This window comes from Mobula birostris, chromosome 13 (assembly GCF_030028105.1).
Source record: "Mobula birostris isolate sMobBir1 chromosome 13, sMobBir1.hap1, whole genome shotgun sequence".
Lineage (NCBI taxonomy): Eukaryota > Metazoa > Chordata > Chondrichthyes > Myliobatiformes > Myliobatidae > Mobula > Mobula birostris.
Window position 1 is genome coordinate 2,618,365 of NC_092382.1, and position 72,089 is coordinate 2,690,453.

At 45.3% G+C, this 72,089-nt stretch overlaps 2 protein-coding genes across 2 annotated transcripts; one reads left to right on the forward strand and one right to left on the reverse strand.

Moving 5' to 3' along the window:
* Nucleotides 1-14,006: 14,006 nt before the first annotated feature.
* Nucleotides 14,007-25,825, forward strand: LOC140208227 (uncharacterized). The gene is made up of 3 exons (XM_072276745.1): nucleotides 14,007-14,724; nucleotides 19,940-22,519; nucleotides 25,138-25,825. Exon 2 carries the CDS (start codon nucleotides 20,349-20,351, stop codon nucleotides 21,471-21,473), a length of 1,125 nt encoding a protein of 374 aa, XP_072132846.1. The 5' UTR covers nucleotides 14,007-14,724; nucleotides 19,940-20,348; the 3' UTR covers nucleotides 21,474-22,519; nucleotides 25,138-25,825.
* A 3,718-nt stretch (nucleotides 25,826-29,543) lies between these two features.
* Nucleotides 29,544-51,361, reverse strand: LOC140207428 (uncharacterized). Its single transcript, XM_072275951.1, has 3 exons — nucleotides 51,280-51,361; nucleotides 45,207-46,301; nucleotides 29,544-29,809 (listed from the first exon to the last, which is right to left on the reverse strand). Exons 1-3 carry the CDS (start codon nucleotides 51,359-51,361, stop codon nucleotides 29,544-29,546), a joined length of 1,443 nt encoding a protein of 480 aa, XP_072132052.1.
* Nucleotides 51,362-72,089: the final 20,728 nt, after the last annotated feature.

Below are 72,089 nucleotides of genomic sequence, written 5' to 3' on the forward strand. Positions count from 1 at the left end.
TTCTCATTTCAGCCATGGTTGTTTCCTCCTGCCTTTCCAATGCTTCCTCTTCTTTGGGATGTGTTGATCACTCAGCTCCCGAATTGCTCCCAGAAGCTCCAGCCATTACTGCTTCATTGTCACTCCTACCTATTCCCTTCCAAACAAGTTTGACCAGCTTCTCTGTCATAGAAACATGGAGAAGTTCAGTACAGAAACAGGCTATTTGACCCATCTAGTCAACACTGAAAAAACATTTAATCTGTCTAATGAAACTACCTGCACCGGGACCATCGCCCTCCATACCCCCACCATCCAGGCTCCCATCCAAACTTCTTTTAAATGGTGAAACTGAGCTGATATTCACCACTTGTGCATTCCATACTCTCATGACCATTTCAGTAAAGAGCTTTTCCAAATGTTTCCGATAAATTTTATCCTTCCCCACTGACCCATGACCTCTGGTTGTTAACCCACCCAACCTCAGTGGAAAAAGCTGCTCTCATTTTCTCTATTTATACCCTCAAAATTTTGTATGCTTCTGCCAAATCCTCAAAGCAATGTATAATTTCTTGTTTATGTTTGGAGCCTTTTTTGGTGTATAAGATGATGAGAGCATTGATCATGTGGATAGCCAGAGGTTTATTCCCAGGGCTGAAATGGCTAACACGAGGGGGCATAGTTTTAAGGTGTTTGTTAATAGATACCGAGGGAATGTCAGGGGTAAGTTTTTTACACACAGAGTGGTGGGTGCGTGGAATGCACTGCCGGCTATTTGTGTGAGAGTGTTTCAGTTACTGTGGGGCCAAGAATCCATGCAGCTCAGTGGGAACAGGGAATAATACCAATGGAGAGAGTCAAACTGAGCCAGGTCACAGACTGGAGATGGCAGAAATACCCCATTCTTAGAGAGACAGGAAGAGCATCAGAGAATTTGATGGTCATTCCAGATACCAGCACTGTGCCCTGTTAGAAGATGATTTCTCTCTCCAACTTGTGTTGAACTTCACTGTAACAGTGTGATGCCAGATCACACGTTGACAACTCAAGTGACCTCATCTGAAAGGCTGTCCAACACAGTTTGATAGATTTTGTAAATCTTTTTTTTTTTACAGGTTAAAAATGACAAGGAATTTGTCTACTGGAATCTCGAACACAATACGCCAGTTTTGCTGTCTCTGTCCAGATATTTAAGAAGTGGAGCAAGGGATTCACTCGATCATCCTTCCTGCTCAGACTGTGGGGAGGGATTCTCTCGATCATCAGACTGACTGGCATTCCCGTCATTTTACACAGGGAGGAACCCATTCATCTGCTCATACAGTGGGAATGGATTCAGTCGGTCTTCTGAACTGAAGGTACATCAGCAAGTTCACACTGGACAAGGCCATTCACCTGTTGCGTGTGTGAGAAGGGATTCAGTTGGTCTTTCCACCTGTGGACACTCCATTCAGCTCACACTGGGCGGAGGCTGGTCATCTGCTGAATTTATGGGGAAGAATTCACTCGATCATCTGACCTAATGGCTCACCAGTCAGTTCACACTGGGGAGTGGCCATTCATCTGCTCAGACTGTGGGAAGGGATTCACTTCGTCATCCCAACTGAAGGTACATCAGCGAATTCACACTGGAGAGAGGCCGTTCACCTGCTCAGACTGTGGGAAGGGATTCACTTGCTCATCCCCACTGAAGGTACATCAGCGAGTTCACACTGGGGAGAAGCCATTTGCCTGCTCGGACTGCGGGAAGGGGTTCATTTGCTCATCTAAACTGAAGTTACATCAACGAGTTCACACTGGAGAGAGCCCGTTCACCTGCTCAGGCTGTGGGAAGGGATTCACTTGCTCATCCGAACTGAAGGTACATCAGCGAGTTCACACCGGGGAACGGCCCTTCATCTGCTCGGATTGTGGGAAGGGATTCACTTTGTCATCTCAGCTACTGGGACACCAGTCAGTTCACACTGGGGAGTGGCCATTCAACTGCTCAGTCTGTGGGAAGGGATTCACTTGCTCATCTAAACTGAAGGTACATCAGCGAGTTCACACCGGGGAGAGGCCATTCACCTGCTCAGACTGTGGGAAGGGATTCATTCGGTCATCTCACCTGCAATCACACCGGTCAGTTCACACTGGGGTGTGGCTATTCACCTGCTCAGTGTGTGGTAAGGGATTCACTCAGTCATCTCTGCTGCAGAGACACCAGCGAGTTCACCCTGGTTAGAGGCTGATCAGCTGCTCAGACTTTGGGAAGAGATTCTCTCAGCCAAATCAACCAAATTTGCATCATTGAGTTCACACTGGGGAGAGGCTGTTCACCTGCTGTGAATGTGGTAAAGGATTCATTCAGTTATCTATCCTTATGACACACTACCAGGTTCACACTGGGGAGAGGCTGTTCACCTGCTGTGAATGTGGTAAAGGATTCACTCAGTTATCTATCCTTATGACACACTACCAGGTTCACACTGGGGAGAGGCTGTTCACCTGCTGTGAATGTGGAAGCGATTCACTCAGTCATCTTGCCGAATGTAACTATCGCTTCAGCTAGCAGCTTAATATAGGGGGTGATAGCCCCCAGCCCAGTCAAGCTTAAGAGATCTCATTTGGGTGGATGCTGTGCGATGTCTCCCCTGTTACAAATCAGTACCCTGAAATAACAAACAGTACACAATATGTGATTAAACGATTGAGCTTTATAATTCTGACTTTGACTATAGGGTTCGTAAAGAAAACAAAAAAAAGAGCCCACTCTCTCTATTCACGTCTTCTCATCTCTCCCCAGCAAAAGACCACGAAAATCTCCCTTCCAGACTCACAAGAGAGAACATTTCTGTCATTGAATAGCCCCGCACTCCAAAACCCTGTTATCTCCAGTCATAACCTAAACATTTCTGCTACAGAGAAACCGTGATGTTACTATTGTGTCCACTCTTTTTCTGAAAGTTTATTTAAGTAATCTTGTAAATTGTCTGGCAGCCTGTTTCTTTTCTGTTTTCGATTTGTTTTGTCTGTGCTCCACCTGGTACTGTATTTCCTTGGTATTGTTTTATCTTCAATATATTTTGTCTTTGTAAAATTGAAAATTGTAAATAAAGTAATTTAAAAAAAAAGATCCCGGTGTGAGGTGCTCCACTGGTCAAGGCACATGTGCGTGGTGGGAATGGTTATATCTATTGAGGGAGTTGTTCCTGCTTGTTTATCCTGTAATATTATATCCGGATGGTTATTATGGATTGTCCTATCTGAAATAATGTATTGATTATCATATACTTTGTGAGATTCTGACTCTAAAACTGGATCAGGCTCGAATATATTTTGCCTTAATGAAGTGATGAAGGTCATTCATCAGTTTGTATTTTAAAGCAAGATTCTGGTGAATGATATTTGCCACTTGATTGTAATCAAATTGAGTTCAACTTCTGCAGGATCCTGGAATGTGTTGGATTGTGTCTGGTTTCTCTCGATATTCCCCGCATTTATTGCCTTGTTTGTTTGTATTGTACAACGTTTGCATGTAGTTTTGATTTTTTTCTTATTTTTCTTAACCACTTTGTCCTGTATTTCTGAAAGGAACCCCTCTGTTTCTGGGAAGAGGTCTCCAACTCCTTGTCAACATCTGGTCTGCTCAGATCGTTGGGATGTCTCCCATGGAGGGTCGTACTCATTCCACTGGTTAATATTTTCTTCCACAGTGATGATTTATTTTTCTGAGTTAGCCTCTCATTTAAGTTTCTGGTCTGCATTTCTTATCACAATTGCATATATACACACAGACTGTTGAGTCCGGTTCAGTTTTTGTGAAAATATATACTCCGAAGTTTTATCTGACTGTTGTGTGATTTTTTTTTCCAAGTGTGTTATTTCTCTTCCTCCATCTGTCCAAGGTAGTGTTAATCTAAGTGGGTTTGAGTGTAAATAGTCTTTTCTAAAGTTGTCATTTCAGTTCTTATTTATCTTTGTAAATTTTACTGATTGAAGTGGGACCAAGATATTTTCATTAAAAAAGTCAATGTCGGTATTGATGAAAGTGTTTATTGCCTTTGTTGTATTTGTGAACTATTGATCTCTGTTTGGCAGGTTTTTTTTTAAACCTTGAACTAAATTTTGTCAAAGGTTTTCCCCATTTTGCACTACTTTCTATTGTCTTTGCTTGTTGATATTCCAAATACGTGGGTATCAAGAGTTCCGATGAAGCATCTTGGCCCGAAATGTTGATTCCCATCCATAGATGCTGCCTGACATGCTGAGCTCCTCCAGCACTTTGTGTGTATTTCTCTAGATTTCTAGCATCTGCAGGTCCTCTTGTTTCCCAGATACTTATATGTTTCTTGAAAGAACAAGCCGGTAGTGGAGTTGTGTGGCTCTGTTGGTAAAATACTAAATAAGATCATTCGAAACAGGTGGCATAGGGTTGGAAGGTGTAGAATCTCTGTGGGCGGATTAAGGAACAGCAAATGTAAAAAAAAATCCCTGATGGGAATTGTATAGAGACCTCCAAACAGTAGTATGTTTTCCACAAATTACAATGGGAGATAGAAAATGCATGCCAAAAGGGCAATGTTACATGGGGGATTATCATGCAGGTGATTAGGAAAATGAGGATGGTATTGGTCTCATGAGGAGGAATTCCTAGAATACCAACAAGATGCTTTTTTAGAGCAGCTCATGGTTGAGCCCTCGTGGGGATCAGCTATTCTGGATTGGGTGTTGTAATGAATTAATTAGGTCACTTAAGTTCAAAGAACCCTTCAGGGCAAGTGATCTTGATATGATCAAATTCATCCTGACATTAGAGAAGGAGAGGCTTGTTACGTACCCCGTGACGGGTTAAATGAACCAGCAGCAATAGAGCAGACCTGGAGTCTGTTTTTAATGTTAAAAACCACTATTTATTAGTAACTACTTAATATAGTAACTTAAACCAGGTAAATCAAAAGTTAGCAATGTTAAGTGTATATATGTAAATATAATTCCCAAACTCATTAAAGCTCGGGTGGCAAGAGTTAAAGTCTTACGATGGTAATGTAAGGAAGTTCAGTTCAATCCTCAGGTTAATTGATGAGAGATGTTTGTGTAACGTCTGTGCCCCAATTTACCCCCGTTCGTCTAGGGTGAACTGCTGTCACCCTGCCACTAGTGCAATACTTCGGTGTAAACACAGTGAAATGCCCCCTCCGCCCCCAGTGCACGCTCCCAACACAGTATCAGACAATACACCAGAGGCGAGTAAATAATTACAACATTTTGTTATTTCTTAGTGATGGGTTAGTAGAAACAGATAACCTAAAGGCACCAAAGCAGTAAGTTTATCAGTTTGTGCACATAATGTTTTAATACGTTAGAGCTCACACCTCCGGTTCCATCCACAACGACCCTCCGAGCCTTTGGCCACTGTCCGAACCGCCAACTTCCAGTATCCGCCACCCTGGAACCGCTGTCCGCTCCTCACACGTCCGTCCTCCTCGCTCGCATCCCGAAAAAGACAACAAACTCCCGCTGAGCTCACACATACAAGATAACATAACAATTCTCCAGTGATTAGTTCCACCCGTATCGGCAGGAGGAGGAGAAGATGGCGGCGTGACGCAGCGCGCAGCGGCCACTCCAGTGGATGATATCTGTTACTTGTCAAGTAGGGTGCCGTGCACAATCCTGATTTGATGGAGACAGACGTGAGAGCACAGAGAAACTTCTGAAATGCCTTCTTCGCTGCCGCTGCTACTGTGTGATCCAGAATCTCCGGAGGAGAAGGCCCCAAGTCCTTGGCTTTGCCTGCTGCTTGGCAGCCGGGGCGGGTCGAAGTGCTCGGCAGAGGATGGTCGGAAGCTCGAAGTTTTCGGACGGACTCAGAGTCTGCTGTGGTCAGGTACGTCCATGCATCGGCAGTTGTCGGCGCCTGGAGGTTTACGGCAGGGAGAATTTCTCCTTTTTGCCGCCTGCTATCGGGACTATCGGGAGTTGATGGGAACTCTGAAATTTTTTTTTTTACCATGCCCATGGTCTGCTCTTTATCAAATTATGGTATTGCTTTGCACTGCTGTAACTATATGTTATAACTATGTGGTCTTGTCAGTGTTAGTGTTTGGTTTGTCCTTTTTTCTGTGATATCACTCTGGAGGAACATTGTATCATTTCTTAATGCATGTATTTCTAAATGACAATAAATGAGGACTGAGTGTCCTCATAATCTAAATAATCTAACCCAAACATTTCAGCTACAGAAACCCATGACAGTATTAACATTACAGAGAAGCCATTTTGTTAGTCTCAACAGCTAACACCACAGTTAATGGTACTGAGAGCCCTACATTCTCCCCCCACCGAATTTAGTCATGTCCTCATGATGCTCAGATAATTTGCCAACCCTTCCTGCAAAACACAGAGCCCAACCCAAGTGCGGAAAGCAGTGACAAAACTCCCCGAAACAGTGGAGATCACACCCTGTTCCCTGGGCGCTATCAAGGCCAACCTATGTGGGGGGATCCTTACTTCTCTGTGACCTCCTCTAACTCCTCCACCTCGGACATTACAGGAGACTCATGGAAACGATGAGGTGAACCCTCCTGCGAGTGGTCACCCAAACCCCTCTGCACCTCGGAACCCTCTATCTCTCACTCGGGCCCCACATCATCCTCTTCAACGCCCTGTGGTACCCCTGACGGCCCATCAGTAGCCCCTCTTACCCCGTCTAACCCAGTGGGGGAAGGGCCAGGAGCCTCCCCCTCAATCACGGGGGCCTCAGCGAACAGCCACATGCACCAGTTGTCCGAGTCATCATCCTCCTCTGAGCGGGCCTGTTTCTCCCGGTGTGGGCTCTTCCTCCATCCCACGTGGACGCAGAGTCCCAGTACTGGGTGTAGCCGGCACCTGGGGCTCCCGTTCCACCTGTACATCTCACCCCAGGGGCGACAGATGATTCCGATGGAGAATCTTGACCGGCCCCTTCCCATCCTCGGGCTGCACTTGGAAAACGGTAAGTTGGGCAACTGACTCTCCACCAGATAGGGTGTGCCCGACCAGCGATCAGCCAACCTGTGCTTCCCAGGAAATCCCAAATTCCTTACGAGGACTCGGTCTGCCGGCAGGAGTTGGGAGAACTTCACTTTCTGGTCACACCTCTTCTTATTTCTCCGATTCTTCTTGGCAGCTGCCTCCCCAGCCAGCTCATAAGCCCTTTGCAGCTCCTTCTTCATATCAGACACATACTTCAAGTAAGGCTTCGGCGAAACTTCACCTGCAGCAGTCCTGAAACAGAGGTCAATGGTACTGAGAGCCCTACCTTTGTATCCCAAAGGTGAATGTCGAGAGAAGGCAATTACATTGTTTTCCTCGATGATAAACAGGATAAAAATAGCTGCAGGTTTTATCTCTGTCGTTCCCAGATCCACACACGAAGTATCTCCTACAGTGATCTTCACGGAATATCCTTTTGACACGAGTGGTTACCACAATACCACGCCCGAATTCAGCTACAGGTCATCCCAAAGTGGTGACCACAGGACACTCAACCAGAATCCACGTATGGATTATCACCAAAAGATAGCTTATCGCAGGGGTAGCGTGTTCAGGGGGAACTACCACCCAGGCAAGGGTAACACACACAGGTAGATTCCACAGGGTTGCCCCAGTCACACAACGTGAAAGCCACTTGTCCAGTTCCACGACATACGGAGTAACTCCAGCAGTGATTTGCCACAGGGGTACCGTCTTCCACTGAACTACCACACCCAGGAAAGGGTAAAACAGAAGTGGTATTCACAAACGTTATTCCCCTAACCAGAAACACCCACTCCAGTGGATCAAACTATGTGACAATCACACATTCGTATTCGCTGGAATCAATAACCAAACCCACCCTTGTGGGCTGTTGGGAGAGTCCAAACAGTGATGCCTTGTCACTCTGTTCTTTGTTTCAAACCTTCCTCTCCCCTTCTCTGCAACGGCTTCCACCCGCTGCCACTGTGTGCCTGCTTGTGAGAGTCACTTATCAATACCCTGGATCGATACTCAACCCAAATTTCAAACAAATCATTTGTTCCATTCCCCAAGACCTTTTGTTCCGTATGTTCCCATGACAACATCCGCAGATGGTCTCCCCTGGTCAAAATAACACTCCACTTTGTTTTGAGAAGTCTCCAAGCCCTGTCTCTCAAAACCACAAACTTAGACCATAAGACCATAAGACAAAGGAGCAGAAGTGGGCCATTCGGCCCATCGAGTCTGCTCCGCCATTTTATCATGAGCTGATCCATTTTCTCCTATTTAGTCCCACTCCCCTGCCTTCTCACCATAACCTTTGATGCCCTGGCTACTCAGATACCTATCAATTTCTGCCTTAAATACACCCAATGACTTGGCCTCCACTGCTGCCCGTGGCAACAAATTCCATAGATTCACCACCCTCTGACTAAAACAATTTCTTCGCATTTCTGTTCTGAAAGGGCGCCCTTCAATCCTTAAGCCATGCCCTCTCGTACTAGACTCCCCCATCATGGGAAACAACTTGTTTATTTTCAAATTCCAATAACATGATTTAGCAGACTATCATGCACTTTCTCATCAAACTACTGTTCCCTCAGCAAGGTCAAAGGTCCTGAAACCAATCCAGACTTCACAAAAGGACTGAATTCCTTTCCAACCAAATCAGACATTTCAGGTTTTAACTGAGCTTCAACACAATGCTCAGCATCCTGCGGATTTACAGATGCTTCAACAATCTGAACCCAGGCAACTGGGACTGCCTGCTGTTCCAGGCTTTCATCACTAGTCCCAGCTTCCACTTCTAGTTTACCCTGGTCATCCCAGCTACTCTCTTGGAAGCTCTCACCCGAGGTAAACTTAACCTTGTGGGTCAAAACAAGCTCATCTGCTAATCTAGCAGACTCCTGCAAAATGGCAACATCCTTTTCATCCAGGTACGTCTTCATCTCATCAGGGTCGCACCTTTTAAATTCTTCGATCAAAACCAACTCTTTCAAGTTGTGAACATCCCCATTTACCCCATCGGAGGTACACCAACGACTGAAGTACACAAACTTCTCATTGGCAAATTCCACATACGTTTGGTTCCCAGATTTCCTCAAATCTCTAAACTTTTGTCTGTAAGCCTCCAGAACCAACTCATAAGGCTTGAGCACAGCCTTTTTCACTGAGTCATAATCAGCTGCTTCTTCAAGTGTTAGGGCAGACTACCCTTGCTGGGCTTTCTGCTGAATTACACTTTGTAACACAACAGCCCAGCTGTCTTTCGGCCACCTTCGATTCTGAGCCACTTTTTCAAACTGCAAGAAGGACTTATCAACTTCTGCTTCATCAAATGGAGGTGCCAACTTAACTTCTCGACTGGCACTAAACTTGTCACCAGGATCTGGCACTGAATCTCCTTGTGGCCATCCCTCCACCTCGAACCACCTCTGTCTTTCTGCCTCTTCCCTCTGTTTGTCCGCTTCCTCAGCCTCGGACTGTTTTAGTCGTAACTCATGCTGTCTTTGCTTATCCTCAGCCTCCCTTTTTAATTTTTCTAACGGGAGCTGCAGCTCAGCCCCAGTAGGTTTACTTTCAGCAAACATTTCCAACACATCTCCGTCAAACACTTCCTTAGATACATAACACTCCACTATTAATGTCTGTACCTGAGCCTTCCTCATTTTAGTGCTCACCTGAAGTTTTAACTTGTGAGCAATTTCCAACAGCACAACCCTCTTTGCGCCATCCAATGCTTCAGGGGTTGGCTTTGTCAGAAACCCATCAACCTCCATTGCTGCTGATCTTCCACTCAAACAAATCAAAGGAGATTTCCCCAATCAGATCGATCATTAATCAATCAATTCAGCCCCCAACCAATTTCTTCATATCCCGGACGCAGGCCCCAATTATGTTACATAAAAGCAACAGTTTAAATGAACCAGCTGCAATAGAGCACACCTTGAGTCTGGTTTTGATATTATAAACCACTGTTTATTAGTAACTACTTAATATAGTAATTTAAACCAGGTAAATCAAAAGTCAGCAGTGTTACACATCTATATGTGTGTAAATATAATTCCCAAACTCGTTAAAGCTTGGGTGGCAAGAGTTAAAGTCTTACGATGGAAATGTAAGGAAGTTCAGTTCAATCCACGGAATTGGTGTGTGTGAGGAAGGTATTTGTAATCCAAGGTGAAAACCACACTAGGAGAAGAACGAGTAAACAGGTACCGTTGATCTTCCATCGTCAGGCTCAGAATCCACTCTCGAGTTAGCCAAACGCAGCTTATCACTAAGGGGACCGTCTTCGAGGGTGAGCTACCACCCAGGCAAGGGTAGACACACCGGTAGCCTCCACAGGGTCAGCCCATCCACACACCGTGATACCCACTGATCAATTACCCTGATCGATCCTCAACCCACGCTTGTGGGCACTCGAAAGTTCCACCCAGTGACTCCTCTGTCACTGGCCTCCTTTCACTGACCGGTCGCTGTAACCGGTGTCCCACTGTGTGTCTCTGGGAGAGTCATCTGACCTTGCTTAAATAAACACGCTACGAAGCAACTGTGAACATCGAACTGTCCATCACATAACTCCGCCTCTCTCTCACCATGGCAACCAAGAAGCAACTGTGAACATCGAACTGTCCATCACATAACTCCGCCTCTCTCTCACCATGGCAACCAAAAGCAACTGTGAACATCAAACTGTCCATCACATAACTCCGCCTCTCTCACCATGGCAACCGAGAAGCAACCATGAACATCCAACTGTCCATCACATAACTCCGCCTCTCCCTCACCATGGCAACCAAGAAGCAACTGTGAACATCGAACTGTCCATCACATAACTCCGCCTCTCTCTCACCATGGCAACCAAGAAGCAACTGTGAACATCGAACTGTCCATCACATAACCCCGCCTCTCTCTCACCATGGTAACCAAGAAGCAACTGTGAACATCGAACTGTCCATCACATAACTCTGCCTCTCTCTCACCATGGCAACCAAGAAGCAACTGTGAACATCGAACTGTCCATCACATAACTCCGCCTCTCTCTCACCATGGCAACCAAGAAGCAACTGTGAACATCGAACTGTCCATCACATAACTCCGCCTCTCTCTCACCATGGCAACCAGGAAGCAGGCAGCAGTACTGTAGACAGTTTCTCTCTCTCTCTCATTTAAAGGCACAGTCCATGTCCACCACAAATCCTTCACCACATTCACAGTAGGTGAACGGCCTCTCTCCAGTGTGAACTCAGTGATGCCCAATTGGTTGATTTGGCTGAGAGAATTTCTTCCCACAGTCTGAGCAGGTGATCAGCCCCTTCCCAGTGTGGACTCGCTGATGTTCCTTCAGTTGAGATGACGTAATGAATCCCTTCCCACAGACAGAGCAGGTGAACGGCTATTTCCCTGTGTGTCAGCAGGTGAAATGACCAATTGAATCCCTTCCCACAGACTGAGCAAGTAAATGGTCACTCCCTAGTGTGAACTGACTGGTGTCTCAGTAGATGAGATGAGCAAGTGAATCCCTTCCCACAGTCTGAGCAGGTGAACGGCCTCTCCCCGGTGTGAACTCGCTGATGTATCTTCAGTTGAGATGACTCTATGAATCCCTTCCCACACACTGAGCAGATGAATGGCCTCTCCCCAGTGTGAACTGACTGGTGTCTCAGTACAGCAGATGACTTTGTGAATCCCTTCCCACACACTGAGCAGGTGAACGGCCTCACCCCAGTGTGAACTCGCTGATGTGTCAGTAGGTGAGCGAATAGTTTGAATCCCTTCCCACAGTCTGAGCAGGTGAACGGCCTCTCCCCAGTGTGAACTCGCTGATGTGTCAGTAGGTGAGCGAACAGTTTGAATCCCTTCCCACAGTCTGAGCAGGTGAACGGCCTCTCCCCAGTGTGAACTCGCTGATGTGTCAGTAGGTGAGCGAACAGTTTGAATCCCTTCCCACAGTCTGAGCAGGTGAACGGCCTCTCCCCAGTGTGAACTCGCTGGTGTACCTTCAGATTAAATGAGCAAGTGAATCCCTTCCCACAGACTGAGCAGGTGAATGGTCTCTCCCTGGTGTGAACTCTCTGATGTACCTTCAGTTGAGATGACTGAATGAATCCCTTCCCACAGTCTGAGCAGACTGTGGAAGGATCGGTTGTGGACAGGGCATCAGGTAGTGAGTTAGAAATGTGTTTAATTCAATACAACAAGTATTAAGAATAAAAGTAACTTAGAACATGGATGGTACATGTTATCACCATTACACAGACGTGACTGTTACAAGGGCAGGATTGGTGTTTGATGCTCCAGGTTTTAGTTGTTTCATAATACATATGGGGGTGGGGGGTGAAAGGGGGAGAATTGTCTGTACTAATTAGGGATGGTATCACAGCTACATAAACAGAGGACATCGATGTGGGTGAAATTCAGAAATAGGAAGGGGGCTATCATTCTGTGAGTATTCTATAGGCCTCCCCCAAAGCCACGGGGATAATGAGAGCAGATAACTTGGCAGCGTTGGGAAAGGTGCAGAAGCAAGAAGGTTGTTATCATTGTTGATCTCAACTTTCCTGATGTTGATTCCACCTCCTTGCTCCAAAATGTGTCAATGAGGCAGAATGTGTTGTGTGTCCAGGAAGGATTCTTGACACAGTATGTGTATGGGCTAACTCGAGGAGTTGCCGTACTGTATCTAGTATGAGGCAATGATGCTGGTCAGGTGACTGATGTCACAATGGGTGACCCTTTTGAGACAGTGACCACAACACCCCAACTTTTATCATGGTCATGGACAAGGATAATAGCAGACCCTACGAGACAGTATTTAATTAGTGGATGGATAGTTGCAATGGTATTCGGAGCAACTTGAGAGTGTAAATTGGGAAAACATTTTTAAAGGGAAATGCACAATGGAACTGTGAAGGCTGTTTCAGGAACACCTCAATGCAGTTCGAGGTAGATTTGTTCCACAAAAAGTGAAAGAATGTTTATATAAACAAACCGTGGTTCACAAGAGATGGGAACATTTAAGCAACAGGGAAAAGGACTCATTATTTAGGTTTAGGAAGCAACATTCAAGCAAGGCTCCAGAGAATTATAAGGTAGCCTGGATGGAGCTTAAGAAGTGACTTAGAGGTCAAAGGGAACTTGAAGTCCTTGGGAAGTAGGATAAAGGAAAGCTCAAGGCATTCTACATGTGGGTGAAGAAGAGGATGGTGAATAGATTGAGGGTAGGACTCGGACTACTCAGGAGCAAAGGTGGAAATGTGCCTGGAGGATGCGGTGATTGGCAAGATGTTTAATGAATGCTTTGCTTCAGAGTTACCAATGAGATGGACAGTGATTGTGACGATAACATAGCAGCATGGAAACGTTCAGAAAGAGATGTTGTTGAATCTACCAATACACACCACGTTACTACAGGAAGTGAGGGGGGAGGTTACGGGGCATTGACAATGATCATTGTATCCTCTCTGGCCACAGGGGTAGTAACACATGATTGGAGGCTGTCAAATGTTGTTCTGTAATTCAATAAACCCAGTAGGTTTAATCCTGGGGATTATAGACCAGTGAGTGTTACATCAGGGGGTGGGCCAACCCTTGGAACGGATACTTGGGGACAGAAACTTTGAGCATTTGGAGAAACATAAGCTTACTACGGGGTGCCACTTTGGTTTTTTGGTGGTAAGTGGAGAAAATGGAAGGGGAGGTGCCGGAGATAATTTTCCACAATATGGACCGATCACACACAGAATATCTACCAACACTTGGATCGACAGAGACTGATCAGGAGTCACCATGGCATTGTGCATGGAAAGTTGTGTTGAACAATACATTTTAAGGTTTTGAAGATGATTGTCAGTGAGGGTGGGGGAGTGGATGTTGTACATTGAACTACAGTAAAGCCTTTGGCAAGATGCCTCATGACAGCTTGGTCTGGGAGATAAGGTCCCATGCGGTACAGAGAGAGAAAGTTAGATGGATTTAAAAATTGCCTTGAAGGTCGCAAGCAAAGAGTGGTGGTTGAAGGCTTCTCCTCAGAATGGGGGCGGGTAACTAGTGGTGTACCACAAAGCTACAAGTTGGGACATTTGATATTCGTTATTTGATAGCAATGATTTGAATGCAAGTGCACAAGCTTGACCAGTAAGTTCACAGATGACACAAAATTAGTAGATGGTACTCACGGTGAAGATTATCGTAGTTTATAGGGGATCTAAATGGGCAGAGGAGTGGTAAATAGATAGTAAAACCAACAGGAGCAGCAACGGTTTCATGCAGAGGCTGGTGATGATGTGGAGGGTACGGACAGAGGAAGTGGACGAGGCAGCACAATTGTATAATTCTAGAAGCATTTGGGATGTGTAGATAGAGTGAAGAGGCCAGGAGGGAAATGGATCAAACACAGGAAATTGGGGCCATCTCCGTGGGCAATGTGGTCAGCATTGTCTCGTTGGGCTGAAGGGTCTGTGTCTGTGATCTGTTGCTCTGTGACTCTATCAGTAGGATTTGCCAGATATCACTGGACAGACATGCAGACGTGGTAACAGTTAACAGGGAATGTTTGGTCCCTAAGTGAACTGCTGCTCTGATACAGGGGATGGCAATACTGTCACATTTGCAAAGTATTCCTACTCCGTCTGACTCACTGTCTGCTTGTTTTGTGTAATTCAGGGCATCACTAGCAGGCGGGGCTGTCCTACACCGTGACCAAATGTAAACAAGAGGACAACAATCAACAATCGTTAGTCAGAATCAGAATGGCTACAGGTACGTTCACTGGGATCTTTATAATTAAACCTCTGCCCTGTGGTGCACAATAGTTCAGATGAAGAAACTTACACAGGCGCTAACAGGGCAGAGAAAAGTTTCATCAAGCAGTGTCATTGATGCCACTGGTAAAGCGGCTTTGTGTAATCGATCAGTCCAACAGTCCCAGCGCAGGGACCTGACACCAGTAATGGTCGAATGACTCCGTTCACCAGGCAAAGCTCCACCTGAGTGAAAGGAGCCGGAGACCCTGAATCAGCAGGTTGAGAGTGAAACACAAACAGGAATGTGACAACGGTGTTGTTTTAAGTAAAAGTCCAGGCTCAGGGTTTCGTTGCACTTCAGAGCCTGTTTAGAGGTGAAAGACATCTCCAACTTCCATTTATAAAATTCAGAAACAGGTGATAAGAGCATTTCCGGGATTTCAGAAATTGTGTGATGATATAACATTTCAGGTTTTGGCAGGGCAGCTATCAATTGCCCCCTCGATGCGGAAAGTAGATGAGGGGAATTTTTCCTAACTCTGTTTTCTGTAACTGAGCCAAGAACATTGCCAGCCTTGGAAATGGCTGAGGATCAGGAGACACTTCATTTCAGATAAACTTGTGGTCTGGTTTGGTGTATCACTGTCTGGTATGGAGGGGCTACTGCACAGGACCGAAAGAAGCTGCAGAAGATTGTAAATCTAGTCAGCTCTATCTTGGGCACTAGCCTACAAAGTATCCAGGACATCTTTAGGAAACGGGGTCTCGGAAAGGCAGCGTCCATTATGAAGGACCTCCAGCACCCAGGGCATGCCCTTTTCTCACTGTTACCATCAGAAAGCAGGTACAGAAGCCTGAAGGCACACAGTCAGTGATTCAGGAACAGCTTCTTCCCCTCTGCCAGCCGATTCCTAAATGGACATTGAATCTTTGGACACTATCTTACTTTTTTTTTTAAATATACAGTCTTTCTGTTTTTGCACTTTAAAAAAAAATCTATTCAATATTTGTAATTGGTTTACTTGTTTATTTATTATTATTGTTATTATTTTTAATTTTATTCATTATTGTCTCTCTCTGCTAGATTATGTATTGCATTGAACTGCTGCTGCTAAGTTAACAAATTTCACATCACATGCCGGTGATATTAAACCTGATTCTGATTCTGTTTTAATACCCCGATCCATGTCTGGTCTGTGGCCAAATGGTGAAAGTGATTTCTCAATATTTCTCTCTTGAGATGCTCTGCTAGCTGAATTTAATTTCCCAGTGCCTCTGATGGGAGACCCGGTATAACAAGTGACCAACTACCTGTCTCCTGTTGTCACAATAGGGGCGTTGGGATCAGACCAAAATGCGAGACACAGACACTGAAGTACAAGGATCTGGACTTGACTAGAGTAGGGATGTGACAGGATTCAGACCAGGAGCAGGGACAGGAATGCAGACTTGGGCTAGGGAAAGCGGCACCAAGACTAGGAACCATGGACTAGGAGATAAGGCTTGTACTCCGAGCCTGAGGCTGGATAAGGACACAGAACCTGGGTCTTGCCTCGGGCTCGGACCCCAGAACCAGGCAAGGACATGACATGGCTTCAGGACAGGACATGGCTGGGGTCTAGAGGACTGAGCTTGGAGACAGGCTGGGGTCTTTGCTCTTGAGGCTTGAGGCTGGGGTCTTGGGTCTTGAGCTTGGCTTGCAGGCTGGGGTCTTGGGTCTTGAGCTTGGCTTGCAGGCTGGGAGTTTGGCTGCGGGATCGTTGAGGCTTGGGTTCTCGGAGCTGGGCTGTGGGATCGTCGAGGCTTGGGTTCTCGGAGCTGGGCTGCGGGATCGTCGAGGCTTGGGTTCTCGGAGCTGGGCTGCAGGATCGTCGAGGCTTGGGTTCTCGGAGCTGGGCTGTGGGATCGTCGAGGCTTGGGTTCTCGGAGCTCAGAGACAGACCGGGAACCGAACATCAACACAGAGCCGGGACTTATCCTTCGACAAGCCGGGACTCATCATTAACACGACACTAACATGAGACAGGACAGAACGTAGACATCGAGTCGGGACTTGTCCTAAGACAAGCCGGGACTGAACTTCATCTCCACACGAAGGTGGTACAGGTCCCTCCGTCAGGTAACGGCAGAACGGCCGGACTTACCCCACCGAGGCGAGGACAAGACAAGACCCTCCGTCAGGTAACGGCAGAACGGCCGGACTTACCCCACCGAGGCGAGGACAAGACAAGACCCTCCGTCAGGTAACGGCAGAACGGCCGGACTTACCCCACCGAGGCGAGGACAAGACAAGACCCTCCGTCAGGTAACGGCAGAACGGCCGGACTTACCCCACCGAGGCGAGGACAAGACAAGACCCTCCGTCAGGTAACGGCAGAACGGCCGGACGTACCCCACCAAGGCGAGGACAGGACAAGATAAGACCCTCCGCAGGGCAATGGCAAAACGGCCTGTCTTACCCCACTGAGGTGAGGACAAGACAAGACAGATCCCCCCACAGGGCAATGGCAAAACGGCCTGACTTACCCCACGGAGGCGAGGACAAGGAGAGACAAGACCCTCCACGGGGCAACGTTAGAACGGCCCAACTTACCCCATCGAGGCCAAGACAAGACCCTCCGCAGGTAACGGCAGAACGGGCGGACTTACCCCACGGAGGCGAGGACAGGACAAGACAAGACAGGACCCTCTGCAGGGCAACGGAAAAATGGCCTGTCTTACCCCACGGAGGCGAGGACAAGGAGAGACAAACACCAAAGAATGACAGACAGTTCCATCTCTGCTCCGGGGAAGCTCCGAGTCTCATTTCGGCCAGCAACCTCAGCTGGCCACGGAAACACCCGGATCCCGATCTAGCTCAGAGTGGCTGACGGCCACTTAGCTGGCTCAGGAAACAGCCAAGTCCATACCACAAAGGGTACTGTAAAATGAGTGGTAACAAGGCTCCATGAAGCGGTGGTCCTCCAACCAGGCCTAGAGATCACAAATGGTTTCACTAGCCTTCCATCAGCAGGTTGCTCCAAGGGGGCCTGACAAGACAAACCAGCCGCCCACACTCGACCCCAGCGCTACTTACGTTGCAAGCCCCAGATTCGAATCAGGTGCCTGTGATTAATTCAACCAAACGAGGGACAGCTGGAAGACCCGGAGTCCTGAGTCCACGGACCAGACCATGAACCGGAATGTGGACTTCACAGACCGGACCATGACATAACCATTATTGGGCCTTGGTTGCACCCAACAATCTGAGGGATTTAGAGGAACAAATTTGTAGAGAGATTGCAGACCATGCCAAGAAACAAAGGTTGATTCAGTAACTCATTTTAACTTTCTATATATTGACTGGGACTCCCATACTGTAAAAGTAGATGGGGTAGAGTTTGTCAAATGTGCCCTTAATCATTGCGTAGAATTCCTGATCCAGAAGTGTGCAATAAGCTGTGAGGAAATAATCCATGGCTGGTGACAGAAATTAGTGATCATAATTCCATGAGATTCAAAGTAAATATGGAAAAAGAGAGGTCTGGATCATAGGTTGAGATTCTAAATTAGAGAAAGGACAATTTTGATGGTGTCAGAAAGGATCTGACAAGTGTGGTTTGGGACAGGCTGTTCTCTGGCAAAGGATTAATTGCCAGAGTTGATTGGCTATATTTAAGAGGGAGTTAGATATGGCCCTTGTGGCTACGGGGGTCAGGGGGTATGGAGGGAAGGCTGGGGCGGGGTTCTGAGTTGGATGATCAGCCATGATCATACTGAATGGCGGTGCAGGCTCGAAGGGCCGAATGGCCTACTCCTGCACCTATTTTCTATGTAAGAGGAAGGTCTTCAGAAGTGAAATTTTGACAGTGTGGAGTTTGTATGTGCCTACCAAAATAATAGTTGAAAGGTAACTGGTGCAGGGAACCTTGGTTTTCAAGAGATATTGAGTCTCCGGATATTTTGTTCCTCTAAATGCCTCAGACTGTTGGGTGCTACCAAGACTCATTAATGACTACAATATCATAATTCCACCCCCTGAGCTCATCTGACTTTTCTTTTATTCGTCATTTGTAGATATCTAAAAGCTTCCCAATAGTTTTTGTTATTTTTTTTTGCCCTCTCTTTGGCTTTTATGTTGGCTTTGGCTTCTCATTTCAGCCATGGTTGTGTCCTCCTGCCTTTCCAATGCTTCCAATTCTTTGGGATGTATTGATCACTGAGCTCCTGAATTGCTCCCAGAAACTCCAGCCATTGCTGCTCCTTGTCACTCCTACCTTTTCCCTTCCAAAAATTTTGGCCAGCTTGTCTGTCATAAAAAAAAAATGGAGAGGTTCAGTATGGAAACAGGCTATTTGGCCCATGTAGTCAATGCTGAAAAAAACACATAAGCTGTCTGATGCAACTACCTGCACCGAGACCATCGCCCTCCATACCCCTACCATCCAGGCTCCCAAACAAACTACTTTTAAATGGTGAAACTGAGCTCATATTCACCACTTGTGCTGACATCTCATTCCACACGTCATGACCATTTCAGTAAAGAGCTTTTCCAAATGTTTCTGTTTAATTTTCACCTTCCCCCCCTTACCCATGACCTCTGGTTGTCATCCCAACCAACCTCAGTGGAAAAAGCTGCTTGCATTTACCCTATCTATGCCCTCATAACTTTGTATACTTCGAACAAATCCTCAAAGTAATGTATGATTTCCTTGTTGATGTTTAGAGCATTTTTTAGCTGTACAAGATGATGAGGGGCATTGATCATGTGGATAGCCAGATTTTTTGTTCCCAGGGCTGAAATGGCTAACACGAGGGGGCATAGTTTTAAGGTGTTTGTTAATAGATACCGAGGGGATGTCAGGGGTAAGTTTTTTACCCAGAGAGTGGTGGGTGCGTGGAATGCACTGCCAGCTATTTGTGTGAGAGTGTTTCAATTACTGTGGGGCCAGGAACCCATGCAGCTCAGTGAGAACAGGGAATAATACCAATGGAGAGAGTCAAACTGAGCCAGGTCACAGACTGGAGATGGCAGAAATACCCCATTCTTATAGAGACAGGAAGAGCATCAGAGAATTTGTTGGTCATTCCAGATACAAGCACTGTGCCCAGTTAGAAGATGATTTCTCTCTCCAACTTGGGTTGAACTGCACTGGAACAGTGTGATGTCACATCACACCTTGGCAACTCAAGTGATCTCATTTGAAATGTTGTCCTACACCTATTGATGGATTTTGTAAATCTTTTTACAGGTTACAAATGACAAGGAATTTGTCTGTGGGAATCTCGAACACAACACGCCAATTTTGCTGTCTCTGACCAGATATTTAAGAAGTGGAGCAAGGATTCACTCGATCATCCTTCCTGCTCAGACTCATTCGAAGAGATTCATTCGATCATCTGACCGACTGGCATTCCCGTCATTTTACACAGCGGGGAACCCATTCATCTGCTTCAGACAGTGGGAATGGATTCACTCCGTCATCTCGTATGAAGGTACATCAGCAAGTTCGCACTGGGACAAGGCCATTCACCTGTTCTGTGTGTGAGAAGGGATTCAGGCTGTCTTCCCACCTGTGGACACACCAGTCAGTTCAAACTGGGCAGAGGCTGGTCATCTGCTGAATTTGTGGGGAAGGATTCACTTGGTCATCTGAACTAATGGCTCACCAGCGACTTCACACCGGGGAGCGGCCATTCATTTGCTCAGACTGTGGGAAGGAATTCACTTGCTCATCTAAGCTAAAGGTACATCAGCGAGTTCACACTGGGGAGTGGCCGTTCACCTGCTCAGACTGTGGGAAAGGATTCACTGAGTCATTTCCCCTCAGAAGGCACCAGTCAGTTCACACCGGGGAGCGGCCATTTACCTGCTCAGACTGTGGGAAGGGATTCACTGAGTCATTTCACCTCAGAAGGCACCAGTCAGTTCACACTGGGGAGAGGCCATTCACCAGCTCGGACTGTGGGAAGGGATTCACTCGGTCATTTCACCTCAGAAGACACCAATCAGTTCAAACTGGGAAGAGGCCATTCACCTGCTCAGACTGTGGGAAGGGATTCACCGTATCAGCTCACCTACTGATTCACCAGTCAGTTCACACTGCAGTGAGGGATTTCACCTGCTCAGTCTGTGATAAGACATTCACTCAGTCATCCAACCTGCAGAGACACCAGCAAGTTCACACTGGGGAGAAGCCGTTCACCTGCTCAGACTGTGGAAAGGGATTCACTCGGTCATCCCACCTACAGAGTCACCAGCGAGTTCACACTGGGGAGTGGCCGTTCACCTGCTCAGACTGTGGGAAGGGATTCACTCAGGCATCTCACCTACGGAGACACCAGTCGGTTCACACTGGGGAGAGGCCGTTCACCTGCTCAGTCTGTGGGAAGACATTCACTCAGTCATCCAACCTACAGACACACCAGCGAATTCACACTGGGGAGAAGCCTTTCACCTGCTCAGACTGTGGGAAGGGATTCACACAGTTAGCTAGCCTACAAGGACACCAGTCAGTTCACACTGGGAAGAGGCCGTTCACCTGCTCAGACTGTGGGAAGGGATTCACCACATCGTCTCACCTTCTGAGTCACCAGTCAGTTCACACTGGGGAGAAGCCATTCACCTGCCCAGACTGTGGGAAGAGGTTCTCTCAGTCATCTCACCTACATACACACCAGCGAGTTCACACTGGGGAGAAGCTGTTCACCTGCTCACACTGTGGAAAGGGATTCACTCGATCATCCACCCTACAGAGTCACCAGCGAGTTCACACTGTGGAGTGACTGTTCAGCTGCTCAGACTGTGGGAAGGGATCCACTCAGGCATCTCACCTACCGAGACACCAGTCAGTTCACTCTGGGGAATGGCCATTCACCTGGTCAGACTGTGGGAAGGGATTCAGTCAGTCATCTGATCTGTTGGCACACCAGTGAGTTCACACTGGTTAGAGGCTGATCACCTGCTCAGACTTTGGGAAGAGATTCTGTCAGCCATCTCCGCCAAATATGCATCATTGTGTTCACACTGGGGAGAGGGCCGTTCACCTGTTGTGAATGGGGAAGGGATTCACTCAGTAATCTAACCTTGTGACACACTACCAGGTTCACACTGGGGAGAAAGTTTCAATAAGCTGCATGCTGGATATTTGTCCATCACCGTTGCTGAATGCAATTTTGAGAGTGACTGTCGGTGCTGAACTCTGCAATTATTGTTGCTGCTCACCACACCCAGTTCTGCACCCTGGTCACTGGGCATGGGAGGAGTTTCTTCTGCATATTCACCTTTAATGGGACTGGAGTTTAATATTCTGGATCTGAGACAAATAAATCAGTTCTATTTTAAACTCTGTCTTCAGTACTTAGTGAATTTATAACACACCTAGTGTACAGTAGAGAGTCAACTGAGGTTGGCTGGACACTGCCAGTGATTGTGATCCACAACAGTCCTTTAAAATCCTCCACTGTTGTTCTCCTTTCGCTCTCCCTGTGGGATAGGTTCCAGTCACCACTCTTGGGTGAAGACGTTTCCTTTGAATTTTCTGCAGACTGAAGAAGTTGAGCTGACTGCAGTTCTGTCTGAGATGTTCTTTGCCTCTCAATTCTCTGGGCTGAGGAAGAATGCCATTGGGAATTAACCACCTTATTCAGGTCTTATTTCCACATTATGGTTCATTTTTTCCTGCTTCTAAAGGGTTGTTAGAGAACACCACTGTCCTCCAAAGACTGAAAGCAGAACGGGAAACCATCAGTTGGATGTTCAACGGAGCAGGATCAGAAACCAGAGGCGGGTCTGCACAGGGCAGAGTTTGGGGCTCTGGACGATGGTCGGGGTGAGAACGTATGATGAGGAGAAGGGAATCAGCAGTGGGGCGTGGTAACGAATGACAGAGTAGCAACATTTGGAAACTGATTGACAGAGAAAATAATTTGTTTGTCTGACTGACGACACAAACAATACCTGTGGTGAGATGCTCCACTGGTTGAGGACGTGTGTGTTGGGAACGGTTACATCTATTGAGGGAGTTGTTCCTGCTTGTTTATCCCATAATATTAAATCCAGATGGTTATTTTAGATTACCCTCTGTGTAATAATGTATTGGTTATCATATAAATTGTGAGATTCTGTCCCGATCTGGATCAGGCTTTATGGTGCTCTGATGAAGTTATGGTAGTCATTCCTAAGTTTGTATTTTAAAGCAAGATTTTGGTGAATGATATTTGCCACTTGATTGTAGCTGCATAGGTAATCAGATTGAGTTAAACTGCTGCAGGATCCTGGAATGAGTTTGATTGTGTCTGGTTTCTCTTGGCATTTTCTGCATTGATTGCTCGTTTGTTTGTATTGTACGTATTTTTTTTATTTTTTTTTGTTAACCACCTTGTCCTGTACTTCTGCAAGGAATCCCTCTGTATCTGGGAAGAGGTCTCCAACTCTCAGTTTAGATACAGGTTTCCCCCGCCATCCGAAGGTAGAGTGTTCCTATGAAACAGTTCGTAAGCCGAAATGTCATAAATCGAAGAAGGAATTAACATTTATTTATATGGGAAAATTTTGTGAGCATTCGCAGACCCAAAAATAACCTACCAAATTATGCCAAACAACATTTAAAACCTAAAATAACAGTAACACATAGTAAAAGCAAGAATGATATGATAAATACACAGCCTATATAAAGTAGAAATACTTTTCCACAATCATTACTGAACTGTTCTCCGTAGCGAAAATCTCACGTAAGCGCCGTCGGCAGAAAATCTCACGCAAGGGCTGTTGGCAAAAACACGGTGCAAGCGCTCTCCAGTAACCTTTAAGCTATGAAGCTGCAAAATCATACCAAATAACACGTAAAAATACACAGCCGATATAAAGTAGAAATAATGTATGTACAGTGTAGTATCACTTACTGGAATTGGGAAGACAGCGCAGAGCACACGGATGATGGTGTGTTAGACTGAATTGATGCTGGTTGTCTGGTGTAGTGGCCCCCACCCTCCAGGCCGTCAACCCGATACATTGCCGCGAAGAACGCAGGGGTACAGCGGTAATCGGGAGGCATCCAGCACATCTTAAAAAAAAAGCCAAAACAAACATGCTAATTAATTAGGTGCCACCCGTTATTGTCGGCCCAGAAGAGTGCTGATTTCCGATTGCGTCGTCTCTGATCTGGGCTGACAATTATGTGTCAGCACCTAATTAATTAGCATTTTTATTTCGGCTTTTTTCTTGTGTTGTGTGCCTCCTGGCTGGCTTTGCATTCTCTGCGAATCGGTATCTGTCCATGGCCTAGGGGTTGGGGTGGTGGGACACTGGGGTGTCATCTCGTCACCTGTTTCCATTAGAGCAGGCAGCTCTTTACCTTCTATCTCTGCTCGCCTCGATGTCGAAGGTCGAGGTTCGTCGTCTGCTGTGGCTGATATGGGAGGCTTGCTTGACTGCTGAGCCTCGCGCAGTTTCCTATCACACAGTTCTTTGTAAGGACTCAAACCATCCTGCAAATATCCCCTAACCCAACGTACCCTTTCAAAATTAAAGTCGTAATTTATCATTACTCATTCGGTTGCGATTGTTATCCTTTTTTCTCCCAATTGCATCAGCTCTTCATCTGTCAGTACTTGGTGATAGGATTCCAAAACCTCTACAACATCATGCTCGTCAGCTTCCACAAACCAAACTCACATTGTCCTTACTTCGTTCAGCACGATCAAAACGCTTAGTTATGTCTATTTTTACCGTAAGTGTAACACCCTAACGAGCTCTTTCAGGCTTTTCCGATACCATAGAACTCATCTTGCAAACGGCTGCTCACAGGCACATGTTAAAGCAAAGCAGTTCCCAATCCGGGGAGAGCGGCTGCTCGGGGCGTGCTGATTTTTTATCGTGCGCTGATCTTTTATCGCGCGCTGAATCTTTTTTTCGTAACAGTGAAAACACCTTTTGAAAGCGAAAACAGGGTACTAATGTAGGTCTTCCGTAACAGTGAGGTTTCGTAAAGCGAACGTTCGAAAAGTGGGGACACCTGTACTCGGTACTTCCTTGCCAACATCTAGTCTGCTCAGATCGTTGGGATGTCTCCCATGGAGGGTCAAACTCATTCCACTGGTTAATGTTTTCTTCCATGTTCATGATTTATTTTTCTGAGTTAGCCTCTCATTTAAGTTTTCTAGTCTGTATTTCTTATCACAATTGCATATACAGACATGGAGCGTTGAATCCTGTTCATTTCTGATGAAAATACATACTTAGTAGTGTAAGGGGTTTCTTCTTCATGTTAACTGCTACGGCTAATAAAATGGCTTCTCTGTAATATTAACTGTTGACGTAAGGGGTTCTCTGTAGCAGCATATTTGGGTTATAATCATAGATGACTTTGGAGTGCCATTGCTAAGCAACAGAATAGATGTTATTCTTTCTTGTGTGTGAAAGCTATTGATTTTGGTGGGCTTTGTTCAGAAGGCACGACGGGGACAGAGAGAGGAGACGCGACCCGCGAGATGCTGTAAGCTGGGCGACTGAACAGACCCCGAGCGGGAGTCTGAGGCCCAGGGTCTTCGGCAAGGAGAGGAGACGAGGACAGACTCGTGAGGAGTGTTTTGGTCGACCACCGAGGGTGGTCCCATTCGAGGGTCGGCAGAGTTCGGAGGAAAGAATACCTGATTCGTGACCTCCAACGATTTATTTGTGCACACAACTGATGGAGTTACTGACTTGGCGCCTTGATTGTATTTGTTTCTACTAACCCATCACCAAGAAGTACTCATGAAGTGTAATCATTTAATGGCATATGGTGTACTGTCTGTTATTTGGCGGTGTGGGGTACATCACACAGCATCCACACAAACTCGATTACCCAGTTTGGCAGAGCCGGAGACTGCTCCCCCGAGATGAAACCAAGCTGAGCGAGCCTGAGGCTTACCAGAAGGCTACAGAAGTTTTATCTGACTGTTGTGTTTTTTTTTCCATGTGTGTTATTTCTCTTCCTCCTCCTGTCCATGGTAGTGCTAATCTTAAGTGGGTCTGAGTGTAAATAGGCTTTTTCTAAAGTTGTCATTTCAGTTCTTATTTATCTTTCTAAATTTTACTGATTGAAATGGGACTAAGATATTTTCATTAAAAAAGTCAATGTCGGAAATGATGAAAATATTTTTTGCCTTTGTTGTATTTGTTAACTATTGAGCTCTGTGTGGCAGGTTTTTAAAGCCTTGAACTAAATTTTGTCAAAGTTTTCCCTATTTTGCACTACTTTCTATTGTCTTTGCTTGTTGATATTCCAGATACGTGGGTATCAAGAGTCCCGATGATGGGTCTTGGCCCGAAATGTTGAATCCCATCCATAGATGCTGCCTGACATGCTGACCTCCTGCAGCAATTTTTATGTAGTTTTCTAGATTTCTAGCATCTGTAGGTCCTCTTGTTTCCCAGATACTTATATGTTCCTTGAAAGAACAAGCCAAGAACAAGCTGGTAGTGGGATAGTGTGGCTCTGTTGCTAAAATATTAAATAAAATCATTAGAAAGAGGTGGCATAGGGTTGGAATGTGTAGAATCTGTGGGTAGAATTAAGGAAGAGCAAATGTAAAAAAAAATCCCTGATGGGAAATGTGTAGACACCTCTAAACAATAGTAAGTCTGTGGTCCACAAATGACAATGGGAGAGAGAAAGTGCGTGCCAAGAGGGCAATCTTACAATAGTCATGGGGGATTGTCATGCAGGTGATTAAGAACATTAGGATGATGTTGGTTTCAAGAGGAGGAATTCCTAGAATGCCTACAAGATGCTTTTCTAAAGCAGCTCATGGTTGAGCCCACTTGGTGATCAGCTATTCTGGATTGGGTGTTGTAATGAACTGGAATTAATTAGGTCACTGAAGTTCAAAGAACCCTTAGGGGCAAGTGATCTTAATATGCTCAAATTCACTTTGACATTTGAGAAGGAGAAGCTAAAGTCAGATGTGGAATAAAAAGAATTAGAAAGGCATGAGAGAAAAATTGGTCAAAATTGATTTGCAAAGAACATGGGCAAGGATGAAGACAGAGCAGCAATGTCTGGAGTTTCTGGAAGCAATTCAGAAGGTACAAGATATACACAGTGGCAGGCAAAAGTCTGGGCATCCCTGGTCAAAATTTCTGTTACTGTGAATAGCTAAGCGAGTAAAAGATGACCTGATTTCCAAAAGGCATAAAGTTAAAGGTGACACATTTCTTTAATAATTTAAGCAAGATTACAGTTTTATTTCCATCTTTTACAGTTTAAAAATAACAAAAAAAGGAAAAGGGCCTGAAGCAAAAGTTTGGGCACCCTGCATGGTCAGTACTTAGTAATACCCCCTTTGGCAAGTATCACAGCTTGTAAATGCTTTTTGTAGCCAGCTAAGAGTCTTTCAATTCTTGTTTGGGTAAATTTCTGGGTTCAGTCATTAGCAGCAAAGTACTGACTGTGGAAATTACAAATCAGAATATTATTGGAGTCACAGAGCCCAGCAGCACTGAAACAGGCCCTTCGGCCCTTCTAGTGAATGCCGACCTGTTTCTGTTTTTACTGCCCAGTTCCAATTACCTGCACCATAGCCTCCATACACCTCCCATCCATTGTCCTCACCCAAATTTCTCTTTAGTGTCTAAATCGAACCCACATCCACCACTTCCACTGGCAGCTCATTCCACACTCCCATGAACCACTGAGTGAAGAATTCCCCTTCAGACTCCCCTGAAAGAATTCACTTTAACCCTGAACATATGCCTAATGTGGGGGTGCGAGGGAAGATGGGGCAGAGAGGGAAGATAGTAAGGGGAGGGGGTGGTCGAATGCAGAGAGGGAAACAAGATGGAGTGTTTATACTTAATATCTTTCAGAAAAAGTAATTGTTTGAACTTACTTGCTGCAAACCTACTATCCACACCCTGCACATTCTCAACCAAATTATTGATCTAGATGACAAGTAGAAATGTTCAAAGTAAATATTATTATCAGAGTACATATATGTCACTACATAGAACCTTGAGATTATTTTTCCTACAGGAACACTTAGCAAATCTATAGAATAGTAACAGGATCAATGAAAGATCAAGTAGAGCATAGAATTCAACAAACTGTGCAAATGCAAATATAATTAAATATCAATGAATAATGAGCCCAATGGAATGTAACCCTGGGGAACCTCACTAGGCTGGGCCTTGAGTCCAATAAACAGCCTCCCACCATCACTGTCTGCTTCCTACCATCAAGACAACTGTGCATCCAGTCAGCCAGCTCTCCCTGGATCCCATGTGATCTGACTTTCCACAGCAACTTACCATGCTGAACCGCATCAAAGGCTTCACCGATGCCCATATCAGCCGCGATTCTGGGACAGATGTGTCACGGATCAGAGGGCATAGATTTAAACAGAGGACGAAGAGGTGAAGAAGAGATTGTTCACTCAGGTGGTAATTGAAATCTGGAACACACTGCCCGAGGTGATAGAAGCAGGTCCCTTCACAATATTTATGATGTAGATGAGCATTGAAACTGCTGAGATACAGTCGGCAATGAACCAAGTGCTGATATTTGGGACCAGTGTAGACAGTGAGTGGATGGTCAGAACAGGTATGGCCGGCCAAAGGTCTGTTTCTGTGCTGTGTGATCCATCACTCTGGACATGACAAATTAACGACGGTGGCACCACAAGGCATTGATTTCAAAACTACACACCCCTCTCCAGCCTGAAATAAACCAGGCTGCACCCTTTTGTCACCACTTGTGAATATCCATACTGTCAAGGTAACGTACAGATTGGTCACTTCTCCGAAACAACTGGCAATTGATAAAGTTCCTGTGTCTTCTTACATTAACGTTGCTTCCTGACAGCAAAACTTACCCTCTCACTGTGTCAGAATCAGTGATTAAATCCGTCCCCAAACGCTGTGCTTTCATCCCTGCACATTGTAACTTGAACCATCTCACTGAGGGTCTGATGGAGACACAACCCCTGCCCTCTGCACATGTGATCACATCTCCCCTGCTTCTGACATTTCAAATACCCTCAGAATGGTTTTCTGATTCAGTCTGAAGGTTATGGTAATTCAGCTCGTCGTCAGACCTGAAAACCATGACTTCCCACAGCTGGTTCCACCTGTTGGTGTGTCCTCTTTCCTCCACCTCCAGGGAAGCTGCATCTCCACACAAACTCCTCACTAGAGACGACAGCCTATGTCCATGACACAGGAAATCACATCTCTGTCACTCTTCTGATACTGTGTCTGACCTGCTCACCTCCGGGTGTCCTCCTCAACAAGCTTCTTCCTCAGTCACCATCTGTGAAATTAGAAAAACATACAAATAAAACGAACTATCAGACGGTTTCTGTCTCCCTCCACCCCGGACCATGGTCCCTGGTTAAACCTGTCTCCCCTCAGCCCCTTCCTTTTTCCCTTTCCCTTTGCAGATTCCGGATATGCCACCAGATCAGAATCCACTGTGATATCTCACAAGATCGCTGACACCACCCCGCTTCCAATTTGCCCTCGCAGCCCATGACGGGAACAGCTGCCCCAGACTCTGGAACTCTGTAACAAACACAATGTTAACAGCAAGATTAGACAGTAATTAATATGAAGGGAGAATCGTTGCTTCCTGAAAGGACACGCGAGCTGAGCTGTCTGATCCAATGGACCAGAGCCTCTCTTGTTTACAGCTTAATTTGCTCCGTGTCCATCCTCCCGGGTAAAGGAACGTCCAATCATCTCACTTTCTCCCACCTCCCCTCCACCCGCCTACCACTCACCCGACACCCTCAATCCATCCTTAACCTCAACCAACACAAACAGATCCCCTTCACCCCAAACCCCCTCCCAGCTTGGGGATCCACAACTAACAGAGCTCACAGCCCGGTCTCGGCCGCAAAGCTGAAACCGGGGCTGTGGGACCGAAGATCCCGGGGCCTCCAGCCGTCCGGCAGAACTCGGTTCCGGGGCGCTTCCCCCCGCAACCGGCCTCCGATTTCCACAAACTCGGAATCAGACGCCCGGACAGCCGGCAACAGTCGGTGCCGGCAGCGCGCCTGCGCGTCTCCCAGGGCCCAGCAGCGCCACCATCGGCCGGAGGCCGGAGGGACAACGCAGGGAGCTCGGCCGTCCGGCTCTTTCACTGGGACAGCCCGAACTCCACATCAGCTCCATCCAGCCGACTCCGAGCGAAAGTTAATGGCCAACAAATATAATTCGCCTTAGCGATCAGCTGTCCGAATGATTCCCTGACATTTAGAGGAAGGGATATGTATGGCCCACATTGTCAGAGTGTTTAGCTTCGTGCCTTGCCGTTCGGCGTGGGCGATCATGTCTCTCCATCCATCACGGTCCTTGACCCTCCAAATTGTAGTTGCTGCCTCCCCTGTTTCTAACCATGATGTTAATCCACCTATAATTTTCATTCTCTGTCTGCCTCTGCTTCTTCTTCCTTCCAGCTTTCCAGTTGTACCTAAATGTTCTAATGTCTCTCTTCGCGTGATGTGTCCAAAGAACTTTGATGGCTGTTTTCTGATTGTTTCAAGTAATGTACGTTTTGTTTTCGTTATCTGTCGAACTTCTCGTTGGTTATCCTGTCCTTATATGATAGGCATCGCATTCTTCTGAGGAACCACATCTCTGCTGCATTGATTCTTTTTTCCATTGCATTTGTGATGGTCCATGACTCGCAGCCATACAGCAATATAGGGAGAATGTAGCAGCTGACAGTTCAAAGGCGGATGTCAATTCCTATTTTCTTGTTCGTTAGGATGTTTCTCATTTCTGTCAATGCTGTTCTTGCCATTGTTATTCTTGCTTTTATGTCTGTTTCGCATTTGCCATCAGATGTTACCCATGATGCAAGGTATTTAAAGTTGTGAACTTGTTTCAGGATTTCATTTCCCAAGACCATCCTACAGTTTGGGATATCAGGTTTCATTGAATAGTTTAGTTTACCAGGAGACAAAGACCGCAGGGAATAGATATCTTCTGTTGACTAAGACACTGTGTAGACCCCATTGGCAATTCTAGTTCGCATTCATTAAAAAAATCCGGTGTATATGAAAATACTAAAAAACAAGATACTACTCTATCTGAAGCAATTCCAAACCAGATCAGTCTGGAAAGTCCTCCCCTGAAACATTTCACAAACAAGAGAAAATCTGCAGATGCTGGAAATCCGAGCAACACACACACAATGCTGGAGGAACTCAGCAGGCCGGCAGCATCTTTGGACAATTGTACAGTGGGCGTTTCGGGCGGAGACCCTTCGGCGGGATGCTGCCGGACTGCTGAGTTCCTCCAGCATTTTGTGTGTGTTGCCCAGAAACATTTGTGATTCTGCGACCCAACTCGAGACAAACACCACGCCGCCCGCTCCATTAACAACACGGCACAGCGGAACACAGAGCAGGGACTTTACATCACAACACTGGACTCAGTGATGAAACCCTAATTTAGTTTTATTGTTCCAAATCATTAAGGTGTTTTTAAATAGAAGCACCCACCCTCATGTGACGTCACCCACGGGCTCTCCGCGTTTGCATCTGCTGTCACGTGCACTGCGCCTGAGGTCACACACGCGCTGCTGCGCTCGAGCTTGGTCGGTTTAACGGCTGAACTACTGAGCACGAGCCCCCACCCCACCCCCACAGACAACGGAGGAGTTAGCGGCTGCGCTACTCCCATTGGTGGGGAGTGATGTCAATCACTGGTTACATCCAATAGAGGAGGCGGTCGAGCCGAGAGGGCGTTACCCCCGCTGAAAACCGCCTTCAAACTTTCCTCATCAGAGCGGAACAAATCCCAAAGTAAATGTCCGCTTTCTGATTTATTTCCATTTCCCTCCGAGGGAAGTTGGGGCGTTTGTGAAGCGTCTCCTGCGGCCGGAGTCTGATGTGTCGCTGAGAGGTAGGAGGAGACCGCTCGGCCCGTCGGTTTGATGCCGGTTCCCCGGGGAGGGAGAGGATGAAGACGGGGAGAGAGGGGGCGGACAGGATGTTTGTCCCGGTGGGGACAGGAGGGGCTCATCTGTGGAAATGTCTGAGCCCACGGTGGTGGCGATTCACCACATTGGGGGGCAAACACCGGCAGACTGTTGCCCTGCAAGCGGGGCCAATGGTCCGGGCAAAGTGACAATTATTTGTGTTTTGTTGAGACTGTACCGGGAATATGGTGTAAAATCCCGCTCCCCACACTAACACGGGTCACACAGACCAAAGAACAAACTGCCGGAGGAACTCAGTGGGTCGGGCAGCATCTGTGGAGGGAAATGGACCGTCAACATTTCGGGCCGAGACCCTCCCTCTGGACTGAGAGTGGACGGGAAATAGTCCGAGAAAAGAGGTGAGGGGTGGGGATGGGGCAAGAGCTGGGGAGTGAGAGGTGGATCCAGGTGAGGGGGAGGTGGGAAGGTGGAAATAGTGACGGGGTGGGAGGTGAGTGGTTGGGGCAACACGGGGCTGCAGAAGATGGAAATTAATTCCATAGAGGATTAACAAAGAGGTTAGAGAGTATTTGTTATGGAGAGTGCAATGAAGATTCACCAGACTGATCCCTGGAGTGGTGGGGTCATCATATGAAGAAAGATCAAATGTGATAACCCTTTCATTTAGAGAATCGAGGACTGAGAGGTGAACACATTGAAATGCACAACATCATTACTGGCTGAACCAGGGATCCCAGTCTCTGAAAAAGGGGGTGGACTGTCCGGGACTGAGATGAGGGGAAATGTCTCCACTCCGAGGGTGGTGAATGTCTGTAAATCCCCACCACAGAGGGTGGTGAAGACTCAGTGATCGTCTTCACATAAAATAGAGGCCGGCAGATGTCTGGAGACCGAAGGGATCGAGGAAATGAGGATCGGGCAGAAACATGTGGCTGAGATGGGAGAGCAGCCACCATCTTGTTGATGGTTAGAGGGGCTGAATGGCCACCTCCTGCCGTTTCTCACTTGATGTTTCAGTGTTCCTGTCCAGTGAAGCTGGAGGAATGTGAATAGAAATGAGTGTTTATAAACATGGACAGATTTAAATGAAACCTGCACATTTCCGTTTTGGGTCTGAATTGTGTGTTGGACCAGGATGGGAATTGAGCCCGTGACTCTGTGACCTTGGGGTGGAGGGAAAGGGACAGGGAAGATATGGAGGGAAGAAGTAAAAATGTATCTGGTGTAAATATGGAATGATGTGGGAAATGTGGCAGATGGGTCGGGCAGCGTGTGAGGGGCGAGGAGCAGAGTCACCGGACCAGATGGGAGACCCTCCACCCGTCACCTGATCCTGTTTCCTGTTCATGTTTTTCCACAAATCTGCAGCATCTGCCGGTCACTGCTCTACGTGTCCGTGCAGCTTCATCTTTCGCCCGTTCAGAAAAGGCAGTGAGATCCGGATCTATCACGTCCTCTCGTTGTGGGTGGACAATGATTTATTCTGCAATATTTTCAGCATGTTTCCATATAACCACATAACAATTACAGCACAGAAACAGGCCATCTTGGCCCTTCTAGTCCGTGCCAAATGCTTTCTCTCACCTCGTCCTAGGCCTCAAACCATAACCACTGGACTGAGGCCTGGGATTAGGCCTCATTCCAGTGTTTTTACCAGCTGAAGTGCAGCCAATGTTTCCGAATGTCTGACCCATTTATGTGAGAGTTAGCCTTTTCTATTTATCTGAGTATCTCATAAACGTGTAGTTTAGTTCAGCTTCACTCCAGAATTTACAAAGCAACAACCCAGTCAGTCAAATAGTTCCACACAATTAAAATAGTTTACAGTATTACATTTTTAAAATGTTTATGTTGTACTACTTATATAATTTAACTATTTAATATGTATATTCTTATTTTAAATCACAATGGTTAAAATCTATTGTTATGAATTAGGTTCTATTGCTGCCGCAGAGACAACAAATTACATGACATCTGCCGGTGCGATTAAACCTGATTCTGATAATTGGTCTGGGAGACCCGCCACCGGTCACCTGATCCCGGTTACCGCAGATCGTAATGTGAGATTGAAGCCTTTTCTATTTATTTGTGTTCCTCAGTTGTGTTAAGTTTCCCTCTGTGGTTCCAAAGCAGAAGCTCAGTCTGTCTAATATTTCCACAAAATTAAAATGGGGAATTTGTTTATTCTCATCACGTACTGAGCTACAGTGAAAATCTTGCCCGACCTACCTCCACACAGATCAATACATTACTACGGTACATTGAGCTGATATACGACAAAACAATAACTGTAACAAAGCATTGTGGCTGCAGAGAAAGTGCAGTGCAGATAGACATATGGGGCAGGGTCACGTCGAGTTACATTGTGAGGTTGAGTCCATTTTATTGGACCGGAGACCATTAATTTGGCTGACAACCGCGGACAAGAAGCTGTCCATGAGCCTGGTGGTACGCACTTTAAGGCTTTTGTATCTCTTCCGCGATGGGGGATTGGGTTTGCAGCATCTTTGAGTACACAGCCTGCTTTTCCAATGCAGGGGACGTGTAGGAAGAGTCCATAGAGGGGAGGCTTGTTTCTGTGATGTTCCCAGATGAGACCAAAGTTCTCTGCAGTTCCTTGCAGTCATGGGCAGAGCTTTAGCCATATGAAAGCGTGAAGTATTGACAAGAAGCTCAGAGACCTCGGCCTTCACCCTGCCTTGTGTAGCTGGATCCTGGACTTCCTGTCAGATCACCGGCAGGTGGTAAGGGTGGGCTCCCTCACCTCTGTCTCTCTTACCCTCAGCACACATGCCCCACAGGGTTGTCTCCTTGGCCCCCTCCTTTACTCTCTGTGCACCCATGACTTGTGTCGCCACCCACAGCACCAATCTGTTCATTAAATTTCCTGACGACACTACATTGATTGGCCTAATCCTAAATAATAACTTTCAATCGATCAAATGCTTCCTGACAAGGCTCGGTCGAAACAAACTTTTCACCCTTCTTCAGGAGATTAGTCAGAGGAAGAGCGATATCAGCAAAGTTCTTACAGAACTTACGATAATATCCAACCATTCCCAGAAACCTTTCAAGAGCCTTCTTACCAGTCTGTCACAAAAACTGTGGGTCAACTGTCTAAGAAAAATAACAAGATGGTTTGAGTGGCAAAAATAGATTGTGGTGTTTTTATTTACAAAAATAGTGGAAAAACAAAAACTTGGATGTCCACATGAAAACAAGAAATTTAAAAAAAAAACTATATATATATACAGCTTGCAATTGTCACCTGTCCGGTTAACAGCCACCCTCAGACTAAACAAAAAAAGAACCCAAAGCCTTGGTAACCCAAGGCTTATAACAGCTAAGCCAATCCCCCTAGACTAACCAAAAGCTAATTAACTCAATTATCTTCCATTTCACACAATCTGAAACTCTACCACCAGTTCTCACAATAAACACATATACTTCATCATAGGATTCACCATTTCCCGGTTAAATAACTTAAATAAACCCCATGAGTAATTAGGTAACATAACCCTTGTCCCAGGTAAAGATGGTATCCTCCACCATCGGCACACCTGTGCAGGTTGCTGCTGCCTCTATATAAGACAGCTCCATGCAGCAGCTCTGTTTCAGACCCAGTGACTGTGGAGGAGAGAGACGTCAGATTACCATGACACTTCGGCAAAACACTTACTGGAAAGATGAATATGAATAAATTGACCTGAGATAATAAAACTGTGACATAGTGTGTTTCTTTTTTCCATGCCTGTTACTGCTGGGGATGAGTGTAAAATTGTGACTGTTGATTTATTGTGATGTGTGCACTCACCACAATAACAGAGGGGAATAATGTGTGTGGATGACGCTTTGAGTGTTTTACCGAGTGTGCCATGAAACATCTGTAATCAGTGACCGGCCTTCGTCACACAGTCGCAATAGGAACTTCAGAAATGGCCTGGATTTTGCCTGCACAGGAGCCAACTTGCCTTGACCTACAACACAGCCAAGACAGATCACAGTGGCATGGCCAAATTCACTCTTAGCTAAGTCAACTGTAAGATTGGCCCTGGAAAGCCTGTCAAACAGCTTTTCAGCAGAGATATGCTCTTCCCAAGTGTCACTCCCTGTGACTAAGTCATCAATATAGGCATCTGTGTGTCCTAACCCTTGAATTACAGAATCAATCATTCTCTGGAATGTTCCTGGAGCATATTTCATTCCAAATGGTGAAACATTGTATTCATACAACCCAGGTGTCAAAAATGCAGAAATTTCTCTACCTCAGTCCATCAATGGAACACACCAATACCCTTTCAACAGATCAATCTTTGTAAGAAATTACCTTTTCCAACCTTATCGATGCAATCATCCACCCTAGGGATAGGATAGGCATCTGTTTTTGTTACTGCATTTACCTTCCTATAATCAGTGCAAAATCTAACACTACCATCAGGTTTGAGCACAATAACGCAGGGTAAGCTCCAATCTGATGTTGAAGGCCTAATAATACCATTTTCAGCATATATTCAATTTCTTGCTCAGCCACTTTACACTTTTCTACGTTCATGTGATATGGGTGTTGCTTAATCAGTTTGGCTTGACCTATATCTACATCATGTACTGCGACCATGGTTTGCTTGGGAGCACCAGGAAATAAATCTTTAAACTTCAGAATTAATTCCTTCAGCTGTTGTTGTTGCTTTGGCTGCAGATGAGCCAACTTGTTGTCAGTGTTTTCGAGAACAACCGAGTTCATTAGCCTAACTGGGACCATGTTTGGCTTGTGAAAACTCTCACGCGAGTCAATTGTTTCATTCTCAGGGTTGTCAGATTTATATGTTTGACAACACTCACCGATGGTGCCTGCTTGCCAGAATAAGGCTTTATCATATTGATGTGTACCACCTGTGTTAGTTTACGTCAGTCATGTGTTTTAATAACATAATTCACATCATTAATTTGAGAGACTATTTCATACAGTCCATTGAATTTTGCTTGAAGTGGACTCGTCAACATTGGAGATAAGGCAAGCACATTATCCCCCACCTAGTATTTTCTTTTGTTTTGGTCCGCTTATCAAACCAACACTTCATTTTGTTTTGAGAAATCTTTAAGTTTTGTCTCGCTAGACGACAGGCTTGGTATAGTTTATTTTTGAACTTCAAAACATAGTCTAACAAGTTAACATGTACATCCCCATCAATTCACTGTTCCTTTAACAAGGTCAAAGGTCCCTTCACTCTATGACCAAATACAAGTTCAAATGGACTAAAGCCCAGTGATTCTTGTACCGACTCTCTTAAGCCTGATTTATACTTGTGCGTCAAGTGTACGCCATAGGCACCACGTACCCTACGCCATACCCACGCTGCACCCTACGCTGCAGGGTAACGTGCAACTCCTCAAAAAAGTAACTCACGCGTCGCGGCGATGCAGACCGCAACAACTGTGATTGGTTTGCTTGGTAGCATTGCATTTCTAGTTGCTTTTCTCTGCCATGTCTGTACACTGATGCAAAATAAATGGTTGGAGACAATGAACCAGATCATCAAATCTACCTGCCAACATGGGAAAATATTTGAAATGCATCTCGTCGTCCATGTCTCTCACAAAGAAGCTCAACAGTGTCAGAGAAACCCCACCGCCAACTTGCGTTTTGGTGGTGAAGTGCAGAGCAATGCAGACACAACTATGCATGCTCGCTACGCAAAAATTAAATCAGGCCTATGGTGTAGGATATGGCGTATCTCGAACGCACAAGTATAAATCAGCCTTTACGGTGAACAAAAGCAAATGTATTCCTTCATCCCAATTTTTTCTATTTTCAACACAGTATGCCTTAATCATTTTTTGACAGTAGAATGAAATCTTTCTAAAGCCCCTTGTGATTCCAGATGCTACGCAGACGATGCAATTTGTTTTGCTCCCAGTTCATTAAATACCTGCTGGAATAATCCAGATGTAAAATTACTTCCTTGATCAGACTGGATTTCTTTAGGCAAACCAAATAAAGTAAAAAAAAACTTAAGAGCCTTCGTCACAGTCTTAGCTTTAATATTTCTGAGAGGTATTGCCTCTGGGAATCTGGATGCGGTACACACAATAGTTAGCAAATACTGATGGGCAGCTTTAGTCTTTGGCAATGGGCCAACACAATCAACTATAACTTTGGAAAAGGGTTTACCAAATGCAGGTATAGGCCAGAGTGGGGCCACTGAGGTGACCTGATTAGGTTTACCCACAACTTGACAAGTGTGACAGGTTCTGCAAAAGGTCAAAACATCTTTCCTCAAATTCGGCCAGTAAACTTCTTTCATAATCCTGTTTACAGTTTTATTCTCTCCAAAATGGCCACCGGAGGGCATACTGTGAGCCAAAGTTTAAATTTCAGTCCTATGAACTTTAGGAACTACAACTTGGTGAATAATTGCCCATTTCTCACTCGCAGGTATAGCAGGTGGCCTCCACTTCCTCATTAACACTCCATCCTTGAGATAATACCCTACTGCCATTTTCTTAATCTCATCATCTGAGAGAGATGTTTCTTATAAAGCTTCAATCTCAAGGTCTTGGTTCTGTTCTGTTATAAACTCCTTCCTAGACAGAGATAAATTTTTCTCATCAGACTTACTACCTGAATCCTGTTGAAACAATGAAGGCTGAAAGGTCCCTGACAAGTCATCATAACCTGAATCCTGGTGAACCTGATTTTGGCTATCATGGGTATCAGAATCATGCTGCACAGAACCGTCTGCATTGGCAGACATTTTAGCCATACTTCGAGTTACTGTGATAAATGTTAAAATCCATCTGTGGGTCGTCAGTGGTTGGCTTAGTTGTCAACTGCACTGCAGGAACAACTTTACCATCTGCCAGGTCATTCCCTAACAGCAAAGTAACAGCTTCCACTGGTAAACTGGAGCATAATCCAATCTTTACAGGTCCCGAAACCAACCCTGACTGTAAAGTACCTTGTGCAATGGAACAGAAACAATGCTGCCCCCAATGCCTTTAATAAGATAAGATTTACCTCACCAATGTTAGTCTCATCACCAAACTTTAGAACGCTGTCTAATATAAGTGACTGAGAAGCCCCAGTATCTCGAAGAATTTTCACTGGTACCGGGGTTGACCCTTCCATTACTAATACAAACCCATCTGACATAAAATGATGGAATCCCTACTTAACTCAGTCAGACCTCTCAGTCCTTAACTGAGCCTCAACAGAATGTTCAGAACCCTGTGGGTTTATAGGTGCTTCAACATACTGATCACAGGCATGTGGGACTGTCTCCTTTTCCTTTTTCTTCTTCAGGACAGAATAATTAGCCACCATATGACCAGCTTTCTTACAATAGTAACAAGGAAGACCAGAATATTTCTCCTTCAACTGCTTCCCTTCATCCTTAGTCTCGTCACTAGTCCCAGCTTTAATTTCTGGTTTACTCTGGTTATCCCTGCTACTCTTTTGGAAGCTCTTATTCTGGGTGAACTTAACCTTATGAGTTAAAGCAAACTTATCTGCTAATCTAGCAGACTCCTGCAAAGTGGCAGCATCCTTTTCACTTAAATACATCTTTATGTCATCAGGGACGCACATTTTGAATTCGTCAATTAAAACCAACTCTTTCAAGCTGTTAAAATCATCATTTACATTGTTATGTCTGCACCAGCGGTCAAAACACACAAACTTCTCATAAGCACATTCCATATAAGTCCGGTTCATAGATTTCCTCAAATTTCTAAACTTTTGCCTGTATGCTTCTGGGACCAACTCATAAGCTTTGAGCACAGCCTGTTTCACTATGTCATAATCAGCTGCTTCATCAACTGTCAAAGCAGAATAGGCTAGCTGAGCCTTCCCCTTAATTACACTTTGTAAGAGAATAGGGCAAACCTCTTTTGGCCATTTTAAACCCTGAGCAAACTTCTCAAGATGCTGAAAGTATTTATCAACCTCTGCCTCGTCAAATGGAGGCACCAATTTAACTTCCCGACTGGCCTCAAACTTATCACCAGAGTCTAACGCTAGACCCCTTTGCTGCAATCTCTCTATCTTTTCCAGCTCGAACAGCCTCTGTCTTTCTGCTTCCTCTCTGTTTTTCTGCGTCTTTAGTCTCAACCTGTCTCTGCCTTTCCACAGCCTCTATCTTTATTTTTTCTAACTTGTGCGGGAGCTCTAGCTCACTAGGTTTACTTTCAGGAAACACCTCCAACTCCTGCACTTTAAACACACCCTCAGATACATGATACTCAGCTATTTTCCTCTGCATCTGTGACCTCCTCATTGTCGATTTCACCTTCACAAGTTTTAACCTTTCAGCAATACTCAGCAACTCAATCCTTCTGGTGTCCTCTAACGCCTCAGAGGTTGGCGCTTCCAGACATCTATCAACATCCATTGCTGCTGATTTTCCATACACAAATAAATCAAAAGGGATTACTCCAATGAAACCGATAACTAATTAATACGCCTCCAAATCTTTTCCTATATCAGATGCAGGCCCCAATTTTGACCCCGTAACACTATAGAAATGAGTCAGCAGCAATAGACTACACCTAGAGTCTGTTTTTGATGTTAAATCCACTATCTTTATTAGTACCTACTAACAATATCGTAACTTGTTGTGTTTTAACGCTGCAGAGAGTTTGCGCTAGCAGTTTATTGTGGTTTAGAGGGTGATAAGAGGGTGCTATTAGCCAATGGGTGGTTATGTATCGTTTTGTTTTCGGATGCCATGCTGTATGATATGACTGTGGACTGAGTTTTGGCGGAGAGTCGGGAGGAGAGACGAGGAGGACGGCGGACGTGCGGAGAGGCTCCGGTCGATCACTTCGGGTGGTCCCGAGCCGTGGGTCGACGGAATTCGGGTGGTCGTCTGACGTCGAACTTGAGCTCCAACGGTAGCGCGCGAAGAACTTGGACTTTGAATAAGTGTTGGCGCCTTTTTTTTTTCATTACTTTCCTCTCTGTATCACATGTATATTAATGCCCTAGAATTAGTAATATCTATAAAGTGTATGTGTTAAAATTTACTGGGTGTGCTGGCTGATGATTGATGTTTGTGATTGATTCGGGCGACGATTGACCCTGAGGGGACTGCTGAAGCAGGTGCTGGGCGGGATTTCCCCTAGACATACACGAGCCAAAATAACGGAACGTTACAAGTGGGGGCTCGTCCGGGATTTGAACCCGGGACCTCTCGCACCCCAAGCGAGAATCATACCCCTAGACGACCACCCGAATTCCGTCGACCCACGGCTCGGGACCACCCGAAGTGATCGACCGGAGCCTCTCCGCACGTCCGCCGTCCTCCTCGTCGGGAGGAGAGACCGAGGGTCGGAGGTAGGAGGATACTTGAACCCGGGGGAGCCTTTTGGAGTGAGGTGGGATGCTCAATGTGAGGAGGCGTTCCAATCTCTAAAAAGGGCGCTGACACAGGCCCCAGTGTTGGCTTTTGCTGATCCCCGGAAGCCGTATGTTCTACACACTGATGCCAGTCACGAGGGTCTTGGGGCTGTTCTGTACCAGGAACAGGGAAACGGATTGAGGCCAGTGGCGTTTGTCAGTCGGAGCTTGTCGCCATCTGAGAGAAACTATCCCACTCACAAGCTGGAGTTCTTGGCATTGAAATGGGCGGTGGTAGACAAGTTGAGTGACTACCTATACGGGGCCCAGTTTGAAGTGAGAACTGATAACAACCCCCTCACTTATATCCTGACTTCGGCGAAGCTGGACGCTACTGGGCACCGGTGGGTAGCAGCCTTGTCTGCCTATGAGTTCAGCCTGAAGTACCGCCCGGGGAGTCGGAACATCGATGCAGATGCCCTGTCTCGTCGGGCGCACGACGAGTCGGGCACGGCCGAGGAGTGGAAGAGTGTCCCTGCCCAGGGAGTAAAGGCCATGTGTCAAGTTGGGAGCGACGGGGAAGTAGGAGCACAGATGGGAACGGATCGGGCAGTAGATCAACTGGGGGCTGACGGTGACGCGCTGCCCACTGGTTACTGTAATGTGACTGCTCTGAGGAACCGGCAGCTGCCGGAGTTGAGTCACCAGGAAGTACAGGCGGCTCAGCGTGATGACCCAAGCCTTGGCACTATCTGGTACGCGGTTAGCCAGGGTGATATGGGGCAGGTGGAGAAGGCGAAACATGCCTCCGTTCCTCTACTACTGAAGGAGTGGCCCCGGTTGAAGCTGAAGAACCACGTCCTGTACCGAGTCACTTCGCCTCCGGACCACCCCCGGCGCTGGCAGCTGGTCATGCCCGAGAAGTATCGAAAGGCTGTGCTTCAGGCTCTACATGATGATTCCGGGCACTTAGGGGTAGAGAAGACCTATGGATTAGTCAAGGACCGGTTTTACTGGCCCCGGATGAGGGGGGAGGTGGAAGAATACTGTAAGACCTGTAGCCGTTGCGTCAGGAGGAAGACCTTGCCTGCGCAGGCGGCTCCGTTATCCCACTTGCAGAGTGCAGGACCCATGGACCTGGTGTGTATGGATTTCCTGTCTATTGAGCCGGACACCAGCAATACCGCGAATGTTTTGGTCCTCACGGATCACTACACTAGATATGCGCAGGCTTTTCCTACTAAGGATCAGAAAGCGACTACAGTGGCGAAGGTGTTATGGGAGAAGTACTTTGTGCATTATGGCCTTCCCCGGCGGATCCACAGTGATCAGGGACGGGACTTCGAGAGCAGGCTTATCCATGAATTGCTGGATATGCTTGGGGTTGAAAAGTCCAGAACCACCCCCTATCACCCTCAGGGTGATCCTCAGCCCGAGAGGTTTAACCGGACCCTGCTGGACATGCTCGGCACCTTGGAGATTGGACGGAAGAGTAAGTGGAGTCAGCACATCGCCCATTTGGTTCATTGTTACAATTGTACTCGCAATGATGCTACGGGGTACTCGCCCTACTATCTGATGTTCGGACGGGAAGCGAGGTTGCCCATTGATCTGTGTTTTGGGACTGAAGCGGGGGAAATACCTTCGAAGCCATGTCTGAAGTACGTGTCCGATATGAGGAGAGAGTTGAAAAGGGCGTACGAGTTGGCTGAGGCGGCAGCCACCAAGCAGAACCAGCGGAATAAAAGGAGGTATGATCAGAAGGTAAAGTTCGTCCAGCTATTGCCGGGAGACCGAGTCCTCATCCGGAATTTAGGACTACAGGGTAAGCACAAGTTGGCGGACCGTTGGGCAGCCACCCCATATGTGGTGGAGAGTCAGATGCCGAATCTCCCGGTTTACCGGGTGAGACCTGAGGGCGGGCAGGGGCCTGTCAAGGTACTCCATCGGAACCACCTGTTGCCTCTGGGTCGAGAGGTGAAGATGGACCCAGAGCCCGAATGGGAGTTTACTCCTAGTACGAGGACTCTGCGAGGGCGCGGGGCGCGGGAAGAGGCCGCTGCGAAGAAAACGGGGCCGGTCCCCACCTCGAGAAGGGATACGTCATCGGAAGATGATGATTCGGACGTGTGGTACCTGCTTCCGTTCGCTGATTCCCCGGTGCCAGGAGAAGAGACTCTTGGCCCTTCCATCACTGAGTCAGGGGGACCGAGGGAGGGTGTTGCAGAGCCGCCTGTATTACAGCCAGCATTGGGGGAGGAGAGGGTGGAGGCAGAACCCGAGCCAGAGGGCTCACAGGGGCAGAGGGATCCCGGTGAAGGGGAAGGTCCGACAGATCGGCTCGAGGGGTCAACTGGGGTGTCTGAACAGGGAGAGTCCACAGAGGAAGTCCTGAGGCCTCAGAGGAGTAGGCATCCCCCGGAAAGACTCACTTATATAGCGCCGGGAGAGCAGGGTGTAATCTCTACTGCCCTGCAAAGTTATGTCACTGCTTTATGCACCTGGGTTGGGTTTTGTGTTTTACAAGGAGTACTAGTGAATTCTGTTAACGTCATGAGGGCATGACTTTTTTTAGGTGGGGGGAGAGTGTACGGGGTCTTTCTTTTGTTACATTTAAAATGGCGATTTTTGTTATGTTAATCTGTGGAATGCGGCTTTGTTGTGTTTTAACGCTGCAGAGAGTTTGCGCTAGCAGTTTATTGTGGTTTAGAGGGTGATAAGAGGGTGCTATTAGCCAATGGGTGGTTATGTATCGTTTTGTTTTCGGATGCCATGCTGTATGATATGACTGTGGACTGAGTTTTGGCGGAGAGTCGGGAGGAGAGACGAGGAGGACGGCGGACGTGCGGAGAGGCTCCGGTCGATCACTTCGGGTGGTCCCGAGCCGTGGGTCGACGGAATTCGGGTGGTCGTCTGACGTCGAACTTGAGCTCCAACGGTAGCGCGCGAAGAACTTGGACTTTGAATAAGTGTTGGCGCCTTTTTTTTTTCATTACTTTCCTCTCTGTATCACATGTATATTAATGCCCTAGAATTAGTAATATCTATAAAGTGTATGTGTTAAAATTTACTGGGTGTGCTGGCTGATGATTGATGTTTGTGATTGATTCGGGCGACGATTGACCCTGAGGGGACTGCTGAAGCAGGTGCTGGGCGGGATTTCCCCTAGACATACACGAGCCAAAATAACGGAACGTTACAGTGGTAAAACGAGAGAACAGTCGCTGTAGATTTCATCCATCGTTGTTCCAAATCCACATACAAATTATCACCAGAAGTGACTTGTCACAAGAGGTATCGTCTTCAAGTGAATTTCCACACCACACCCAGGCAAGGGTTAACACATAAGTGGTCTTCACAGGATACCCCAAATCAGATCCACTCCTATGGATCAAACGAGATGACAATCACACATTCAATGTATGCTGAATCGATAATTAACCCACCCTTATGGGCAGAGGAAAGTTCGAAACAGTGACCCTTGGCCAGTAGTTCCCTTGTTTCGAACCTTCCATTTTTCCTCCTTCATCTCTGTCTGACTCTGAGTGTCTGCGTCCTCGGTTAAAACTAAACAAGCTGTGAGTGATGTAAACGAGATGCAAGTCAGACTGATTACCATTCTTAATCTCTCTCTCTCTCTCAAAATGACAGTCCACAACAAACGAAATCTACGGATTCACAACAACAGCCACTCCTCATTGTGAACTGACTGGTGTGCCAGTCGGTGGGATGACTGAGTGAATCCTTTCCCACATTCTGAGCTGGTGAATGGCTTCTCCCCAGTGTGAACTCGCTGATGACTCTGTAGGTTGGATGACTGAGTGAATCTCTTCCCACAGACTGAGCAGGTGAATGGCCTCTCCCCAGTGTGAACTCGCTGATGATTCTGTAGGGTGGATGACTGAGTGAATCTTTTCCCACAGACTAAGCAGGTGAATGGCTTCTCCCCAGTGTGAACTCGCTGATGATTCTGTAGGGTGGATGAGTGAGTGAATCTCTTCCCACAGACTGAGCAGGTGAACGGCTTCTCTCCAGTGTGAACTCGCTGATGACTCTGTAGGGTGGATGACTGAGTGAATCTCTTCCCACAGACTGAGCAGGTGAATGGCTTCTCCCCAGTGTGAACTCGCTGATGTGCCACTAAGTTGGATGACTCAGTGAATCTCTTCTCAGAGACTGAGCAGGTGAACAGCATCTCTCCAGTGTGAACTCGCTGGTGAGCCATTAGCTTAGATGAGCAAGTGAATCCCTTCCCACAGTCTGAGCAGGTGAACGGCCACTCCCCAGTGTGAACTGACTGGTGTGCCAGCAGTTTGGATGACTGAGTGAATCCTTTCCCACATTCTAAGCAGGTGAACGGCTTCTCTCCAGTGTGAACTCGCTGATGACTCTGTAGGCTGGATGACTGAGTGAATCTCTTCCCACAGACTGAGCATGTGAACGGCTTCTCCCCAGTGTGAACTCGCTGATGATTCTGTAGGCTGGATGAATTAGTGAATCCCTTCCTACAGACTGAGCAGGTGAACGGCTTCTCCCCAGTGTGAACTCGCTGATGACTCTGTAGGTTGGATGACTGAGTGAATCCCTTCCCACATTCTGAGCAGGTGAACGGCTTCTCCCCAGTGTGAATTCGCTGATGATTCTGTAGGCTGGATGAATTAGTGAATCTCTTCCCACAGACTGAGCAGGTGAACGGCTTCTCCCCAGTGTGGACTCGCTGATGTCTCTGTAGGCTGGATGACTCAGTGAATCTCTTCCCACATTCTGAGCATGTGAATGGCTTCTCCCCAGTGTGAACTCGCTGATGTTTCTGTAGGGTGGATTTATCAGTGAATCTCTTCCCACAGACTGAACAGGTGAATGGCTTCTCGCCAGTGTGAACTCGCTGATGACTCTGTCGGGTGGATGAATTAGTGAATCTCTTCCCACAGACTGAGCAGGTGAATGGCTTCTCCCCAGTGTGAACTCGCTGGTGACTCCGTAGGTTGGATGACTCAGTGAATCTCTTCCCACAGACTGAGCAGGTGAATGGCTTCTCCCCAGTGTGGACTCGCTGATGTCTCTGTACGCTGGATGACTCAGTGAATCTCTTCCCACATTCTGAGCAGGTGAACGGCTTCTCCCCAGTGTGAACTCGCTGATGTTTCTGTAGGGTGGATTGATCAGTGAATCTCTTCCCACAGACTGAGCAGGTCAATGGCTTCTCGCCAGTGTGAACTCGTTGATGTCTCTGTAGGGTGGATGAATTAGTGAATCTCTTCCCACAGACTGAGCAGGTGAACGGCTTCTCCCCAGTGTGAACTCGCTGATGTGCCAGTAGGTTGGATGACTGAGTGAATCTCTTCCCACAGACTGAGCAGGTGAATGGCTTCTCCCCGGTGTGAACTCGCTGGTGTGCCATTAGGTCAGATGACCGAGTGAATCCTTCCCCACAAGTTCAGCAGATGACCAGCCTCTGCCCAGTGTGAGTTGCCTGGTGTGTCCACAGGTGGGATGACCGACTGAATCCCTTCTCGCACACAGATCAGATGAATGGCCTTGTCCAGTGTGAACTTGCTGATGTACCTTCAATTGAGATAACCGAGTGAATCCACTCCCACTGTCTGAGCAGGTGAACGGCCTTTCCCCTGTGCAAAATGACGGGCATGCTAGTCAGTCAGATGACCAAGTGAATCCCTCCCCACAGTCTGAGCTGGAAGGATGGTTGATTGAAATCCTTGCTCCACTTCTCAAACATCTGGACAGAGACAGCAAAACTGGCGTACCGGGTTTGAGATCCTAGGAGCTAAATTCCATCTTGTTTTTAACCTGTAAAAAGATTTACAAAATCCATCATTGGGTTAGGACCAAATTTCAGATGAGATTACTTGAGTTCTCAAGGTTTGATCTGGTATCACACTGTTACAGTGAGGTTCAACCCAAGTTGGAGAGAGAAATCATCTTCTAACTGGGCACAGTGCTGGTATCTGGAATGGCCATCAATTCTCTGATGCTCTTCCTGTCTCTATCAGAATGGGGCATTTCTGCCATCTCCAATCTGTGACCTGGCTCAGTTTGCCTCTCTCCATTTGTATTATTCCCTGTTCCTGCTGAGCCACATGGGTGCCTGGCCCCACAGTAACTGAAACAGTATCAGGCAAATTGTCTTTCTTGTCATGCACCTGGGATTTTCTTTTATGCATTATTAACTTAAAAGTGCCACAGTTTTAACACCATTTTCAAAACTCCTGCTGAGATGAATGGTTGGTCTGCACAGCTGTTAAAAGGACTTAGAGGGAATTTTTGTATTATTTCAGGTTCTTGTCACAGTCATCGAAAATTACAGCACAGAAACAGGCCCTTTGGGCCATCTGGTTTGTGCTGAACGATTTAAACTACCCACCTCCATACCCCTACCATCCAGGTACCTATGCAAACCTCTTAAATGTTGAAATTGAGCTCGCATGCACCACTTGTGCTGGCTGCTCATTCCACACACGCATGACGGTCTGTGTGAAGAAGTTTCCCCTCATGTGCGCCTTAACATCTCACCTTTCACCCTTAACCCATGGCCTCTGATTGTCGTCCCACCCCATCTCAGTGGTAAAAGCCAGCTTGCATTTACCCTATCTATACCCCTCATAATAGTGGTATACCTCCATCAAATCTCCCCTCAAACTTTTATGTTCCAAGGAATAAAGTCCGGACTTGTTCAATCTTTCCTAATAACCCAAGTCCTCCAGACCTGGCAACATCCTTGTGAATTTTCTCTGAACTCTTTCAACCTCTTTTACAACCTTCATGTAGGTAGGTGACCAAAACTGTACACAATACTCCAAATTAGGCCTCACCAATGTCTTCCACAAGTCAAGATAACATCTATCTATTGTTGTCAGTACTTTGGTTCATGAAGGCCAATGGGCCAAAATCCTTCTTTCCATCACATCTATGACACCATTTTCAATAGACAATAGGTGCAGGAGTAGGCCATTTGGCCCTTCGAGCTGGTACTGCCATTCACTGTGATCATGGCTGATCATCCACAATCAGTACCCCATTCCTGCCTTCTCCCCATATCCCTTCACTCTGCTATCATTAAGAGATCTCTCCAACTCCTTCTTAAAAGCATTCAGAGAATTGGCCTCCACTGCCTTCTGAGGCAGAATATTCCACAGATTCACAACTCTCTGGGTGAAAAAGTTTTTCCTCAACTCCATTCGAAATGACCTACCCCTTATTCTCAAATTGTGGCCTCTGGTTCTGGACTCCCCCAACATCAGTGAATTGAGGACTTGTATTCCCACATCCCTTTCTTCTACAACACTCCTCAGTGCTCTACCAGTCACGGTGAAAGACCTCCCTTGGTAGGTCATACCAAAGTGCAACACCTCACACTTGTCTGCATTAAATTCCATTTTCCATTTCTCAAACCATTTTCCCAGTTGGTCCAGATCGCACAGCAGCCATGATAGTCTTCCTCATTGTTCACTACACCACCAATCTTGGTGTCAGCTACAAATTTGCTGATCCAGTTAACCACACTATCATCCAGATTACTGATATAGATGACAAACAATAACAGATCCAGCAGTGATCCCTGTGGCACACCACTAGTCACAGGCCTCCAGTCAGAGAGGCAACCATCTGCTACCACACAGTGGCTTCTCCCAAAGACAGTGTCTCATCCAATTTACTATCTCATCTTGAATGCTGAGTGACTGAACCTTCTTGATCCACCTCTCATATTCCACCTCTGTAATCTGTACAGGGTCTAGGAATTTGATGCTGCTTTGCCTCACTTCTATAGACTCTGCGTTCATCTCCTGAGCAAAAAATATCTCTCACATCTATTTTGTCTCCTCATATGGATTACCATTCTGATCTTGCAGAGGATTAATTTTTTCCCTTGCAATCTTTTCACACTGAACATATCTGCAGAATCCATGAGGATTCTCCTTCACCTTGTCTGCTGGGGCAACCTCATGCCTTCTTTGTCTTTCATAAGTGTTCACTTGAATTCCCTGTATTTCATAATTACCCATTTGTTCCAATCTGCCTGTACCTGGTATGCACCTCCTTTTTATTGATCTGGGAGATGAAAGCCAAAGGGGTGATAGAGCTGCATGGTGTGGGGTGGGGTTGGGGGGGGGGGTTAAACTAAAGTTGCAGGGGGAATGGGAGCCTGAATAACAGAACAGATAGTGTAGGGTTTGCAGTGACATTTGTTGTTCAGACCTCAGACAAAGTCAGGAATGAAAAAGTTGAGCATGGTGCAGTGAATAGGCTGAGCCCTGTATATTTCAATACAAGGAGCAGTGTAGGAAAGGCGGATGTGTTCAGGGCATGGATCAACACCTGGAATTAATACACTAGGGTCTGGCAACTGTGGCCTGGGACAGGCTGCTTTATGGCAAAGGCGTGCTTGGTAAATTGAGGCCTTCAAAGCAAAATTTTGAAAGTACAAAGCAGGTATGTGCTTGTCAGAATAAAAGGTAAAGATAGAAACTGTATGGAACCTTGGTTTTCAAGAGATATCGAGACCCTGGTGAAGCACAAAATGGAGTTGCAGAACAGGGATAGGCAGGTAGGTTCTTGTGGAGTAGAAGAAATGCAAGAGAACACATAAGAAGTAAATCAGGATGGCTAAAAGAAGGCATGAGATTGCCCTCACAGAAAAGATGAAAGATAATCCTCAGGGATTCTGGAGATAGATTAAAAGCAAAAGGATTGCAAGGCACTAAGTTGGTCCTCTGAAAGACCGGAATGGCAATCCATGTCTGGAACCAAAGTAGATGGTGGAGATCTTAAATATTCTTTTCATCCCTATTTACTCAGATGGAGACAGTGTCAATGAGAGTGTGGAAAAGCGGCATTAAAATCATGGACCCTGCACAGATTAAAGAAGAGGGTGGATAAATCTCCAGGGCATGACAAGGTGCTCCCTCGGACCCCATGGGAGGCAAGTGCAGAAATCGTTGGGCCCCAGCAGAGATAATTAAATCATCCTTAGTGAAGGGAGAGTTATCAGAGGATTGTAGGATAGGCAAAGTTATTTCGCCGTTCAACATAGAACATGGAAATCTACAGCATATTCCAGGCCATTCAGCCCACAATGTTGTGCCAACCATGAAATTTACTCTAGAAACTGCCTAGAATTTCCCTAGCACATAGACCTCTATGTTTCTAAGCTCCATGTACCTATCTAAGAGGCTGTTAACAGACCCTATTGTATCTGCCTCGACCACCACTGCTGGCAGTGCATTCCACACACCCACCACTCTCTGTGTAAAAAAACTTACCCCTGACATCCCCTCGGTATCTATTTCCAAGCAGCTTAAAACTATGCCCCTCACGTTAGCCATTTCAGCCCTGGGAAAAGCCTCTGGCTATCCACACGATCAATACCCCTCATCATCTTATCCACCTAAAAAAGGCTTTGTTGGAAGTAGGCAAAATTATGAGGGTATCGATGGGGTAAATGCAAGCAGCTTTTACCACTGATGTTGGGTGGGATGACAACCAGAGGTCATGGGTAAGTGACTTCCCCATTTATACAGCACAATACAGGCCCTTCGGCCCACAATGCTGTGCTGAACATTACTTACTTTAGAAATTCCCTAGAGTTCCCCATAGCCCTGTATTTTTCTACGCGCCATGTACCTATCCAGGATCCTCTTAAAAGACCGTATTGTATCCAGCTTAATCACTGTGGCCGGCAGCCCATTCCACGCACTCACCACTCTGTGTAAAAAACTTACCTCTTGTGGTGATATCACGTGTCAGGACGTGACTGGACAGAGTTCCCAACATGAGCAGAAATGAAGAATGATCGAGAAGCATGACAGTGTAAAACATGGTTTTGCTGCTGTTAAATACAAGTTCAATTCTGCAGAATATGGTTTGTTATTAGTAACCCACGGTACGTATAAAGAACACAACACCCCGACATCTCCTTCGTACCTGCTTCCAAGCACCTTAAAACTGTGCCCTCTCTGCAGATTTTCTCTTGTTTGTGACTGGAGGCAGAACAAAGGTGATTTTCTCAACAGCTGATGTAAAAGATTTTGTTCCCTTTCTCCGAGTTCCCGATCCTTGCATTTAGACAGCTGGAGCTCAGCTCTGTCTGAGAGACCCATCGGTTCCCATTCCCTCATCAGCCGGAAGCTCCCCGGGGCCCGTGTACGGATGGTGGGGCTGAGAGAGAGGGAAGAGAGCAGGACTGTCCCGGGATTGCGGGTCATGGTGTCCGGAGTCACAACAATTGTCCCTCCCCCTCCGCTCTCCCCTTTCCATGTCTCCCCCCGCACCCCAACCCTCACCTTTCCCCAGCACCCTGGAGACTCGTTCTCACCTGCTGTCGGTCTGCTGAGGCCTTTCGTGTACTGCGCGCATGCGTGATATTCGGCAACGTCACAATACTGACGCCTGCGCATTTGATCTGTGCTTCGACGACGGCGAAGTTTTGGGCGCAGGGAGTTATGGGGAATTACGGCGCCATGAAAGGTTTCGCAAGCATCAGTTCCATTTCCTTTCTTTCCTTTTCAATCTTTTTATTAGTTTCATAAAAATAAACATAACATAATAGTAGTACAAAGTTATTGGGAATATATTGTTATAATTATCATGTGATTATAAAGCCAGATAATACTTAAATAATAAAACTCCCAATCGTATAGGATACAAATGAATCATATAAAACAAAGAAAAAATCTAAAAAAACATGAAAAAAGGAAAAAAAAAACCCAAAAAAACTAATCTAAACAGAATTAATCAACTAAACTAAAAAAAAAAATGCACACACGAGGAAATCTGCAGATGCTGGAAATTCAAGGAACACACATCAAAGTTGCTGGTAAACGCAGCAGGCCAGGCAGAATCTCTAGGAAGAGGTACAGTCGACGTTTCGGGCCGAGACCCTTCGTCAGGACTAACTGAAGGAAGAGTGAGTAATGGATTTGAAAGTGAGAGGGGGAGGGGGAGATCCAAAATGTTAGGAGAAGACAGCGGGGGGGGAGGGATGGAGCCAAGAGCTGGACAGGTGATTGGCAAAGGGGATATGAGAGGATCATGGGACAGGAGATCTGGGGAGAAAGACAATCGGGGGGGAAGGGATGGGCAAGGGGTATAGTCAGAGGGACAGAGGAAGAAAAAGGAGAGAGAGAGAAAGAATGTGTGTATAAAAATAAAAAAACGGATAGGGTACGAGGGGGAGGTGGGGCATTAGCGGAAGTTAGAGAAGTTGGTGTTCATGCCCTCAGGTTGGAGGCTGCCCAGACGGAATATAAGGTGTTGTTCCTCCAACCTGAGTGTGGCTTCATCTTTACAGTAGAGGAGGCCGTGGATGGACATGTCAGAATGGGAATGGAATGTGGAATTAAAATGGGTGGCCACTGGGAGATCCTGCTTTCTCTGACGGACAGAGAGTAGGTGTTCAGCAAAGCCGTCTCCCAGTCTGCATCGGGTCTCGCCAATATATAAAAGGCCACACCGGGAGCACCGGACGCAGTATATCACCCCAGCCGACTCACAGGTGAAGTGTCGCCTCACCTGGAAGGACTGTCTGGTGCCCTGAATAGTGGTAAGGGAGGAAGTGTAAGGGCATGTGTAGCACTTGTTCTGCTTACACGGATTAGTGCCAGGAGGGAGATCAGTGGGGAGGGATGGGGGGGGACGAATGAACAAGGGAGTCGTGTAGGGAGCGATCCCTGTGGAAAGCAGAGAGGGGGGGGAGGGAAAGATGTGCTTAGTGGTGGGATCCCGTTGGAGGTGGCGGAAGTTACGGATTATAATATGCTGGACCCGGAGGCTGGTGGGGTGGTAGGTGAGGACCAGGGGAACCCTATTCCTAGTGGGGCGGTGGGAGGATGGAGTGAGAGGGGCTACCCTTCCTCCACTAGCAACTCTGCTCTCAAATGCATCTCCCCCATTTCAAGCACATCTGCTCTCACATGTCTTACGTCACCCAGGCGCTGGAGACCTCGAGCTTTATCCGTTTAACGGCTGGGCTACTAATCACGTGACCAGACCCTACCCCACCGCTGTCAACAGAGGATTCAGGACCTGTGCTATTCCCATTGGTGGGTTTTTGTTCTACCATATATATGAGGAAATTTTTGAATGAATATTATCAAAGAAAGATTTTGGAATAAAAATTGGTACCAATTGAAATACATATAAAAATTTAGGCAAAATAATCATCTTGATAGCATTGATCCGACTGATCAGTGACAAAGACATTGTTGATCAGTTAGTAAACAAAAGTTTAATCTGATTAATTAAAGGTAAAAAAAACTTTAAATAAATCTTCATGCCTTTTTGTGATTTTAACCCCTAAATATATAAAAGAGTCAATAACCAATTTAAATGGCAAACATCCATAAATAGGAACCTGCTTACTTAGGGGAAATAGTTCACTCTTATTAAGGTTCAATTTATAACCAGAAAAGTTACTAAATTGAGCCAACAAAGATAAAATAACAGGAATTGATTTCTCCGGATTAGAGATATATAATAACAACTCATCTCCATATAATGATAATTTATGTATTTCATTTTCGCGGGTAATACCAAAAATGTTGGGCGAGTCTCGGATACCAATTGCTAAAGGTTCAAGGGCAATATTAAATCATAATGGACTAGAGGGCATCCTTGCCTAGTACCCCGAGATAGACGATGAAAGGGAGATCTTTGATTATTAGTACAAACCGAAGCTACAGGGGTATAATATAACAATTTAATCAACGATATAAATATCGGATAAAAATTAAAATTAAAATTTCAAATAATAAAATTTAAATTTTCCACTATTCTCTCTCCTTGGTTGTCTAGAATATTCAAAGAATCAATCAGATTAGGTAAATTACCACAATCGTTTTATGAAGCTTCTATTTCTATAATTCTTAAAAAGAATAAAGATCCTACTGACACTCACAACATGCTGGAGGAACTCAGCAGGTTGGGCAGCATCCGTTGAAACGATGAATCGACGTCTTGGGCCGGAACCCTTTATCAGGACTGACAAGGGAAGGGACAGAGGCCCTATAAAGAAGGTGGGGGAGGGTTGGAAGTAGAAGGCTGGTAGGTTCAGTTGAAAAACCAGTAATTTGAAAGACAAAGGGGTGGGGGAGGGGAAGCAGGGAGGTGATGGGCAGGAAAACAATGGGTAGTAGAAGGAGACGGAACCATGACGGAGGTGATAGGCAGCTGGGGGAGAGGCAGAGTTACATAGGGATAGAGGAAGGGAGGGGGAGGGAATTACCGGAAGTTGGAGAATTCTATGTTCATACCAAGGGGCTGGAGACTACCTAGACGGTATATGAGGTGCTGCTCCTCCAACCTGAGTTTAGCCTCATTGTAGCAGTAGAGGAGGCCGTGTATGGACATATCTGAATGGGAATGGAAGCAGAGTTGAAGTGGGTGACTACCGGGAGATCCTGTCTGTTGTGGCGGACGGAGCGGAGGTACTCGATGAAGCGGTCCCCCAATCTGCGTCGGGTTTCATCGATGTAGAGGAGGCCTCACCGGGAGCACCGGATTCAATAGATGACCCCAACAGACTCAAAAGTGAGGTGTTGCCTCACCAGGAAGGACTGTTTGGGGCCCTGAAAGGTGGTCACAAGTGATGTGTTCCGTCCGCCGAAGGGCCTGTACTGTGCTGTACTATTCTATGTATATATAGGAAACAGGAAGTAAATAAGGTGCTTGTGGAGTATAAAAAGTGCAAGAAAATACTTAAAAAGGAAATCAAGAGGGCTAAAAGAAGACATGAGGTTGCCTTGGCAATCAAAGTGAAGGATAATCCGAAGAGTTTTTACAGGTATATTCAAAGTAAAAGGATTGTAAGGGATAAAATTGGTCCTCTTGAATATCAGAGTGGTCGGCTATGTGCGGAACCAAAAGAAATGGGGGAGATCTTAAATGTATTTTTTTGCATCTGTATTTACTAAGGAAACTGGCATGAAGTCTATGGAATTCAGGGAAATCAGTAGTGAGATCATGGAAACTGTACAGATTGAAAAGGAGGAAGTGCTTGCTATCTTGAGGCAAATTAAAGTGGATAAATCCCCAGGACCTGACAGGGTGTTCCCTCGGACCTTGAAGGAGACTAGTGTTGAAATTGCAGGGGCCCTGGCAGATATATTTAAAATGTCGGTGTCTACGGGTGAGGTGCCAGAGGATTGGAGAATGGCTTATTTTTTTCCGTTGTTTAAAAAAAGATCGAAAAGTAATCCGGGAAATTATAGGCCGGTAAGTAGGTAAGTTATTGGAGGGAGTACTAAGAGACAGAATCGACAAGCATTTAGTTAAACAGGGACTTATTAGGTAGAGTCACCGTGGCTTTGAGTGTGGTAGGTCATGTTTGACCAATCTATTGGAGTTTTTCAAGGAGGCTACCAGGAAAGTGGATGAAGGGAAGGCAGTGGATGCTGTCTACAAGGACTTCAGTAAGGCCGTTGACAAGGTCCCACATGGGAGGTTAGTTAGGAAAATTCAGTCGCTCGGTATACATGGAGAGGTGGTAATTTGGATTAGACATTGGCTCAACGGAAGAAGCCAAAGAGTCGTAGTAGAGGATTGTTTCTCTGAGTGGAGGCCTGTGACTAGTGGTGTGCCACAGGGATCAGTGCTGGGTCCATTGTTATTTGTCATCTATATCAATGACCTGGATGATAATGTGGTAAATTGGATCAGCAAATTTGTTGATGATACAAGGATTGGAAGTGTAGTGGACAGTGAGGAAGGTTTTCAAAGCTTGCAGAGGGATTTGGACCAGCTGGAAAAATGGGCTGAAAAATGGCAGATGGAGTTTAATGCAGATAAGTGTGAAGTATTGCACTTTGGAAGGACTAACCAAGGTAGAACATGCAAGGTAAGTGGTAGGGCACTGAGGAGTGCAGTAGAACAGAAGGATCTGGGAATACAGATAGAAATTCCCTAAAAGTGGCGACACAGGTAGATAGGGTTGTAAAGAGAGTTTTTGCTGCATTCGCCCTTGTATATCAAAGTATTGAGTTTAAGACTTGGAATGTTATGATGAGGTTGTATAAGGCATTGGTGAGGCCGAATTTGGAGTATTGTGTTCAGTTTTGGTTACCAAATCACAGGAAGGATATTAATAAAGTTGAGAGAGTGCAGAGAAGGTTTACAAGCATGTTGCCTGGACTTGAGAAACTGAGTTACAGAGAAAGATTGAATAGGTGAGGACTTTATTCCCTGGAGCGTAGAAGAATGAGGGGAGATTTGATAGAGGTATATAAAATTATGGTGGGTATAGATAGAGTGAATTCAAGCAGGCTTTTTCCACTGAGGCTGGAGGAGGGAAAAAAAACCCAGAGAACATGGGTTAAGGGTGAAGGGGGAAAAGTTTAAAAAGTTTAAATGTGGTTCCATTGTTTAAAAACGGTTACCATAGAAAACCATAGAACCATAGAAACTACAGTACAGAAACAGGCCATTTGGCCCTTCTTGGCTGTGCCGAACTATTTTCTGCCTAGTCCCACTGACCTGCACACGGACCATACCCCTCCATACACCTCCCATCCATGTATCTCTCCAATTTATTCTTAAATGTTAAAAAAAGAACCCGCATTTACCACCTCGTCTGGCAGCTCATTCCATACTCCCACCACTCTCTGTGTGAAGAAGCCCCCCCAATGTTCCCTTTAAACTTTTCCCCCCTCACCCTTAACCCATGTCCTCTGGTTGTTTTCTCCCCTTGCCTCGGTGGAAAAAGCCTGCTTGCATTCACTCTATCTATACCCATCATAATTTTATATACCTCTATCAAATCTCCCCTCATTCTTCTACGCTCCAGGGAATAAAGTCCTAACCTATTCAACCTTTCTCTGTAACTGAGTTTCTCAAGTTCTAAGAGTAAACCTGGCAATTATCGGCCTGTGAGTTTGACGTCAGTGGTGGGTAAATTGATGGAAAGTATTCTTAGAGATGGTATATATAATTATCTGGATAGACGGTCTGATTAGGAACAGTTAATATGGATTTGTGCGTGGAAGGTCATGTTTGACAAACCTTATTGAATTTTTTGATGAGGTTACTAAGAAAATTGACAAGGGTAAAATGGTGGATGTTGTCTATATGGACTTCAGTGAGGCCTTTGACAAAGTTCCACGTGGAAGGTTAGCTAGGAAGGTTCAATTGTTAGGCATTAATATGGAAGTAGTAAAATGGATTCAGCAGTGGCTGGATGGGAGACGCCAGAGAGTAGTGGTGGATAACTGTTTGTCAGGTTGGAGGCCCGTGACTGGTGGTGTGCCTCAGGGATCTGTACTGGGTCTAATGTTGTTTGTCATATATATTAATGATCTGGATGGTGGGGTGGTAAATTGGATTAGTAAGTATGCAGATGATACTAAGATAGGTGGAGTTGTGGATGATGAGGTATGTTTTCAATGCTTGCAGATAGATTTAGGACAGTTAGAAGAGTGGGCTGAAAGATGGCAGATGGAGTTTAATGCAGAAAAATGTGAGGTACTACATTTTGGTAGAACTAATCAAAACAGGACATACATGGTAAATGGTAGGGCATTGAAGAATGCTGTAGAACAGAGGAATCCAGGAATATTGGTGCGTAGTTTCCTGAAGATGGAATGTCATGTGGATAGGGTGGTGAAGAAAGCTTTTGGTTTGCTGGCCTTTATTAATCAGAGCATTGAGTATAGGAGTTGGGATGTGATGTTCAATTTGTATAAGGCATTGGTAAGGCTAAATCTGGAGTATTGTGTACAGTTCTGGTCACCGAATTATAGGAAAGATGTCAATAAAATTGAGAGAGTACAGAGGAGGTTTACTAAAATTTTGCCTGGTTTTCATGTCCTAAGTTACAGAGAAAGGTTGAACAAGTTGGGTCTTTATTCTTCGGAGCGTAGAAGGTTGAGGGGGTCTTGATAGAGGTGTTTAAAATTATGAGGGGGATTGATAGAGTTGACGTGGTTAGACTTTTTTCATTGAGAGTGGGGAAGATTCAAACAAGAGGACATGGGTTGAGAGCTAGAGGACAAAAGTTTAGGGGTAAGACGAGGGGGAACTTCTTTACTCAGAGAGTGGTGGCTGTGTGGAACGAGCTTCCAGCAGAAGAGGTCGAGGCAGGTTCGATGTTGTCGTTTAAAGTTAAATTGGATAGATATATGGACAGGAAAGGAATGGAGGGTTATAGGCTGAGTGCAGGTCGGTGGGACTAGGATAGGTTAAGAGTTTGGCACGGACTAGAAGGGCCGAGATAGCCTGTTTCCGTGCTGTAATAGTTATATGGTTATATATGGAACATTTTGTGGGGGGGGGAGAGGCTTCTTCACACAGAGAGTGTTGGGAGTGTGGAATGAGCTGGCAGATGACGTGGTAAATGCGGGCTCACTTTTAACATTTAAGAAAAACTTGGACAGGTACATGGGTGGGAGGTGTACGGAGGGATATGGTCGGGGTGCAGGTCAGTGGGACTAGGCAGAAAAATGGTTCGGCGGAGCCGAGAAGGGCCAAATGGCCTGTTTCTGTGCTGTAGTTTTCTATGGTTCTACCGACCACGAGACCCCTCACCGCCGCTGCGCTATAGTCATTGGCCCAAGGCAATGTCAATCACTGTTTACGCCCAATAGTGGAGGCGGACCAGCCGAGGGGGCGTTACCCCGCCGACCTGACTCCTTGCCGAAGTGACCTCCCAGTAAAAGCGGAACAAATCCCAAAGTAAATGTCCGCTTTCTGATTCATTTCCTCTTTCCTCCGAGCGAAGGTGGGGGCGTTTGTGAAGCGTCTCCTGCGGCCGGAGTCTGATGTATCGCTGAGAGGTAGGAGGAGACCGCTCGGCCCGTCGGTTTGATGCCGGTTCCCCGGGGAGGGAGGGGGCGGGCTATTGAAAGGATGAAGATGGTGAGAGAGGGGGCGGACAGGATGTTTGTCCCGGTGGGGACAGGAGGGGCTCATCTGTGGAAATGTCTGAGCCCACGGTGGTGGCGAGCAGAGGGATTCACCACATTGGGGGGCAAACACCGGCAGACTGTTGCCCTGCAAGCGGGGCCGATGGTCCGGGCAAAGTGGGGAAGGGAGTGGTGTTTGGGGCCCTGATCTTATTGAATGACAGGACGTGCTAGAGTGGCCGAGTGAACTGATGCTGTTCCTGGTGTCTGTGTGTGTTAGATACAAGGAATAATCAGACTCTTCTTGGGCCTGCAGGATGTCCCAGTCGGTATTATAGGAACCAGTGCTCGGAGCCCCGTTGTTCCCAAACTGTGTCAACAATTTGGTTGAGGGACCAAATCAACATTCCGGAGTCTTTTATTGACAAAAAATGTATATTTATATCCTGAAAATGACACCAACTGTATATTAGAACCCGAGAGTTACGGGGGTTTGGAAAAATTAAATGAGAGTGGCTGTGCGTTTTTGTTTCCCGGGGTTTGTTTCCATATCGATGTGGTGAAGAGGGAGTTCAGAGCCGACACAGCGGGGTCCGATACACGTCAGACGGGGTAAGTTAGCGGCGACACTCCGCTCCGGGACAACCAGCACCGGAGCATTTAGAGTAACGTCGCAGTAATTCGGAGCTGGTCAGGGAGAATATTAAATAAAACCAACATGGGAACTTTCTGATCCGAACCCCTGACAGAGTGTGAAGGAACCGCGACGAAGAGTAGCTGCGGATTTTAAAATAAGCGAGCCGAGCCGGGCCCGTGTGGGCGGAGGCCAATGAGGAGATCGATGCCTGCGAACGGGGGAAGTAAATCTGCAACGAGCTTTAGAAACTATCCATGGACAAAGTCGGAGACAGCGGGGCTGAGCGGCACCGGACATTGTGAACAGATGTGACGGGACCGCGGGAATCACTGTGGCTGAGAAAGTTGCCGAGGCTTTCTCGGCTTTGCACATCAGTCGGAAACCTGATGGACAGAGATTTACACTGATTTTCCAAAGCGTTCCCGGTCTCCTTCCCGAACCCTGCCCGCCGTGCAGTCAGCGCCCCGGACCGTAACGTTTCTCCCGGTATTGGCACCTTTGAGGCGCCGGCGATCGCCGCCTTCCCCGTTTTAAACCTCCGGGAATGAGCTGCTCTCCGTTTCCAGCATCTCCCTGTCCCGAGACCCACGGAGTGGACAGACAGTAATTCACTCGCGCTCTCGGTTGTTTCCCAGTGAATTTAGTGGCGATGGTGATCCTGTCCCAGGGAAAGTGCGGCCTCTCCACCCGCACCACTCGCTACCTGATGGCCACGGCAGGGGCGGATCTACTGACCATCGTGTTTGCGGTGATATTGTGGCGGGTCTGTTATTATTACCTCCCCGGGACTTTCCTGGACATCACCCCCGTGTGCAGTGTGATCGCTGCCCTGGGAGAGGCAGCCACAGACTGTTCTGTCTGGTTCACCGTCAGCTTCACGTTTGACCTGTTTGTCGCCATTTGTTGCCAGAAGTGGAAAATAAAGTATTGCACCGGGAAAACTGCGGCTGTGGTTCTGACAACAACCGGCGTTCTGTTCTGTTTTAATAATGTGCCCTTCTTCTTTATATATCGTCCTGTGAAAGTAGTCGACATTATACCCCGGGACTGTACTGAAATACCGGGCTACTGTACGGATCCCGAGTGGGTGGGATATGACCGGCTTTCTACCGTCCTAACGCCGTTACTCCCATTCGTGTTAATACTCCTGTTTAACGCTCTGACAGTCAGACACATTTTAGTGACTAGTCGCGTCCGTAAGGGGCTGAGGGGTCAGAGCAAGGCGGAGAACCGCAGTGACCCGGAGATGGAGAGCAGGAGGAGGTCTGTGATCTTACTTCTCACCATCTCCGGCAGCTTCATCATCCTGTGGTCGGTGAATGTTGCCGAATTCCTTTATTACACCATCGCCGGGTTGGATCGGAATGACTACAACGATTCTGAATACACTTTTCAACACTCCGGAGACATGCCGATGATGTTAAGCTGTTGTACAAACACATTTATTTGTGGGGTAACTCAGTCCAAGTTCAGAGAGCAGTCCATTAGCACAGCGAAATATCCGCTCACGTCAATTATTCAACAAATTAACAAACAACATATCTAATCTCTTCTCGGAGGGATTCGCAATGTTTCCGATCTTGACTCTGCAGAACCAATGATCATCGGAGAAGGTGGCAGCGGGGAGAGTAAATCTGGTTTCGAGCCCGAGAGAGAGACGCAGCACAGGAACAGACTCTCCGACACTCGCACCCCGCCACCTCCACTGCTACCAATTATTAAACTCATCCTACCTTTAATGTTTAGTTTTCCACCATATTTCCGCGCTCGTCACCGCCAGACCCTTTTCGGTCATGATAAAGCGAGACAGGCTCTGGGGACATTCAAGACCAAACAGGCAAAAATGCAACTCATTAGTCACTTCGGTCTCTTGCATAAGAATGAAATGGAAAAAAAAGTCAACAGACTGCACGAACTTACAGTAAAGCTCGCACTTGTCCGTCGCATTAGACAAAGATGTTGCGGGGGTATGTTTAACACCACAGAACTCATGCATAATTGCCAAAATTTTCACGGAAACCTCCGATGCCTAGTCTGCTTCAAAGAAAATGATGTCATCTCACTTCCTGATTTTTAATAAATTTCCATCCGATCAAATTGCGTGTTGACTCTCCTCTGCATTCACTCAGGTAGAATCGCATATTTATTATTATTTTTATTTTCTATCTCAGCTCAATCTGATAAAAATTGCGGTATGGACATGTACACGGAGAAGCCCACTGATTTCTCAATCGCTTGGAACTTTCGGCCGATTCTGATGGTGTTGCGTATTGTGGCTGTCTGGAGATTTACATAGATATTGTCGTGCGGGTCGCATTGTTTAATGCTGTTGTGTGGTGACTTTAGAATGATGCCAGTCGTGTAAATCACAAATGGGACAATGTTCATGTACCACTGTCTTTCATTTTCCTCTTTCAAGTCAGCATACTTCTGGTGTTTCTTACTTACTGATTTTCATGCGGTGTGTGTGTTCGGAATGACCATCCCTATTACCCTGTAATATTAGATCCGACGGGTACCAGGTATTGCCCCATCTCTAGTAATAGATTGGTCATAAGAGACTCCAAAACTCGATTAGGGTTGTATTTACTGTATAATATTGTATAGAATGTTTTGCATGTTAAAGCAAGATTTTGGTGAAAGATGTTTGCCTGTACTTGTGTAAGGTTGAATTAATCTGTTGCAAGGTACTGCAGGATATTTTCTGGTTTCACATGGCATATTCGACTTTTATCATCTTGAATTTGTTAGTTTTTTTTATTGTGCATTTTTGATGTCTTTGTCTTAAGCACCTAGTCCTGTATTGCTACAAGGAAACATTCTGTTTCTGGGAAGACGTCTACAAATTTGAGCCAGTCTTTGAACGCTTTCTCGTTGACACCTAGTCTGCTCAGATCGCAGAGATTTCATCCATGGACAGTTATGCTTATCCGTTGGCTAACTCTTTCTTCTATAGCAGTGTTTGCCAACCTTTTTAGCCCAACGCCCTCATGAAGCACCTTCATACTTACCAACGCCCTCCTAAAGCACCTTCTTACTTTCCAACGTCCTACTTAAGCACAATATACTTTCCATCGCCCCCATAGTGTAAAAACATGGCTACCATATGCTAACATGAGAAAGATATTCTGCTTTAACTTCATATTTATCATTAAACGTAGATTTTACGGCACCTGCCCGCTGCCCAGTAGCTGCGGGATGGTAACGATGAATGACACAATAGACTTGCAATTTCATTTTCATAAATTCCACGAAACCAGCATGGCAACCTGTTATATATGGTGCTCCATCCGGTGCACAAGAAATCATGTTCCTAATCAGAATCATTTTGTTATCAATTTCACTTTGAGTTCGTCGTGGACTGATTCTCCGTTGATATCTATTTTCAACTTTATACAATCGAGAATCTCTCGATCGATTTTTCCATTTTTGATGAACGGTGCATGTGCCATTATCAATGCCTCGTCGCACAGTTGGCTCCCAAATTCTGTTTTCCTTTAGCTCTGTGCATAGTGATACTCAATGTCCTCACTCGTTTCATCAATATGAGGTGCTGCAGAATTAATACTCAGAGGAGTCAATTTTAAAATACAGGTATCTGTTTTGAGAACAGTGGTGAGTACCTGATACGGCAGGCCTTATTAATCTTTCACTAATTGTATGAGATCTTGCAGACTTCTGCTATTATTTTGGAAATGTTATGAGAAGCAATGAGACGACGATCAAAGTCATTTGTTGCTTTCTTTCCAAATGACTCGAGTGTGCAACGCTTTTCAAATGCTTCTTTCATCTTCCAGAACTGAGTAAAACCATAACTAGCTTTTTAAGTGTGTCACTTATGGAAGTATTGCTGCAATCTTGATGGTTTCGTTGTTTACAAGTAAGACACATGGGGCATATCTGATCTGACACAAAGAGAATAAAACAATATTCCAGGTTTGTTACGTTCTAAAGACGCACTTTTTGTAGTGTCTAATTCTTAGCAGGATTAGAATTCAAGGCTTCACCGCCTTCAAACCATAAGATCATAAGATACAGGAGCAGAAGTAGGCCATTCGGCCAATCGAGTCTACTCCGCCATTCAATCATGGGCTGATCCAATTATTCCAGTCATCCCCACTCCCCTACTTTCACCCCATACCCATTGATGCCCTGGCTAATCAAGAAACTATCTATCTCTGCCTTGAACACAACCAATGACTTAGACTCCACAGCCGCTCGTGGCAATAAATTCCACAGATTTACCACCCTCTGACTAAAGTATTGTCTCTAATCTGTGTGTCCTTTTGAGCCCCTCAATTTCCTCAAAACTTCCTGTCCCTCCAACTGACTTGGTATCATCCGCATCTTTGCAACGAAGCCATCAATTCTGTCATCCAAGTCACTGTCATATAACAGACAAGAATCGGTCCCAACACAGATCCCTGTGGAACACCACTGGTCACCAGCAACCAATCAGAAAAGGTTCCCTTTATTACTATTCTTCACCTCCTGCCAATCAGCCACTGCTTCATCCATGCAAGAATCTTTCCTGTGATATCATGGGCTCATAACTTGATAAACAGCCTCATGTGTGGCACCTTGTCAAGGACCTTCTGAAACCTCACGTGTCCAGCATCAACCGATTCTCCTTTGTCCATCTTGCTTGTTACTTCTTCAATGAATTCAAAGACTTTCAACACACTTGTCAGGCAAGATTTTCCCTTGAGGAAACCATGCTGAAAATGACCGAAAATACCCTGAAAACACATCCTCAATATCTGACTCCAATATCTTCCCAAAGAGTGAAGTGAGACTAACTGGCCTATAATTTCTGTTTATCTAGCTCCCTCCCTTCTTGAAGAGTGGAGTGATAATTCCAAATTTTCAGTTGTATGGAACCACGCCAGATTCAATTGATTATTGAAACATCATTACTAATCCCTCCACAATGTCTTCAGTCACCTCTTTGAGAACTCTGGGATGTACACTATGTGGTCCAGGTGGCATATTTACCTTCAGACTTTTCTGTTTCCCAAGAACCTGCTCCCAAGTAATGTACTATAAATATTTCTGACCACTGACATCTGGACTTCCACCATCCTGCTGGTGTCTTCCATAGTGAAGACTGATATAAAACACCTACTCAGTTCATCCGCCAGCTCCTTGCCTCTATTACCACCTCTCCAGCATCGTTTTCCATTGGTCCGATATGTACCCTCACCTCTCCTTTACACTTTATGCATCTAAAGAAACATTTAGTATCCCCTTTATTGGCGAGCTTACCTTTGTATTCCATATTGTTCCTTCTTATTTTTAAGTTGCCTTCTGTTGGTTTTTAAAAGCTTCCCATTCCTCTGACTTCCCACCATTTTTTGCTCTGTTATATGCCTCCACTTTGGTGTCCATGTTGGCTTTGCCTTCCTATTAGCCACAGTTGTATCATCTTGCCTTTGGAATACTTCTTCCTCTTTAGTACTTATATATCCTGTGCCTTCTGGATTATTCACCGAAATTCCAGCCATTCTGTCGTCATCCATTCCAGTGTTCTTTCCTTATCAATTTAGGCCAATTCTTCTCTCATGCCTCTGTAATTCTCTTTATTCTACAATTATACTGACACATTTCACATTAGCTTCTCCTTCTCACATTTCAGGGCGAATTCCATTATATTAAGATCACTTTCCCCTCTGGGTTCTTTTGCCTTAAGTGCTCTAAATAATTCCTATTCATTGCACAACACCCAGTCAAGAATAGCTGATCCCCAGCTGGGCTCAACCAGGAGCTGCTGTAATAAGCCATCTTGTGGGTATTCTAGGAAATCCTCCTCTTGGGATCCAGCACCTACCTGATTTTCCCAATATATCTGCATGACTATCTCCCATGAATACTGTAATATTGCTGTTTTGGCATGCATTTTCCTTCTCCCATTGTAATTTGTAGAAGATATACATACTACTGTTTGGGGGTCTCTATAAAACTCCAATCTCTGTCTTTTCACTCTTACTACTCCTTTGTTCTACCCACAATGACTCAACACCTTCTGACTCTTTCTAATGAGTTGGAGACCTCATCCTAGAAACAAAGGGGTTCCTTGCAGAAATACAGGACAAGGTGGTTAACAAAATGATTTAAAAAAAAATCGAAAATAAATGAAATACAAACAAACAAGGCAGAAAATGCTAAGAGAAACCAGAGACAATCCAATATATTCCAGGCTCCTGCAGCAGTTTAACTCCATCTGATTAATTACAATCAAGTGGCAAATATCATTCACCAAAATCTTGCTTCAAAATAAAAACTCATGAATTCCCTCCATCACTTCATAAAGGCACCATAAATTCAAGCCTGATCCAGTTTTAGAGTTAAAATCTTACAAACTATATGATAATCAATACATTATTTCAGATAGGACAATCTAAAATAACCATCTGGGTATAATATTACAGGATAAACAAGCAGGAACAACTCCCTCAATAGATACAACCATTCCCACCACACACATGTGCCTCGACCAGTGCAGCACCTCACCACAGGTATTGTTTGTGTCATCAGTCAGACAACCAGATTACTTTCTCTGTCAATCAGCTTCCAAATGTTGCTACTCTGTCATTCATTGCCACGCCCCACTGCTGATTCCCTTCTCCTCATCCTACATTCTTACCCTGACAACTCCCAATGTCATTCTTCCTCAGCCCAGAGATTTGAGGGGTGAAGAACATCTCAGGCAGAACTACAGTCAGCTCAACTTCTTCAGTCTGCAGAAAAGTCAAGGGAAACATCTTCACCCACAGAGTGGTGTTACAGCATTAGCAACAATGCTGATGCTGAGGATGTTCTACGAGTCTGTGGTGGCCAGTGCTATCATGTTTGCTGTTGTGTGCTGGGGCAGCAGGCTGAGGGTAGCAGACACCAGCAGAATCAACAAACTCATTCGTAAGGCCAGTGATGTTGTGGAGATGGAACTGGACTCTCTCACCGTGGTGTCTGAAAAGAGGATGCTGTCCAAGTTGCATGCCATCTTGGACAGTGTCTCCCATCCACTGCATAATGTACTGGTTGGGCACAGGAGTACATTCAGCCAGAGACTCATTCCACTGAGATGCAACACTGAGCATCATAGGAAGTCATTCCTGCCTGTGGCTATCAAACTTTAGAACTCCTCCCTTGGAGGGTCAGACACCCTGAGCCAATAGGCTGGTCCTGGACTTATTTCCATCTGGCATAACTTGCATATTATTATTTATTTATGGTTTTATATTGCTATATTTATACTCTATTCTTGGTGCAACTGTAATGAAACCCAATTTCCCTCCAGAACAATGAAGTATGTCTATCTATCTATCTGTCAATGAATTTAGAAATGAGTCAATGTTTTTTTAAACGAACATAAACATTTATTAAACTTTGCTTACGATAGTGAAAAGTAAAGAAACAACTAACTTAACTGGAAGTAAACTGCTATAAGCAACTCTGGAACAGTTCTTAAAGTGGTAAATTCTAACACAGTTCTTAAAGTGGTAAATTCTAAAGTTCAAGTGATTTACAGAGTCAATAAGGAGAGACTTCTCTGGAGATGGATTTCTTCACAGACATGACATTTCTGCTGATTCTGTCCAAAGGATTCATGACGAAGGAAATAAAATAGCTTAAAGGAACTGACCTTTTCCAGGCAAGTAACACTGCTCAAACTTCCCTGCTCTTTTGCAAGAGTTATCTCAGATGCAGGTCACTATTTCTTGACCGAAGAGTCCAATAAGGGCGATCCTTCATAACCCCGCTGAACGACTCCAACTTTATTGTGATCCTTCAGGTTCCCGTCCTTTTGATGAAGGTCTTCACTCTCCGATACTGAACTGCAAAAGTAAAACTAACAAAAACCTGGCAGATATTGGCAAAACTGCCAGCACAAAGGTTTTACCTTAAGATAGAAAGTAAAACTCCGGTTTAAAACGAAACTGCATCACAAGACAAATACGCAGCAAAACGGACTATCTGACAAACTAAAAATAACTCAACTGAAGACTAACTGCATCACACCAGGGTTCCCTGTTATATACCTGTTGCGAACATGTAATCACGTGTCCTCACATTGGAGGGAAAGTTACATCACCCCACCACCACAAGACCATTACCTCATGCTCACAAGATACTGCATTACATGATGGTCATAAGACAGTCACAAGATACCCACAAGGTATATAAGACCTCCCACCAAAAAGGAGAAAATTTTGGTCTGTTATGAACAAAATTTTTAAAAACTAACAATTTATAAAAGAAATACAAATGTATAAAATTTACAACATACACAGTATCATACAGCACCTCACAAACTAATATACAGTAGAAGTGTTACAAATGCTAAAATATAACTCCATAAAAAATTACATTGCACATTTAATATCTAGATAGACTGTCAGCAATCACATTATCTTTGCCTTTAATATAGGTTATCAAAATATTATACTCCTGTAACATTAAACTTTGTTACTGAATTGGAGTTTGCTTCATTTCCTTAACCATTATCCTTAACCAAACCCGGACCTACAAGGTGATCAAGATAGGTCACTATGGCATGGCCAAATTCACTTTTAACTAAGTTAATAGTTAAGTTAGCTTTTGAAAGTCTTTCAAATAGTTTCTCCACCGCAGTAACATGTGCTTTCCAAGTATCATTTCCTGTAACAAAATCATCAATATAGGCATCTGCCCATGAATCACAGAATTAATCGTCCGCTGCAAATTACCTGGTGCATCCTTCATCCCAAATGGAAGAACATTATATTCGTATAACCCAGATGGGGTTACAAATGCAGAAATCTCTCGACCTCTAACCATCAATGGAACATGCCAATACCCTTTTAACAAATCAATTTTTGTAAGGAACTTTGCTTTTCCCACTTCATCCACACAATCATCTACTCCAGGGATTGGATATGCATCAGTTTTTGTCACAGTATTCACCTTCCTGTAATCAGTACAAAACCAAATACTACTGTCTGGCTTAGGAACCATCACATAAGGTTAACTCGAATTCGAATTAGAAGGTCTAATAATATTATTCTCTAACATATACTTAATTTCTTGTTCACAAGTTCACATTTTGCCCTGTTCATCCTATATGGATGTTGCTTTATGGGATTTGCATCTCCAACATCTACATCAACTGTAGCTACAGTGGTTCTTTTAGGAACGTCTGGAAATAAATCCCTATACTGTATTTAACAATTCACTGTTTCATTTGTTGTCTCTGCTCTGGCTATAAATGAGCTAATTTCTCATCAATATTTTCCAGAATTGTTGAGTTTGATGATCTGGCAGAAATAATGCTGGGTTTAAAATGAGTTTCAGATGAATCATCCATTAAGTCCCTAGTGGGATCAGCCTCTTTATTATTAACCATAACAGTCATAGTAGCAGACTGTTTCTCATAATATGGTTTTATCATATTTATATGACATAGCTGTGTGGGACTTCTTTGATCTGGCGTTTTTTATCATATAATCCACATAATTAACTTTGGATATAACCTCATAAGGACCATGGAATTTAGCTTGTAAAGGGTTCGTTTGCACCGGGAAAAGAACCAACACCTTATCTCCAGGCTTAAATGACCTCATTCTAGCATCCTTATCATACCACGTTTTCATTTTCTCCTGAGCCAACTTTAAGTTTCCGTTGGCTAAGCTACACGCTTTAAGTAATCTTTCCTTGAACTTTAAAACATAATCCAGCAAATTCGTATGTACCTCTTTATTAATCCACTGCTCTTTCAACAATTCCAAAGGTCCTCTAAATCTATGCCCAAACACAAGTTCAAAAGACTAAAACCTAGGGATTCCTGCACTGAATCCCAGACTGCAAAAAGTAATAAATGTACGCCCTCATCCCAGTCCTTTTCATTTTCCACACAATACATCCTAACCATGGTTTTGAGGGTAGAATGAAACCTCTCCAAGGCTCCTTGTGATTCACGATGGTATGCAGATGAGGTAATCTGTTTTGCTCCCAGTTTATAATCTCTCTGCTGAAACAATCCAGACATAAAATTACCACCTTGATCAGATTGTATTTCCTTAGGAAATCCAAAATAAGTAAAGAACTTTATAAGAGCCTTTATTACCGTTTTAGCTGTTATATTCCTGAGTGGAATGGCCTCTGCAAACCTAGATGCTGTGCACATGATAGCCAGCAAATATTGATGTCCAATCTTAGTTTTTGGCAATGGGCCTACACGATCTATAATAATTTTGGAAAATGGTTCACCAAATGCTGGAATCGGTTGCAGTGGGGCCACTGGAGTAACTTGATTAGCTTTACCCACAATTTGGCAAGTTTGACACGTTCTGCAAAATGTCGCCACATCTTTTCTTAAAGTAGGCCAGTAAAAATATTTAAAAACCTTATTTGCAGTTTTCTTTACACGTTGATGGCCACCCAAAGGCATACTATGAACCATAGTTAAAATCTCATTCCAGTAAACTTTAGGAACTACTACCTGGTGATTAACTTCCCATTCTTCACTTGCAGGACTTGTAGGTGATCTGCACTTCCTCATTAATACTCCCTTCTCAAAATAATACCCTACTGACACCTTCTCAATTTCACAATCTGGAAGAGCTTGTTCTTTTAATTTGATAATCTCAGGGTTTCTACTCTGCTCTGTTATCATCTTTTTCTGAGATAGAGATAAATCTTCATGGTCAGACTTACTACCAGAATCTTGATCAAACAATGAAGGTAAGAAAGTTTCTGACACATCCTCAAAATTTGAATCCCGAGTTGAACAGTCATGGGTAACAGACCCATCCTGCACATCAATCTTTTTAGCCTTAGCTTGGGTTACAACACAGGAAGAATCCGTTTTAGAAGAATCCATCTGTGGTTCCTCAGGTATGGGCTTTGTTGTCAAATGCACTTCTGGAAAGACTTGTCTGTTTGCTAAGTCATTCCCTAATAATAGAGAAATGCAATTCATCCTTAAACTGGGTTGTAGTCGTAACTTCACAAGTCCCGTAACTAACCCTGACCTTAAGTTTGCTCTATGCAAATGTACTGGCATAAGGGCACTCCCAACACCTCTTATAGGGTTTACCTCACCAATGTCAGACTCATCACTAAATTTGAGAACACTGTCTAATATAAGTGATTGAGAAGCTACAGTATCCCTAAGGATTTTTATTGGCACTGGATTGGGTCCCTCTTTCAAGGATACAAATCCTTCGGTTATAAAATAATCATATCCCCTCTTAACTTGGTCGAAGTCTGACAAAGCTTCATGTGTATTTATCAAACTCTGTGGATTTACAAGTGTTTCAATACGTTGCACACAAGCATCCGGGACTGCCGCCTTCTCCTTTAATCAGAAACAGTTAGCTATGATGTGTCCAGGTTTCTGACAATAATTACAAATAGGACCAAAATGTCTTTCCTTCATATGTTTCCCTTCATCCTTACCTTTCTCACTAACTTCTGACTTAATTTCTGGTTTACCTTGACTCCCTGTGCTATCTCTCCTTTTAAAAGTCCTACCCTGAGGAAATCTACTCTTATGGATTAAAGCATACTCATCAGCTAATTTAGCAGACTCCTGCAACGTAGCAGTGTCCCTCTCATTTAAGTATGTCCTTACCTCAATAGGGATGCACCTTTTAAATTCCTCCAATAAAATCAACTCTTTTAATTTACTCTACTCCCCATTCACATTTTTAGAGGAAACCCATCTCTCAAAACACACAGAATTATCGTAGGTAAAATCCACGTAATTTTTGTCCACAGCTTTCTTCAAATTTCTGGATCTTTCTCTATAAGCTTCTGGAACCAGTTCATGCGCTTTCAATATATGCTGCTTCACAGTATCATAATCAAGTGTTTGCTCAGCAGTTATTGCTGTATAAACTTTCTGTGCCTTACCTCTAATTATACTTTGTTACATCACTGGCCATTGATCTTTTGGTCACCTTGAAGTGAGAGCAACAATTTCAAAATGTTACAAATATTTGTCCACTTCTGTTTCATTAAGTGGAGGAGCCAAAATAACTTCTCGACTAGCAAGAAACTATTTCATAGAACCGGAATTCTGATTCTCAGACTTTAATTTCTCCATCGCTAGCTCAAACTGTCTCTGTTTATCTGCTTCTCTAGTTTTAAATTCCCTTAGTTTATATTCTTCTTCTAATTAACTTCATTCCAAGTCCACTTTAACTTGTTCGAACTTTATCTGTTCGTTATGGAACTGCACCTCAAGATTACTGAATGGAAACATTTCTAACGCATCCCCAGCAAAATTACCGGATGCTATATAGTGTGTCACGCTTTTTCTTTGAATTATGGGTTTGTTGTAACTTTTGCAATTCCTTTAAGGTCCAACCCTCTAGCAATCTCGGATACATCACCCTTTTTCGCCATCGCTAATAAGTCCAGGTCTGGTGATTCCATAAACTCATCAATATTCATTGCTGCTGAATACCACCCACAAACCAATCAAACAAAACAATTGGAAATTGCCTTATTCAAATCAGATTACTAATTAAACAAGCACTCAACCTCAAAATCGGAACAATCCCAAGAGCCCCCGATTGGTTACAGCATTAGCAACAATGAATATAGAAATGAGTCAGTGTTTTTTTTAAACAAACATAAACATTTATGAAACTTTGCTCCACAATAGTGAAAAGT

What these genes read in the sequence shown, in the direction of transcription:
- LOC140207428 (XM_072275951.1), bottom strand. Translation starts at nt 51,361, where the DNA reads ATGCGCAGGCGTCAGTATTGTGACGTTGCCGAATATCACGCATGCGCG. An exon ending in CCTCAGCAGACCGACAGCAG is followed by an intron (nt 46,302 to 51,279) that starts GTGAGAACGAGT and finishes TCACCTGCTCAG; the next exon opens with TCTGTGGGAAGAGATTCACT. An exon ending in GCCGTTCACCTGCTCAGACT is followed by an intron (nt 29,810 to 45,206) that starts GTGGGAAGGGAT and finishes GGGCTGTCCCAG; the next exon opens with TGAAAGAGCCGGACGGCCGA.
- LOC140208227 (XM_072276745.1), top strand. Translation starts at nt 20,349, where the DNA reads ATGGCTCACCAGCGACTTCACACCGGGGAGCGGCCATTCATTTGCTCA.